This window comes from Helianthus annuus, chromosome 17, assembly GCF_002127325.2.
Source record: "Helianthus annuus cultivar XRQ/B chromosome 17, HanXRQr2.0-SUNRISE, whole genome shotgun sequence".
Taxonomy (NCBI): Eukaryota; Viridiplantae; Streptophyta; class Magnoliopsida; order Asterales; family Asteraceae; genus Helianthus; species Helianthus annuus.
Window position 1 is genome coordinate 40,268,814 of NC_035449.2, and position 72,089 is coordinate 40,340,902.

General features: G+C 38.8%; 1 protein-coding gene, 3 long non-coding RNA genes, 1 other non-coding gene and 1 pseudogene across 5 annotated transcripts; 5 read left to right on the forward strand and 1 right to left on the reverse strand.

Moving 5' to 3' along the window:
- Positions 1–17,617: 17,617 nt before the first annotated feature.
- On the forward strand, positions 17,618–19,669 carry LOC110922144. Its single transcript, XR_002582921.2, has 4 exons — positions 17,618–17,650; positions 17,723–18,396; positions 18,592–18,685; positions 19,314–19,669. It is a non-coding gene; the product is annotated as an uncharacterized LOC110922144 (long non-coding RNA).
- Positions 19,670–20,663: 994 nt separating this feature from the next.
- On the forward strand, positions 20,664–21,010 carry LOC110921714. Its single transcript, XR_002582558.2, has 3 exons — positions 20,664–20,770; positions 20,888–20,949; positions 20,995–21,010. It is a non-coding gene; the product is annotated as an uncharacterized LOC110921714 (long non-coding RNA).
- Positions 21,011–21,860: 850 nt separating this feature from the next.
- On the forward strand, positions 21,861–22,422 carry LOC110921713 (annotated as a pseudogene).
- A 471-nt stretch (positions 22,423–22,893) lies between these two features.
- LOC110921908 lies at positions 22,894–24,258 on the forward strand. Its single transcript, XR_002582717.2, has 2 exons — positions 22,894–23,711; positions 23,857–24,258. It is a non-coding gene; the product is annotated as an uncharacterized LOC110921908 (long non-coding RNA).
- A 1,323-nt stretch (positions 24,259–25,581) lies between these two features.
- LOC110925705 (probable mitochondrial saccharopine dehydrogenase-like oxidoreductase At5g39410) lies at positions 25,582–31,890 on the reverse strand. Its single transcript, XM_022169576.2, has 3 exons — positions 31,402–31,890; positions 29,812–30,053; positions 25,582–26,538 (listed from the first exon to the last, which is right to left on the reverse strand). The coding sequence occupies exons 1-3, from the start codon at positions 31,826–31,828 to the stop codon at positions 25,855–25,857; spliced, it is 1,353 nt and encodes a 450-aa protein (XP_022025268.2). The 5' UTR covers positions 31,829–31,890; the 3' UTR covers positions 25,582–25,854.
- A 3,371-nt stretch (positions 31,891–35,261) lies between these two features.
- TRNAQ-UUG lies at positions 35,262–35,333 on the forward strand. Its single transcript has one exon. It is a non-coding gene; the product is annotated as a tRNA-Gln (tRNA).
- The last annotated feature ends 36,756 nt before the right edge of the window (positions 35,334–72,089 follow it).

Sequence of the window (72,089 nt, forward strand, 5' to 3'; positions counted from 1 at the left end):
TTCATCAACATATAGTTTTGCTAATCTTTCCATGGTGAAAGTTTCTTTCATGGGTAGAAAATGAGCTGACTTGGTTAATCGGTCCACAATTACCCAAATCGCATCATTACCTTTTCTGGTTTTGGGTAACTTAGTAACGAAATCCATGGTTATTAGTTCCCATTTCCAAACAGGCATCTCTAACTGTTGAAGTAACCCTGAAGGTTTCTGTTGTTCTGCCTTAACTTGTGAGCAAGTAAGACATTTAGATACATAACTAGCTATATCCTTTTTCATACCTATCCACCAGAAATTATTTCTTAAATCTTGGTACATCTTATTATTTCCAGGGTGCATGGTATACCTAGATTTATGGGCTTCCTCTAAAATCTTATTCCTTAAATCTCCCTGTTTAGGTACCCAAATCCTTTTCTTGTGGAATCTCCAAATTCCATCACTTCCTTGTTCCAATTCTTTTGTTCGTCCTTTCATTCCTTCAGCATCATCCTTGATTGCTGTGGTTTGAACACTCTTTAATTGTTCCATTAAATCTAACTGTAGATTTAATCTAAGGGCACAAACTCGCTTTTGTTTTTCATGGTACTTACGTCTTAAGGCATCTGCAACTACATTTGCTTTTCCCTCGTGATATTGAATATCACAGTCGTAATCGTTTAGAATTTCCATCCATCTTCTTTGTCTCATGTTTAACTCTTTTTGCCCAAATATGTGCCTTAAGCTTTTATGATCCGTATAGACACTAAACTTACTTCCATACAGATAGTGTCTCCAAATTTTAAGGGCAAAAATTACCTCTCCTAATTCTAAGTCATGAGTCGTGTAGTTTTCTTCGTGCTTTTTCAATTGTCTTGAGGCATACGCAATTACCTTTTTGCGTTGTATTAACACACATCCTAATCCTAGCATAGAAGCATCACAGTAAACTTCAAAATCTTCTGTTCCATTTGGTAATGCTAAGATTGGGGCATTTGTTAACTTTTTCTTTAAAATTATAAAAGCCTCTTCCTGTCTCGGTCCCCATTCAAATTTTACGGCTTTACAGGTTAGCTTGGTTAATGGCACGGCTATTTTAGAAAAATCTTTAATAAAACGCCTATAATATCCAGCTAATCCTAGAAAACTTCTAACTTCCGTTGCTGATTTCGGGGCCTTCCATTTAGTGATCGCTTCAGTTTTGAAGGGATCTACGTGAATACCTTCGTGATTCACCATGTGTCCTAAAAATTGCACTTCCTGTAGCCAAAATTCACACTTCGAGAATTTGGCATAAAGCTTTTCTTTTCTTAACAAGGTTAAGAGTGCATGTAGGTGCTCACAATGTTCCTACTGACTTTTGGAGTAAATAAGTATATCGTCGATGAAAATGATCACAAATTTATCCAAGTACGGTTTACAGATTCTATTCATCATGTCCATAAATGCTGCTGGAGCATTTGTTAATCCGAAGGGCATGACTGTAAACTCGTAATGTCCATACCTAGTTCTGAAAGCAGTTTTAGGTATGTCTTCTTCTTGTACCTTTAATTGATGATATCCGGAGCGCAAATCTATCTTAGAAAAATATCTAGCTCCTTGCAATTGATCAAAAATGTAACGCTCCGCGTTTCCATGACTTTCCTAATTTAGAAATCGAGACTTAAAAATCTATTTTTAGAAGTTTGCCTCTTTCAAAAATTATAATCCGTTATATCGTCGGAAATATTTTGTCTTTATTTTAATTTGTTATAAATAAAGTTAATTTTTCATTGATTGATTAATTAAATTAATTAAGTTTACAATTTAAAAAGTTTATTTTCTTAATAATCTAGTTAGTCTCGTTAAATTTTAAAGTTAGTAATATAAACTAACCTAGTTAATTTAATTTGTAAAGTTAGTTTTCTTCGTTAAAACAACATAACTTGATTAGTTAAAGTTCAGGAGCGATTATGTAAAACATTGAAAGTATAAGCTTCTTTTAAAACAACAAAAAGGAAAATAACATCACAAAAATGATGACCGCGGGACTCGAACCCGGGTCACCATCCCCACAAACACGCACACTAACAACTGCTCTGCAGTCTTGCCATCGAACATAACCCGACTCATAAATATTTTATACTCTCGTTAAATCAAACCTGTAACCCAACCCACTAACTAAACCTACCTTTATAAGAGAACTTTAAACCCTAATTCTAAACAAAAGTGCAGCCACCTCTCTCACCTCTCACACCAGTCGACACCATAGTTCCCCTGCCTCTCCCTCTTCATCGCGAGCTCCGGTGACCGGAGCCGCGCCTCTGTCGTTTTCCGGCGAACACCCTCACACACACACTCCCTGTTCCCCCTTCCCAATAAACAATAACGGCAACAACACCACAACGTATCGTCCTCTTGCCATCTCTCTCTGATTAAACGGGCCGACCCTCTCTTGGTGGCGGGGTACTGCGGTGGTGGCTCGACGACAGCAAACCGACGGCGGTGGAGGTCACAGCGGAGTCTGGGCGGCTGAATAGGTGGTGCTTTGTTTTCCGACAACTCCACGGTAAAACCCTCACATCTTTCTTTCATTTTGGTTTTTGTTTTGTTTGTTTTAAAAATCTGATAAGGACGATGATTTTGATGCGGATAATGATAAAAGATGAAAATGGTGGTGACGACGGCGGCTGCGTCGCCGCCGTCTGCGGCGGTGGACGAAGGTGGCAGGAGTGATGGTTCACGGCTCGGGTTATTTCGGTTCAGTTCGCACTGGTCAAACTGGTTCAGTTTATGTTCGGGATATGTTGATTTGTTTCGGTCTCGGGTCAACCGATTTAGTCTCGTTCAGTATACTTCTATAACCTTTTGATTTTTTTTCTGTTCTTCATATTTTCATTCCTTCAATTTTTATTTGTTGAACCTTTATAACATTCAAAATTCAAACTTAAACAAAAAGGAAATTATACTAACAGGAGGCTCACGAATTGAATTATGTAGCAAAGGAATGTGACAATTGTTATTTGTGTAATCTATTCTAACATTTCCATCATTCCAAATAATGGAACCTGAGTTTGTACAAACAGTTAGGTTGGACTTTTTTATATAATGAAGAAGGTGAACTGAAACCTTGTTCTTAGAGCATTCACATCCAATCCATCAAATTATACATACATTCCACTAAAAAACAACTCCTATATCAATATATTTCCACTAAAAACAAATACTTTTTCTCTCTCCTTTCGATTAAATAATATTATCATTACATTTTTCTCTCACTTCCACTCACAACCACTTTCAAAATATATTAAAAAATTTATAACGGGTGAACAGTGTCCCCCCAAATATACAGATGAACAGTAACATTTTCTCTCTCCTCTACTCACAACCACTTTTTATACCCTTTATAATATAAAAACCCCTGCTCACATAATTTGATGGTTAGGATGTGAATGCTCTTATATTTTTTTAAATCAAACTTTTCCTTTTGTTATAACCATAAAAAAAATCACTTCAGTTATATTTTTCTTCTCTTTATTTTACGATTACAACTTAAACTTGTTAAATAATAACTAACCAACTTATCTAAAACCCTTTAACTTATGTTAACCCTTTTTTTTCATTTATGTTATAATGTGATAAAAGGAAATAATTATATAAATAAAATATCTAATTAAACAAATTGTAAACTTTAAATGTTAGAATTAAAATTTAATCTACAACTTTTAACGAGATCATAATGTGTTATTTTAAATATCTAGGATAAACACCCTCGTTCGTTCTTTTGGAATTCCGTTTACTCATGCACTATCGTCTGCCCATATAGGGTGACCTCGGTGTTCCATCCTCCTAATCTCTTACGCTCGTCAGCACTGGATAATCGGAAGACTTGCAAAACCGTGAGTATACTCGCAACCCCCTTTTTATGTTTACCACTTTTTGGGGTGTAACATGTTACCTTATTTAACACACTTAAACTTATTTTTTATGCGATGCACAAAACAATCCTTATACATGAATACTATGTTATGATACTTGATGCTTAGGTGGACCATACTTATGTGATATGTTTTAGTCATTAGCTTTCACGAGCCTCCATTTGACATGTATAGCGCTATAGGAGTAACGCACCGCCCCTCTTAAACTTGGGTCATGTTGAATTAATTAAACTTTCTTGCGTAAACAGAGGTTGGCTAGAAATATTGCATGCCACGCTAGGTTGATCTTGTATAGACTAAGTTGCCATGTGGATTCGTTTTAAACTTTTATACTTATACTTGTACCTATGCTTAAACTTGTATACTCGCCTTTGCTTTTGCATTGAACTTTATTTTAAACATGTTACAGGTTGAGGATGATGAAGCTATGAAATGAAGTAGCGTTGATGCCTAGATACACATATAGACGTTTAGGTTTAATCGTTGTATAAATTTTGATTACGTTGTATAGTATTTTCCTTGAATTTGATGTTATTTGATTTCCTTGTAATGTTGACAAATGAATTATGGAATGAAATCGGCTTATTAAATATTGTCACAAATAGCGTTATGATGTCTCTAGCAATCTTCACACTTCGTCTCATCCCGATGTTTCCGCCATTGGTTGGGTGTGACAGATTGGTATCAGAGCCATAACTATAGGGAATTAGGAAAATTGTCATGCTTTTGACCTAGTCTATAGTTAAGCACCAAATTAGACCATACTTTCTTCACATGCCACTTTTATGAAACATCTTTGCGTGTTATCCTTTAAATGTCTCATACGTGTTAATTTCTTGAAATGCTTTATGTGCCCATACTTATTATTATTATTTCGAACATACGTCTTTTACTCGTTTATACTAAACTCGAAATCACTCGTATTGTACAAACGAGACGACTTCACCAAAATAGGCGTGAAACCCACAATTTGGTGAACGACTCTCAATCCATCTATTCTTTTTACGCAAAATTCGCCAACAAGCTAGGAGTAAAACCCTCACCTTGATGGAGAAATTCTATTTCAAATTCTAGTGGACCCTTGTCAAAGTGTTGAAATTTAATTTCGACCCGACAAGTACCAACCACACTTAGGGTGCGAAGTCGTCAAGTTAGGGGTGAAACCCGCATCTTGTCGATTAGTCCCACTCCTTGTTTTTTTTTTTTCAAAAATCCCGCTAGGTCTCGAATTTTCAATTGATTTGGAGCATGCAGTAACTGGAGGGGTGGAACACTCCACCTATTAGGCCAAAGCATGTTTCTCAAATTCAAAAAAATGTTCGACCACTTTGGTTTTGTCAAAGTTCCGTTTTGGAACAATCCAAGTTTAATCAAACCTATGTTTTACTATTATCAATCTTATACGATGCATTCATTTCTTTTCAAATTCAATTTATATTTTCGAGATGAGTTATTTTTTTATTTATTTTATTTTTCTTTTTACACACACATCATACTAAATCTTTTCATACATTTATACGTAATTCACATGCACGATTTCAAAAACGTCACCAACTAGAATTACATTTCTTGTAATCCCAAAATGGAGACTTATCATTGAGATAAGAGTGAATTCCTTACCTTGACGATTAACTCCACTCCTTTTCTTAAAACGACCTCACCAACGGATTAGTGGTGGTTCCCTTACCTAGGTGATCGTTACCAAAAATTTTCTTTCAAAAGAGAATTCATTATACAACACGATCAAGTTTTATATTTAAGTCGTTTTTTTTCATTTGTTAAAACCCTTACTTATGCAAATTTCAAAAAAAAAAAAATTGTTGTTTTTATCAAACGTATTTCTTACCCTACAATTATTTCACATAAACCACATACACGAGATTCTTAAACATACCATAAACGTTTTGTTTCCCGATTTTCAAACTTTACGAAATGCTACCCACCAACTTAACCGGTCTAATGAATATCTTGACCACAAATTTCATGCTTAACGTAATCACTAAAACGCGCTCACATTATATCATTGTACTATCTTATAGATATTATAAGATCACTTTACTAAAACACTTTTCACAATCAGTAAATCAATTTACAAAAAAAAAACACTCTTCAACGATCGCTAAGTTCATTACGCTAAATTTCTTTTAAAAATCAACATTTTCACGGGAACTTTCAAATTTCAAATTTCTTATTTTAATGCAAGATCCTTTAAAATGCTATAAGCACACTATTTTCAAGAGCCTTTTCATACACCACTCAATATATCATTTAAATTCAAAACTCGTGGCCAAGGAAACTTCATTGGAACCGACAATTTTCAACCTACGTAAATTCCTTTTAAAACAAGAGTAGCATTCCGTTCTTTTACAAAGTACACCTCACATAATCAATGGATGCCTTACATACTTTTGACATTCACTAACTAGATTCTACGTTACAAGTCAAACTCAATCTATTTTATTCGATAAACTCAACGTTATGCTCAAACAACCATGCATGCATACCTTCGTACATGTTTTTAGTCAAATCTCACGACGACTTCGTTTATATCATTCGTTTTACATACTCAAATTTCTCAAACGTTTTCATACGCTTAAATTCGTTACGTTTCAACATATACTATAGACGCAATCAATATTATTCGTACTTACACTCATACTCATATTCATAACAATACGTTTTATGCCTATACTTATACTCATATTCATATTCATACTCATACGTTTTATGTTTATACTTATACTTACATGCATATTCATACCTAAACTTGTAATTATACTCATTCTTATACTTTCATTCATACTCATGATTCATACATTTGAACCCGTACACGAGCGTAATCCGAGTGATTCGCTTACGTGGGTCCCATACATACTTAAGCATGTAATTTCTTACATACTACATTCTTATACGTACACATTCTTATTTTTAAATTTATGTATACCCTGATTCATACATAACTAGTACAAGCTATGTGGATCATGCGACGATCAAAATAATCGCGGGTGCACACGGGATTATAGTGATAGGCGGATGAGAATCATAGAGTGTACTACTGTGTATGGTAAGACACGGGTCGTAACATGACACGAATAACGAAACGGACGTCACATGGTCTAAACATGGTGGATACGCCGCTGGTACTTCTTATATATAAGTGTTTTCACCATGTTACCAAACTTTCGTGAGACGTGTCATGAGAAATTCGGTGTTTTGCAGACCATGTTTAGACCTAATATGCAAACTTTAACGTCACACAAACGCATTGCTAGACGCGCGATATCAGATTATCCACGACGAGACCTCATTCTTAACACATCGTTTTCGTCTATCCGATACTTATGCTATTCTTATACTCATAATCGTTTATTAGATCAATCGTTCACCATTATACCTCGATTATTCTCCGTTGTCTCAGACTCCAAAGCCTCAATTTTAAACAATCCTCGTCGGTTTGCCAAAAACACTTTCGAGTCTTTCTGTTAAATAAATTTCGGGACGAAATTTTCTAAAGGAGGGGAGACTGTAACGCTCCGCGTTTCCATGACTTTCCTAATTTAGAAATCAAGACTTAAAAATCTATTTTTAGAAGTTTGCCTCTTTCAAAAATTATAATCCGTTATATCGTCGGAAATATTTTGTCTTTATTTTAATTTGTTATAAATAAAGTTAATTTTTCATTGATTGATTAATTAAATTAATTAAGTTTACAATTTAAAAAGTTTATTTTCATAATAATCTAGTTAGTCTCGTTAAATTTTAAAGTTAGTAATATAAACTAACCTAGTTAATTTAATTTGTAAAGTTAGTTTTCTTCGTTAAAACAACATAACTTGATTAGTTAAAGTTCAGGAGCGATTATGTAAAACATTGAAAGTATAAGCTTCTTTTAAAACAACAAAAAGGAAAATAACATCACAAAAATGATGACCGCGGGACTCGAACCCGGGTCACCATCCCCACAAGCACGCACACTAACAACTGCTCTGCAGTCTTGCCATCGAACATAACCCGACTCATAAATATTTTATACTCTCGTTAAATCAAACCTGTAACCCAACCCACTAACTAAACCTACCTTTATAAGAGAACTTTAAACCCTAATTCTACACAAAAGTGCAGCCACCTCTCTCACCTCTCACACCAGTCGACACCATAGTTCCCCTGCCTCTCCCTCTTCATCGCGAGCTCCGGTGACCGGAGCCGCGCCTCTGTCGTTTTCCGGCGAACACCCTCACACACACACTCCCTGTTCCCCCTTCCCAATAAACAATAACGGCAACAACACCACAACGTATTGTCCTCTTGCCATCTCTCTCTGATTAAACGGGCCGACCCCCTCTTGGTGGCGGCGGTACTGCGGTGGTGGCTCGACGACAGCAAACCGACGGCGGTGGAGGTCACGGCGGAGTCCGGGCGGCTGAATAGGTGGTGCTTTGTTTTCCGACAACTCCACGGTAAAACCCTCACATCTTTCTTTCATTTTGGTTTTTGTTTTGTTTGTTTTAAAAATCTGATAAGGATGATGATTTTGATGCGGATAATGATAAAAGATGAAAATGGTGGTGACGACGGCGGCTGCATCGCCGCCGTCTGCGGCGGTGGACGACGGTGGCAGGAGTGATGGTTCACGGCTCGGGTTATTTCGGTTCAGTTCGCACTGGTCAAACTGGTTCAGTTTATGTTCGGGATATGTTGATTTGTTTCGGTCTCGGGTCAACCGATTTAGTCTCGTTCAGTATACTTCTATAACCTTTTGATTTTTTTTCTGTTCTTCATATTTTCATTCCTTCAATTGTTATTTGTTGAACCTTTATAACATTCAAAATTCAAACTTAAACAAAAAGGAAATTATACTAACAGGAGGCTCACGAATTGAATTATGTAGCAAAGGAATGTGACAATTGTTATTTGTGTAATCTATTGTAACATTTCCATCATTCCAAATAATGGAACCTGAGTTTGTACAAACAGTTAGGTTGGACTTTTTTATATAATGAAGAAGGTGAACTGAAACCTTGTTCTTATATTTTTTTAAATCAAACTTTTCCTTTTGTTATAACCATAAAAAAAATCACTTCAGTTATATTTTTCTTCTCTTTATTTTACGATTACAACTTAAACTTGTTAAATAATAACTAACCAACTTATCTAAAACCCTTTAACTTATGTTAACCCTTTTTTTTTTCATTTATGTTATAATGTGATAAAAGGAAATAATTATATAAATAAAATATCTAATTAAACAAATTGTAAACTTTAAATGTTAGAATTAAAATTTAATCTACAACTTTTAACGAGATCATAATGTGTTATTTTAAATATCTAGGATAAACACCCTCGTTCGTTCTTTTGGAATTCCGTTTACTCATGCACTATCGTCTGCCCATATAGGGTGACCTCGGTGTTCCATCCTCCTAATCTCTTACGCTCGTCAGCACTGGATAATCGGAAGAGTTGCAAAACCGTGAGTATACTCGCAACCCCCTTTTTATGTTTACCACTTTTTGGGGTGTAACATGTTACCTTATTTAACACACTTAAACTTATTTTTTATGCGATGCACAAAACAATCCTTATACATGAATACTATGTTATGATACTTGATGCTTACGTAGACCATACTTATGTGATATGTTTTAGTCATTAGCTTTCACGAGCCTCCATTTGACATGTATAGCGCTATAGGAGTAACGCACCGCCCCCCTTAAACTTGGGTCATGTTGAATTAATTAAACTTTCTTGCGTAAACAGAGGTTGGCTAGAAATATTGCATGCCACGCTAGGTTGATCTTGTATAGACTAAGTTGCCATGTGGATTCGTTTTAAACTTTTATACTTATACTTGTACCTATGCTTAAACTTGTATACTCGCCTTTGCTTTTGCATTGAACTTTATTTTAAACATGTTACAGGTTGAGGATGATGAAGCTATGAAATGAAGTAGCGTTGATGCCTAGATACACATATAGACGTTTAGGTTTAATCGTTGTATAAATTTTGATTATGTTGTATAGTATTTTCCTTGAATTTGATGTTATTTGATTTCCTTTTAATGTTGACAAATGAATTATGGAATGAAATCGGCTTATTAAATATTGTCACAAATAGCGTTATGATGTCTCTAGCAATCTTCACACTCCGTCTCATCCCGATGTTTCCGCCATTGGTTGGGTGTGACAAAAAAGATCATCAATCCTAGGTAATGGGTATCGATTCTTAATTGTAACTTTGTTTAATTCCCTATAGTCGATACACATTCTCATCGATCCGTCTTTCTTCTTTACAAACAACACCGGGGCTCCCCATGGAGAGGAACTTGGTCGTATAAATCCTTTACTTAGTAATTCATCTAACTGTTTCTTTAATTCTAACATTTCAGTAGGTGCTAACCGATAGGGTGCCTTGGCTACCGGTACAGTTCCTGGAATTAGATGAATTCTAAATTCTACCTCCCTATCTGGTGGTAATCCTGGTAGGTCTTCTGGAAAAACATCTGGGTATTCGGATACTATCGGAATATCCTCCAGTTTCTTACTTTTGTTATTAATAACTACCGAAACCATATATACTATTCCTTGTTTTTTTGAATAACTGGCCAACTTCATTACTGAAATAAATTTCAGTGGCTTTTTTGGTTTATCTCCGATAATTATTACTAATTCTCCTGTGGGTGTATGGATTTCTATGGATTTTTTATCACAGAGAATTCGAGCATGGTTGGGTATTAACCAATCCATTCCTAACACGACATCGAATCCGGCTAAATTCATGGGTAGCAGGTTTGTAGAAAATTTATGGCCTAAAAGTTCTATCTTCGCTTCTTGCAACACCTTATTTATTTTAACAGAATTCCCATCTGCCGTTTCGACTGTAAAAATCTGCCTAAGGTTGGTTAAAGGTAAATTAAGGGCTTGGCAGAATGAAGTATTTATAAAACTTTGGTTTGCACCAGAGTCAAATAATACTTTTGCATAAACGTTGTGAACTAAAAACGTACCAGCTATGACGTCAGGAATTAGTTCGACTTTCTAAGTAGTCAATTGGAAGGCTCTAGCGTTCTTCTTGGTAGTTCCTTCAGCCGGTTTAGCCTTGTTGTTTGCTGGTTTGACTAATTTAGGGCAATCTGGCTTGAAATGCCCAGTTTCTCCGCAGTTGTAGCAGACTGTGGTTTTCTTTCTGCAATTCTCTTCACGATGTCCTACAGCTTTGCAAAAGTTGCAGGTTTCCTTACACCTTCCAAATGCTTCTTCTTACAGTTTTTGCAAAATGGCAGAACAGAAAATTGCCCTGTTCCCCTTCTCTTGAAATTACTACTATTACCCACACGAAATCCTTGGGTAATTTTCTGGGCCAAATCCTTCTTTCTATTTTCTTCTCGAGTGCGTACCAGTCTGTCAGTTAAGGTGTTGGCTAACTCTATTGCTTCGTCAATCGTGTGAGGTCTTGCGGCTTTGACAATGTCACGGATCTCGCTAATCAAACCCCAAATATAGCGAGAAATAAGTACCGATTCCGGCGAAGCCAGAGTAGGTACCATCCTGGCATACTCAAGGAATTTTGAAGTATACCCTCGACAGTCCACATCCACCATTCGATGGCTTAAGAATTTGTTTGCCATTTGCTCTTTTTCATATTCGGGACAGAATTTTCTTTCTATCAGTTGCTTGAATCCTTCCCAACTCATGGCATAAACCATGTCACTTCCCTTAGCTTGTAATACCGTGTTCCACCATTCGAACGCTTCTTCCTTGAAAAGGTGCGAAGCGTACATGACCTTATCTTCCTCAGCACATTTACTTATTTTGATTACTGCCTCGGTTTTCTCTAACCAACGCAGTGCCGCAGTCGCCCCTTCGTTACCTGCAAATTCCACAGGTTTACAGGCGAGGAATTCTTTGTAAGTGCAACCAGGTGTTGCAGCTTTCATCCTTTTATGTATTGGGGTTTGAATTCTGTCATTATTATTACCGCCTCCATTGATACTATTACTGGCAGTATCGTCGTGCGTACGTTTACTAGGGTGAGCTTGCGAAGGCTCAACAGGACTTTTTACTGCAGCGACGATAGCTGGGATAGCATTAACTATTTCCTGAGCAACGATATTTTCTATGTCTTGCCGATTTAGTAAGAGATCCTCGTTATTGTGTTCCGACTGGTTAGCTTTGTTAACTGGTTCATTTACGGCGTTTTCCATCTGGATGTATATCAATTACGAACTATTATTTAATATAAATACTTTGATATATTTTACAACCAAACTTTATTTAAAATAATAAACACAACAACCTTATAGATCTATTACAACTGAAATTCCAAAAACATACTATGATAATTATACCCTGCATTTATTTTATTCCCTTGTACTTATTTATTTGTCATGGTTGATTTTGGTTTGTCCACTTATCTTAATTAAGGATTGAGATTCACTGCAGTAGTAGCTAACATATAAAGGTCTGACCATTTTTCATCTAATTCGTCTTCCCACGGCGGGTTTTTACTTATTTCCTTATTAATTACCACTTCTTTTTATTTGGACGTTCCTACTTTCTCTTGGCTTTTTCTAATAATCCAATCTCTTTTCTCGGGAGTAAGTGGGCTTTCATAGGATGCTTTACGAATAAATATTCCTTCATTGGTATTCACTGAATATCTTGAGGAATTTGGTTGGGACGAGGTTCTCTTAGTCTTTTGGGTACTATCTAGTTGATGGTAAATATCCGAAAGCTTTTGCTTACCCATTCTGTACATTAACAAGTAGTCAATTAACACGAAAAGACAAATTAAGAAACAAATAATCACAAAAACATGTACAGCCAAAACTGTTGACTTTGCGACCATTCGATTTTATATAGTTTCAATAGTATGCGTCCGTACACACTGGTTATCTTACGACGTTTTATTTTTAGACTATTTTACAAGATTTATATTTTACTATTTATTAGTATTATACATTACAACCACACCACCTCCTGCAATCCCTGTTAACTGGCTTTTTCAGAAACGACGTTCCCTCTCGTCGTATTTCCAGGAGATCTGCTCTCCTACCTCCCAAATCCTATTTTCGGCATCCACCAACTCCTCGCCATAACGGCGGAGTTCAGCTAAGTTTTCTTTACTCATTGGTGGGTTCGGTGCAGGTTCCGGGTCGAATTGAGGGAGAAAAGTATTAGGGCTATTCATAATGTTCTGAAATTGCCAGTCGGCAGTCCACCACTCTTCTAGTGTTCCTGGTAAAGGTCTAGGGTGAACTATAGGGTCTGGAATGGCAGGTTCTAGGATAACAGGTAGTAGGGCTTCTGCTGGGTAGTTAAAAAGAGTTTCATCAGCAGGTCCGAAAATGTCACCTAAAGTTAATTTATGGTCCAACTCTTCTTCCCAAGACAGTGGTTCCTGGTTTTGCCTGGAACTCTCCCCAATTTCTATGCCTTTCCCTTTGTCTTTTGGGTCTTCCCTTTTCATGGTTTTCTGTGTTGCGGGCTTCTTCCTACGTACACACCTCCAACCTGCCCACCTATGTCTCTTTTTCATTACTTTAGGTTTTTCCTGGGGTTGGGCTTTAAATACCATAGGCTCCTCTACATCTTCCTGGTACCCAGTAGTGACACTGGTGATATCCATATCTGTACTATGGATTGAAATATTCTGTAGGGCTTCGGATAATTCATTCATGCTGTTAGCACACACGAAGACGCACACAATTCTAAGTTAAAATTTTGTAAACTAAAGTTTCATGAAATCACAGAATGGCAATCAAATAAATTAAGTATTTTTAAATACTTAATTGGCTTAAATCAGTGGCTCTGATACCACCTTTTTCTGTCACGGCCCCCGTGCCTGGTTTGACTCGGTCCAGGAGCCGCGGGACAGAAAACCCGTGGTATTTATATTTACAGCGGAAGTCTTTAACAGGATCGTTTTAAACTTGAAAATGCCTGAGTATTATTTATTTAATAATGTGGGATAAACCCCGTAATTTACAGTAGAGGAATCTCATAGGAATTCCCTTTTTATTTTACAAAACATATTTATTTCTTTATTTAATTTGAGCCACTACTTCAAGCTTGGGAGTGCTCCGTAGCACTTGTACTTGATTCACAGTAGGTCACCTGAAACATGTTGTAAAAATATTTTGTCAGCAGGGAAATACTGAGTGAATCATTCATTTTAAATAAAATGACACGTTGTTATAATTTACAGTATTAAGGGAGATTACAATGTTTATATGTCAACCAACTATCCACAGTATTTGTCACTCGACTCGTTTCTGTGACTGTGGTCATACCACTATTGGGTCCTGTTAACCAATAGTGACGAATATCACTAATTTTAGGCTCGCCCACCTAAAGTGATAAAACAGCAGTAATGTGCACAATACCCCACATACCGGCTGTATTGAAGACAACAAAAACTTAATCCCTATAATTATAACTTTGGAAAAATAATTTGAGGTATTGTAAAACAATTGATAAAAAGAGAATGACACACATTGCAGATTTAACGAGCAGTGTATAAGCCTACTGATTAGCCTTGTTTAACCTAATTTAAATAACAATGCACACAAACTGGGTTAGTAACTAATACAGCAGTTACGACAATTCACGAGATTCAACCCTCACAACGAATGACAAAGTGCGATACTTAAATATCCAGCGGATTCGCAACGAATAACAGAGCATAGCCCAGATTTGGGCAATACCCAAATATCCTGTCAGAATCACGACGAATAACAAAGTATAACCCTAATGCGGGCAGCAGTTAAACATCCATTGGATAGTTTCAATCGATCGGACGTTGAATCGTAATAGCGATCGAATTAATACCCGGTATTGCAGCAGCGCCTCGCTATACTAATTGAATTTTCGAGTTTACAGTAGTGAGAATTCGTTTTTACGAAAAGGTTTCGACACCAGTGGACTGTGCATGCAACAGGCTATTTATAGCTGAAATTAGGACTTCACGCGGCCCGCGTAAGCCTTCGGCTTACTTTTACGCGGCCCGCCTGGCCGCCTAGTCTAGGCGTAGGCTTGATTGGTCACAAGCAGGTCCCCAGCTGGTCAACACGTGGCCCCGGCATCCTTATCCGGTCAACCGTAAGTTGACGCAGCCCGCGTAAGACATAGCTTGTCTTTTACGCGGCCCGTCTGAAACCTTAGACACTTATCTGATAATTCCCTAGTTGACACGGCCCGCGTAAAGCCTAGGTCCTTACATGTATTGACTTTTCCTTTAACGTATGTGACAGGTGCTTAGGATGCTTATTTGTTTTCTTTACTGTGAAATCGAGGCTAGGAAAGACCTAGGTCAACAATAAACAATTGTCTGTAATAAGAATCTGAGTTGTCAGAACAGAACAATTTGACTAGATCTTTTCTGTAATAATTGTATTATCATTTATGACATGGTATGGGACGTGTTGCTTTAAATATTTAGTAAATATAGTTGTTATGGAAACTTCTGGACAATCTATTTCGCTCAGTGTCGCGCCCCGATGTTTCCGCCATCGACTGGGGTGTGACACCTTCTTTAAGGTTTAATATGCAACCAATTCTGGGGTTTTGTATGCAACCACTTATGGTATTTTATGTGCCACCTCTTTTGGGGTTACACCAACTGCGTTACTCTGCTCTTTTTGTGTTTGTGGGTTTTATCTTTTTGGAACCGATTTATCTCTCACAATTTATTAATATGATAATCATTTTGTGAGTATTTCCATTCGAGCGGATAAGTTTAAGCTGGTATATGTGACTTTGTCACCTTATTTGTTTTAGTGAATGTATCTTATATTTCATTTGTTATTATTTGTAAATACACACTCTTTCTTTTGGACTTCAGATTTGCATTGACCACTTCAGGGGTCGATATATAATATGATGCATTTTTTTATGTTACCAGTCTTTCATTTTCTTGTCTCCCCTAAGACTGGGAATACGATGTACATATCCCATTTTATATGTTATGGGGGTGCTATTGGTACATAGGCTACACAACAAAATATATAAAAAATGGAAACTTGGTTCTCTTCAGGAGACCAGTTGAAATGAGGAGTATTTGTGATAAGCAGTTGGTTTTGAATTGACATAATCAATCGACGAATTCCGTCTCGACTACGTATGCCTCTCACTATATTTCACATTGTGCCCAACAATGGTCCATGTAACCATGTATGAATGCCACAATCCACACAACTGTACACTTCAATGGTCCCATATAAGAGGGATTGTTTGTAGGAGTTTATTGTTTGGAAGGGCATAAAAATTTATTTGCCACAAAAAAAAAAAAAAAAAAAAAAAAACCTAACTAGACATATGATAAGGCATTTTTAGGAGCAATGTTTTTAGATTACTTAGAGGTGCTAAGGTGCCAGTTAGCATGTTTGATTGTTTAGCATATCATGATGCTATCTTGATGACCTATTTGGTCATGCCATGTGGTGAACGTATAAATATTCTAGTAACTTCTGGTTACTCACCATATTTGATTTAATGGAATATTGTGAAAAATTAGTATCATTTCTAGTAACTTCTAATATAGTCTTCTGGCCATATTTGCTATACTCCCATACAACATTAATGGTGGCATCATTACAATTTTCTTAGTTATGTATATGATCGTAACCTTTGAATTGATCATCATCACATTCATATTAGGGAATGGATTTGAAGGAGTATGGTCCCAAAAAACCGCGCAAACCTTTTTCAGGTCGCGCACTGAATCATACTCCTTATTCAGCAAGCTGATCAATCTTAGACTCGTACGAGTTGCTTGAACAAAGACTCACCTCGCACGAGGTACAAACAAGAGAGAACACCAGTTTCAGCACTTAGATTCTGAATAAAAGCCTATTGCTTAGGCCATAAGTTTACCTTATGTGTCTTTAGAAGAAAGGAAAATGTAACTTGTGGGTCCTATTTGCTTGACATCATAAAATTGAGATGGGACCCATGATCAGGATAGCGGTTGCAAAATCGCGTAAACAATTAATTTATAATTTCTTGGAAATGGTTTGACTCTTAGAAGTCAAAGTAATCTCGATTATCCTCACGAGACCAAAACCTTAAACTTGTTTCGGTAACTTGACAGAAAAGAAAGTGGCGGACGATCCAGGAGTAAACAAGTGTGGATGTGTGATATTATGAGAAGCAACTCCAAGTAGGGGTGTTCATCGGGTTTTTTCTTCGGGTTTCGGGTTTTTCGGGTCGGGTTTTTCTCTGGAAAAATTGACCCGATAACCAACCCATTTTAAAGTTCGAGTTAGTCGGGTTTGTGTTATTCGGGTTCGGGTTAGTTCAGGTCGGGTTATTCGGTTTTCGGATTTAGATGTAAAATGAAAATAAATGTTTTTTTTTTACAAAATATCATCAAAATTCATATTGTTACTTTAAAAATATCATTAAAGTTTAAAGATTAGTTGACAATATGCTATTATAATATTTAAAAGTCCCAAAACTTAGTGTTCCGTCTATTAAAAACTCCAAATCTAAACATTTTTATAAGAAAAAAAACAATAAATGTTCGGTTTTTTTTTTCGGGTTTCGTGTTTCGGGTTTTTCGGATCGGGTTGTTCGGGTTTTTGGCCTGGAAAAAGTTAACCCGATAACCGAACCATTTAAAGTTCGGGTTCGGGTTTCTCGGGTTCGGGTTTTTCGGGTATTCGCTAATTCGGGTTCGGGTGGCTTTCAATTCGGGTCCAGTTTCGGGTTTTGGATAAAAATGAACAGCCCTAACTCCAAGTACAAACATTGCATCTTCAATTGCAGGTTGGTTACTTGTTCATTTGAATTATTTTATTGAATCGTTAACAAAGTAGCGATTTAATGATTATGTGGCAGATAAAGGATGCTGGAGTTTACATAACATGTGGCTGCATCTAATGATTGGTTTGGATTGGAGTTTACAAAGAAAATAGAAAAAGAAATAAGCAAACTTGGTGAGATATTTCTATGTATACAGTTTGTTTTTGTGGTTGTTGTTTTGAATATTTTGTTAAATTCTGTGAATTTAAAACTGGAAAATTTCTTGACATTTGATTCAAAGTGTGATTAGACTTGAATGAAAACAAAATATAGTTGCTTTTGTGTAATGTGTTCATTTTGAGATGGTGAAAATCAGGTATTGGTATTTTGGTAGTCATGTCGGGTTGACCTGTTTAACCCATTTAGTTATACCAGATGATCTCTAACCCATTGAAGGTTCATGTCTTTGACATAAATATACGAGTTTTGATAGAGTTCATCAATCATAGTAATCTATACATATAATAAAAGAAACTCCATTGAGGACACATGGCAGCTTCTCAGCTACTCTCTAATTCTGTTTCCCGCTTAAATCATAATTACCTTCTTTTCCTCAAAATCTGCCAAAAATCTCTCATTGTTCACCCCTGTTTCATAAACCCTACCCTTCACCTTTAACCCTTTTCTTTACCAAACCTCTAGATCTACTCCATATCTTCCGATTTCATATTTTCAGAAGGCAAGATTTGTGGTAGTGAAACTTAATCACGGTAATATTTCTATGATTTGGTTATTTTATAGTACCCAAAATGATCGCTTATTATTGTTTCCTTTGTTAAACTTAATCTTATGTCTTTTTTCCAAACATCTATGCATTGACATGACATTCTGGTGTAGATCTTCAAGATAATAGTTTTTTTTTCTTTGATTGTCTTGATTTTGTTATAATCACTTCTTATTCGCAGGGCCGGCTGATGGGTAAAATTTCTGAAGCAGCTTTGTGATGCAATTGGATGCGTGGATTTTTGCGAGTAATAAGGGTTTTGTTGTTCTTCACAGGTAATTAAATTTTGAGATATTCTTTTAGATGGACTTAATCCTCATTTTTTTTTTGTTTTGTAGATTTTGTTTTGGTAATTTCAATTGTTTGTTGTGGATTTCCGGTATATTCCATTTGTAGGTTGATGAATTTGTAGTTATGTATTATAATAATAGTGAGCAGTGTGGTATCACAAATTTGTCAACTCTAAAACAGTCACTCTTCAATGTGTTGTGTCTTATAATTTTAGTTGTTAACATTGAGGCTTCTTTATTTAGTTATTTATATTGATTATTGATGCTTCGATATTCTATATATACACAGTTAAATCATGTCATTTTTAATTAAATTTTATGAATTGGGTCATTTGAAAGGTGTAAAAGTAAGCTTTGAGGGCCACACTTTTAGAGTTAGCTTGGTCATCAAAATGTTTGAGCCGACCATGCTTATTGGTTCCTTTTTTAGAGTAAACAATTTAATGATTTTTTTTCGAATATCTCGACATGCATTATCATATTCTATTGGCGATCTTCATAAAGTTAAGAGTTTTTTTTATAGATTGTTGTCATCGAGATATTGTCAGGGTTTGTTGTCATTTCTATAATCTAATTCATCACTTTTATGATTCATCTTTTTTTTTATCTTTAGATTACAAGTGAAGAACCAATACGAGAATTTTCCGGTAAGCGGCGACTCTATTTCGCTTCTGGTTATGAGATTGAACGAGGAAGATGACGCCTTCAAAATATTTAAATAATTAGTTTTTGGGTCTTAACCTCTTATGGTCTTTCATTTAACTAAAAGCAAATACACCATATAACTACCCATCTGTATATAAAATATTAAATTTAATATTAAAGGATTGCACAAGACACTATGATCTGAGGGCATAATTAATTTTAGGTTTTTTACTTATTGTTTGTTAGCTTATTTTAAGAAATTGTATATACAGTTTGGTTCTCTTTTTTTTGTCATTTTGTTAAATACCAGGTTATAGTCTTGTGTATCATACGATTCAATAATGAAAACTTTGTATTTACCCTTTTTCGATATCAATTGATAATCATGTTTAAATAGTTGTGGTTTGAATTTAAATATTTGTAAATAGTCATGGTTTGAATTTAAATATATTTTCATGATTAAAAGCTTAAAATTAGATTATATTTGAAATAGTGGCCATTTTAAGGTAAAGTAATTCAAAGATATAATCATTATAAATCTAATATAAAAACACTTTCATAAAATCTATATTTTGGCAAGGTTTAAATAAAAAAAAAATATTATTATAAGTCATAATATGTTTGAGGTAAGGGTTGATATTGCAGGAAGGTTAATTTAACAAAAAAAATTGATTACTTTAACATATATATATATTTAAAGGTCGGATATTAAGGTAAATATTTTAAAATAAGAAATGTTGATAGTAATTAAATGAAATTATTTCCGCTTATTGTCTCTTAATTATTTATTATTTTTCTTTATAAATATTCACTTTATGAATATTTCATTTATTTAGTTTTTTTTTCCATTTTTTCTGTATATTTTTGTTGCTTATTTAATAATTTTATATTTTATTGACTTAACCCTGTGTAATACAAGGGGCTCTAACCTAGTATAATGTATAAATTAGACCATATCAATCTTCATGATGTACATCTCTACTATAATAAAGCAAAACTTATCTATGCCACGTGTCACCTCCACAAGCCCCCCTTTCCTTTCATCTGATGCGTCATTTTGTGAGAATTTTGTTTTATTTTTATAAATCCTAAAGTCTAATCTCCATATCACGTAGTGTTTGGGCGGCCAGATATTGGATTCAAATTTGAATTCCCGCTCCAAAGCCCCGTTTCATAACCTACTCCAAAAAGTTAATACGGAACCATATAAACAATTCATCTTCTTTTTTCACGAAGCCATAATCCTACTACGCAGTTCTCCCACAACCATACCTAAATCTATTCCATCATTTAACGATTTTTTGTTTGGATCTTGATGTTTAGGTAAGCAGCAAGATTTCTATGGCGGAAGCCTTAGCTAGGAGGAGCATTTCGATTGGGATAGGGAGGTGCCCGATGGATTCATGTGGAGTCAACAAACCATATGTTAGTCACCTCTATAATTGCTACAATTATTGTTTTCTAAATTTGAATTCGTTTTTGAACATTTTTCTTAAAATTTATATGGGTAAATGAATCTAATTGATTTGGCTTTGGTTGCAGAACTATTATATACAAGGGTCAGTTGAAATTGAACCAGTTGGAGTACTTTCATGCAACGAAAGGTTTACATTAAAATGTACCTTTTTTTTCTTTTTCTTATTCTGCAGAACCACAACCTTAATGTTCAAAACTGTTGAAGTTCTATTATTTGTTGGAGCGACCTGCTCCAGGGATTAGTGGTGGCTTTTATGTTGTTTAATGTCACATGTGATTTTTTGTTGATTGCTGGTACCACTTAGAAATCACTCTAATAAATTTAATTTTACAATATAATTATATTTACTAACTTAACATAAATTTAATTTTACAATGTAGTTATATTTACTAACTTAACTTTAAAATTGTTCCTGCATAAGGGTATAAGGAGTGGTTAAACACTTTAAAGTGGCAAACCAAAAAACCGACCAATGGGAGCGCGCCATGTCAATTAGGCAAAAGTGTTTAAACTTTGGTGAAAAATGTTGGCAATGGTTTAAACACTTGGTGAAGTGGTAAACTATTTTTTTTTAAAAAAAAAAGGAAAAAGGTGTGATTGGTTGAGATAGGAATGGACCCCACCCACAATACCCTCCCTCTCTCTCCTTCTCCCTCTTGCCGAATCGGTGTTCCATCACCGATTTACCCAACCATTTCGGCAAACTATATGTTGGTGGTGGTGTTACCGAGTGGCAAAGTGGTTTGCCACTTCCCTTTGCCGCTCCACACCGTATGCCCTAAAGGGCATCACAGTTGACCCTTAGCTTGTGATGGAGGTTCGATCCTTTTTCTTTCTCTTTATTAATATTTTCATATGTAACTACTTTTTTATAAAAGAAGATGAGGTTTCTTTCTTTGAACCCTATTGTAATTAATGTAATATTAACCTTTGTTTAATAGGCTTGTGGATGTTTCTTGCAGTCACCATTAACTTGGAAACAATAGGTGCATGGACCAGTCAAATTGAGTGTGTTCGATTTACGGCATTAGGAGCCTTCGACAATTATTTACCAGGGTTCTGAGCCGGATACGCCGTTGGTTCGGCTTGGGTGGAATAAGCAGGATCTGAGGTATATGGCGACGATTATAATGGATAGCGCGAAGGTGGTTATGTTGGATATTCGGTTTCCGACGTTGCCGGTTGTGGAGCTGCAGAGGCATCACGCATCAGGCGAGTGTGAATGCGATTGCGTGGGCGCTGCATAGTTCGTGTCATATTTGTACTGCGGGTGATGATTCACAAGCGCTTATTTGGGATTTGAGTTCTATGGGGCAGCCGGTTGAAGGGGGGTTGGATCCGATTTTGGCGTGTATTGCGGGTGCTGAGATTGAACAGTTGCAGTGGTCGTCTTCGCAACCGGATTTGGTTGCCATTGCTTTTGCGTCGAAGCTGCAGATTCTGAGGGTATGATTGTGTTAAAATGTTCGTCTTTTTTGTAATTGTGTTTGGTTGGTTGCATTGATTTTAGGTTGACTTGTAGCCTATATAGATTTGGGAATACACTGACATTTGCATTTGCTTCTTACCCATTTAAATGCTTTTAGTTTTTTGGTTGTGATTGTTCAAGAACTAAGCACCTGTGCATAGTGCTATAGTGCTGGTCGAATAAAATGTCTTATGTATCACATATAGGTGTTTTAGGGGCGGCAATTCTTGACACGAGCCACAAACCCGACACGAACGAAACAGGTTTGGGTTAATTAACACAACCCGTTTTAAAAAAAAAACGTGTTGGGTTCGGGTTGACCTGTATTGAAAATAGGTCCGGGTTTGGGTTGACCCGTTTAACAATTTAGAAAAAAGGTTTTATATTTTTGTTTTTCTCTTACATGTTTATATTATGCTTTGTAGGGGAGGTTGCATGTTATTCTAAGAAATCATACAAAAAAATTATTTTGTAAATATAATTTTTTTTAACACAATGCATAACCCGTGAAGTTCACGGGTATATAACCTAGTATTATATATATTAAAGACAAAGTTCGGTGATAGTGCACCAACCATGTCATGCAAATTACAATAAAGCCCTTCTTCTATTCTCTCTTTCTTTTTATATTATTCTCAGTTTTTTTTCTTTGTGCCTCCTAAAGGAAAATTGAAATATTTAAGTTGGTGCCAAAGTCATAATCTTCACTCATGTCAGATCTAATGAAGAACACACAAAAGCCACATCCATCGCTGAATCAAGAACGGGGTTGTCGTGGTTCGGCTTTGTAGAGGAGATCCATCTTTCGTCGGTTGCCGCGTCTATCTCACCAACGCTGCCAATGTTTTGGGAAGACATGTGTGGCTTCGGTGTAGTGTGCCGATAATGGCGACGGTGGCGTGGGTGGCGGAGAAGACAGGAAAGCTGTCGCAATTAACTGCCATCATCAAACGCTAGATCTAACGGCAAACATGTTTTTATGCTTCTCATCTTTCTTCTGCGCTAGATCCGGTCGGAAGACGAGATTGTGGTGGTGTAGCGGTTGCGGTGATGGTTGGCGGAGCAAACCTTAGCCGTAGAAGAGACTAAAGATGGTGCTATGGTTGCGGTGGCGCGATCGCACTGACAGTATTAGCAGTGGTGGTGGGGAACAGTGGTGATGTAGAATAAAGAGAAGAGAGGATCATGGTATTTGATAAAAAGGATTTTTACATATTTCCCCCTCTTAAGCTCCCTTATTACATATTTCCCCAAACCATAAAATCAATTACATATTTCCCCTTTTTTTGACAAATTACCCCATTACCCTCGTCATAACCCAACTGCGTAATAACATCTGCCAAAACCCTACACAACAGCATCATGTTTCTTCTTCTTCATTGACGTCTCTTCTTCTTCCCACAAAAACTGACGCACATCAGGTATGTTCAATCGAATCTTGCTTGTTTACATAATCACATCTGCCATTCGTATAATCACTAGATATATTCTTGGTTGTTTATTTAATCGTATCTATTTATGTACTCACATCTGTTCATCTTCTTCAAAAAAATCGCATCGCACCAGTAGTTCAGTCATACAGAATGGGTAGTAAGGCAGTTGAAATGAAGGGAGGAAATTAAAGAAAGTGTAGATCTTGTTGTTTTTACAACAGTCAAATTTCTAATCTTCTTCCCTGATTAGAGCAGACGGGGTTGTTGTTGCTGTGTAAACGGGAAATTAAAAATGGGATAGGAACAAATACATGCTTCTTATGTGACAAGTGTTTATTCTAGTAGAGATGAGAGGAAAAAGAGGCATCAAGTGGCACTGTGGCCGCAGTTATGCAACAGCCTTATGTCACCAATTTTGAACTTATCCAAAAAGAAGACTAATATTAATTTTTTTGGTGTGTACTGTACAAAACAAATCAACCATGTTCATAATAATTTATAGATGATATGCAAAACTGAACATGAATTCAGAGTAGCTAAGATGCCATTTGTTGCTAATTTGGCAGGCCATGTGGCCAAAGAAGCAATCAGAGATGTCAATGGCAGTTTGGGGCAAGTTGGGAACATGTAAGCAAACACATTTGTTTTGTCCACATTTTGACGTCTTTTACAGTTAACTATGACTTATGGGCATAAACAAATAAAGTTATAAATATAATCCAAATCCAAATCTATTACTAAAAACTAGTTTATATGAATTAAATATAATCCCTTCATAAGTAAACAAGCCAAGACTGCCACGTCTAGCTAATATGATTAACGATCCTTGATAATGCTTGTACTAATGAATTGTGATATCAAGTTATGGACAGTATTAACGATCCTTGATAATGCTTGTACTAATGAATTGTGATACAAGATAAAATGAAAATATGGAGGTTACTTTCGGTTAGTTAATGCTACTTGATTTCCAACTTGGTATCGAACTTTTGGTATCGTATTTATTATAACGGAATTTATGTTGGGTAGATATGTAATTGATTTTACATATTAGAATTAGAATGGGGAATTATGTAAATATTCATTTAATAGTTCATTAAGGGTAAAATAGTCATAAATAAGAGTCATTTTAATGAAAAGGGGAAATATGTAATATATATGAGTTAGGGAGGGGAAATATGTAATTGATTTTTTGGTTTGGGGAAATATGTAATAAGGGAGCTTAGGAGGGGGAAATATGTAAAAATCCCAAGCCATTTTTTTTTGAAAAGTCAAACTAAATCATATAACTAACTGTAGAAGCAAACTAAAAGGACTTTTTTTATATATATTTCAAAGTCAGTTCACCAATATTACCTAATGTTTTAAAATTCGGTTTTTATACCGTATTGGGATGGACTTAGAAATGGTTGGACGGTTCAATCCGTTCACTTTGAACCCATTTTTAATATATGTAAATATTACCCTCCTCCAACATTTTAATTTTTTTGTTTAAATTACTTTTATGACTTTACACCGCGACATGCGGGACATTATACCCTTCTTTATCTATGTCTAACCACGTTAATGTCATGAACGTAATGCGTGTAACAAAGTAAAAAAAACAAGTCGTGTCACAGGTTAGCATCACACGCTAATTTTATTATCGTAACGCGTGTAACGAAGTTACAGACATGACGTTGCCGCCGCAACGCGCGGCAATGGGTAAAAACTAATTATTAGGCCACACGGGGTGGTCCGTTATACCACCCCGATCACGCGTTAAAAACGAACAGAACACCGCCGCCGGCACCAAATCAACGCGTTATTTTTTGAACGCGTTATTTTCATCACGCGTTAGAAAATTTTGAATGCTGAGAGTTGATTGGATAAGGCTCTGATCTGCATGTATTTGGATAAGGCTTGCATGTATTTGGATCATGTATTTGGATAACACGTGTACATTCACTTGAATATGTATTTGATAAAATTACCATGGTGACCACCCCTCCTACATTTCTATCACTAGTGATAGAAATTTGGTTGATGACATGGCATGATTTTATTGGACAATGGGAGTGATAGAATCTATCACTAGTGAACCGCCCCTCCTCCCCTTATTATGTAAGAGTAGAGGATCCTCCCTCCCATTTCATTTTACAACATTTTTCGAAACAGTTTCAAAAGAAATCCCGTTCTCTTGTAATCGCTCTTGAAGATCGGTCGGGCCAAAAACGATCCCGGGAGTATAGATACCTCCTTTCGGAAGATCCTTGCGCTGTTTTAAAACGATAAGAGCGCACTGAATCAGTATTATTGAAGTGGACACATAGCCGAATTCGGGTCCTTTCAACCTAGTTATTATTTCCACATCAGGTTTCACATCTTCACGATCGATACGACGACTAAAACCACGCCCGACAAACCACATTTTAAAGGAAGAAGCCGCGATTTCCTCCTCAGTTGGACCGCCTTTCCTAAACCAGCCGAGACTAAAAACCTCGGGAAATTTCAATAAAAGCCACCTTCCTAGTGAAAATTTACTCAAAGTCCCAATGAAGAAGCCGACTGTTATGAATCCAAAGATGTCGGAGAGGTGTTTTGATGCTATTTTCATCCCAAAATGAGCAGGTTTGATGGTTGACCAGAAGTCAAGCCTGTTTTGTAGTTGTTGTGGTGTCTCGTTGATCCCTTGAAGACCAGTAGGGTTGTGAGCTAGCGTTGCAAGTGTTCTTCTAACTACGGAAGTGTCAACTGATGGGAGTTTGACTGCCCAAACTCCGATCTTCTTTTGGTGTTCTATTATCGGTGCTTTGGTCGGAGCAGGACCCACAATCTGAAATACAGTTCATGATATGATCATCATTCATAATCTAAAATATACTTAGATTAGATTAGAGTTTGCAATTCAGAAAGGAGTGTTGAATGTCTACCTTTGTTTTGATGTAACTTGACAAGTATAAATGAAAATTATGTGATTTAAATGTTTTTTTTTTTTAAGAAAATATAAGAACTAAAAGTTTGGCACGTGAAAAGGAACTAAATTACTTCAAATTCTTTTAACTAAAACTAAAGGAATTCAAAATCAATCCAAAATGTGAATAAATTCAAGTAAAGTCATTAGAATCTTCGAATGGTCACCAACGTGTCAACCGTGAGTGCCCTGGTATCCCCCACCTCGCCAACCCTAGCATACACCACCACCACGCCCAACCCGGCCGCCCGCATCATGCCATCCACTAATCTGCCCCCGCCCACCCCGCAGGCCGGGTTAGTTCAACGGTGCGGGTCATATAGGGTTCGAGAGTGGTTGGGTTTGGCAGTCTGGGCCCAGTTAGCATGCAAGGGTCGGTTAATGCCAACAATGTGGGTCAGGTCGTTCAGCGGGTCAAGGTTAATTCGGGTCGTGGTGGTAAAAAGGGTCTCGTGCTTCAACGAGAGAGGTTGGTTCGAGCCAAGGGTGCGGGTCGGGTTGGGTCAGTGATGCGGGTTCCGGGCGGTTTGGTGGGTCGAGATTGGTTTGGGTTGGGGACAGCGGTGCGGGTCATGTTGGTTCATTGACCCGAGGTTGGTTCGGGTTGGGTCGGCAATACAGGTCGATGCCGTTTCACGCCGGGACGGGTCAGTAAGTCTGGTCGCAGTCGAAGGTCCTCGTCGGTTCGGGTTAGGTCAGCGGTGTGGGTCGGGTCCGAATCAGGTGATCTACAGGCCTAGGTCGGTTTGTAGGGCCGGCAGTCCAGATCGGATCAGGTCAGGTCGTGATCAAGGCGAGCGGTTGGGTCAAGGCGATGGCGTGTGGTCCAGTCTGAGGTGGGGGTAGTGGTGCACAACGAGATCGACGGTAGGGAGAGAGCCTACAATGATATAATCCAATTCATTTTCTAATCATACACATTAAGAATGGAATTGAGATTCAAATTCTATCAAATTCCGATTCCATTCCAACCGAGGGGGTGTTTGGCTTAGCTTTTTGAAACAACTTATTGACTTATTGGCTTTTTTGAAAAAACCAATAAGTCAAAATAATGTTTGAATGAGTGAAAAGGACTTTTTGAAACAACCTTTTGTATAAGGTGAAAAAATCATTTTGAAAAGCTAGAAACCTTGGTTTTTTGAAACTCCTTTTAACTTTTCTTAAAATATTACATTGTGCTACCTCATAAGCTCATCTAAACACCTTTTTTAAACAACTTATTGACTTATTGACTTTTCTGAAATTAAGCTCATACAAACACTTTGTTAAAAACTCATTTTGGATAAGTAATAAGTCAATAAGTCGTTTTGCAAAAAAAAGCATTTTCCAAAAAAATCATTTTTGAGTTAAATAAGCAATCCCAAACACCCCTAAAAGCGTGTTTAAATTCCAAATTAAATTTCTTCAAGTTTCAATTGCTACATAAATTTTACATGAAAAAACAATATGCAAACCAAACCAAACTAATTAGAGTAGATTCGAATCCAGATTAATTATATACACAGATCTCGAAGTAGGGCTATAAACGAGCCAAGCCAAACCGAACCGAACCAAGGTGGGCTCGGGCTTGGCTCGTTTAAAAATCGAATCTAGCCGAGCAATCGAATCGAGCCGAGCGGGCTCATTTTTCTTAACGAACTGGAAAATTAGGCTCGGGCTCGGCTCATCAAAAGCTCGAGCCAGCTCATCGATCCGGCTCGTTTGTTTAAAAAAGATTATATTTTTGTATTACATAAAACCAAAATATAAATAAAACAATATTTAAGCTAATAGAATAGTAATTTTGAGCAAATTATAAATAAAACGAATAAGAAAACATTCTATGTTGCCTTAATATATATTTTTTTTAAAATCAAAACTACTAATTAAGACTATTGCTTAACAATCTATTTCTTTCGATAAAAAAAGTAACCATGTTACTAGTTAAACAACATTTCTTAAATATATTAGAATATACACGCACACACACATATATAATTTGGGGTTTAATTTAAACGAGCCAAACGAGCGAGCCAATGAGCCAACTAATGAGCGAGCCACAAATCAAACCTATCTTGGCTTGGTCTCGGCTCATTTACAAACCCAACCAAGCCAACTCGTTTAAAACCGAGCTGAGTTCGAATCGAGCTTACTTCGAACTTTTTTCGAGCAAACTTCGATCGAGCCTCGAGTCACGTGCTTTATGAACGGCCTTAGATCGAAGGTATTTTGTGGCATACCACCTTCTCCATATTTATGTATTAATTAAACTAGGATGGCGCCCGCGTGATGCGGCAGAAAACGCAGACACTGCAATGACGTGCATGGTTTCGGTTCCTCAACTGAAGTAATTAGATAATCTTTTGTTAACCAATTATTTTGTTAGATTGACGATTTTTATTCGGTTGGTTTAATTTCGGTTAATAGTTAAAACCAAACTTGACCTAAAACTTTTATTTAGAAATAAATGAAATTGAGATATAAATACATGAAATTGAGGTATAAATACATGAAATAGATGTATAAATAAATGAAATGGAAGTATATATGAAATAGTGGTATAAAATATGAAATATATAAACCGGAGGTATAAAAGCTAGAAATATATAAATATATGAATTGTTCGGTTCAGTTCAATTAACTTTGGTTAAACGAGGTTACAAAAAGAAAACCGACAACTGTTTTTTGGTTAATTTGGTTTTCGGTTAGACGGTTTTCAGTTAATTCAGTTTTTGGTCGATTTGGTTCGGTTTCCTCTGTTTTCGAGTCGGTTTTGGTTAACGATCTAGTTATTGCTCACCTCTAGACACTGTTGACTATGTAATATATTATCATTTTTTAATTAAAGCATTTATAGCAATATTATACTCAAATTAAAGAGAAAAGTTTTGGTCGTTTAAAAAACGTGAGGGTGGTTAGTTTTTATAACTGGGATAAATTGTAACCTATTAATTAATAATCTATAAATTGATTAAGGATGAGAGAACTAAAATGTAATTACGATGAGAGAATTAAAGTGTAACTAGTGTTTGAAAGACTAATTTACTATTCCTTCATTCATTATAATATAGTATAGATGATTGTCTATCAAAAATAATATTATATAATTAACTAATGCTAACCAGTTATGATGTTATGCATGGATTCTCTACTTACAAGAGGTCGAATCGTTTTTCCTCTAGACCGTCGTAACTCCCTTAACTTGTCTGCCTCAGCAACCCCCAACACGGCCGACTCATACGTTGCAGAATTCGCCACAACCCTCACATCCGATTCAAGACTCATATACGCTTCAACCTGACTCACCACAGCGGGCGAAACCCATTGCTTCGAATTAAATAAAAACCCTAACTCCGCGGGAATTGAATCAATTCCACATGCCGATATTACCAAACTACCTATGCAAATTAACCAAATGGCCAGGTTACTAAAAGATTAATAAAAAGCTTATGAAAATTGATAAACAATGTTAATAATTAACAATCAACTACTAAAACATTTACAACTAATAAGACCTTAGTAATGATTAATGCCTCCTAAGGGGTATTTTCCGTTACATTAAAATTATAACACCCTTTAAAAGATGTGTAATGATTAACGCCCTTCAATGCTTTTTCAATCATTATTTTCCAACATTTTTTCTCTTCGTTTGGCATTATACTAGAAATGTCATTCTAGCACAAAAATAAAGATGAAGTGAACCAATGTTGTAATCTGGAACAAATAGAATGGACCCAAACAAATTAAATTTATTAAACCTTAACTTGCATACCTACAACCTACTACCTGATGATTCTTTATATGAATAAATAGGGCTGTAAACGAACCGAACGAACACAAACAAGGCCATGTTCGTGTTCGTTCGTTAAGGAAATTAACATGTTCGCGACTGTTCACGAACGCATACCGAACATAAGTTTATGTTCATGTTCGTTCGTTAAGGAAATTCAGTTGTTCACGAACAGTTCGTGAACACTGGTCTCGAACACAAACGAACGCAAGCGAATAAAAAAGAACGCAAACGAACATTTAACTTGAAAATAAAAAAAAATATATTGTTAGCCTTAAACATTAGATATAAGTAGTTAAATATCCAAAAAATGTCTTAGCATGTCCAAATTTTAGCTAACTTAGAAAAAAATAGGGTTTCAAGTTTTCAATATGTTTAGATAAAAGGTTTATTATTTTTTTATTTTTTAATATATTCAAACGAACATGAACGAACGTAACCGAACATATTACCGAACGTTCACGAACGCAGTCGAACGAACGAGACCTATGTTCGTGTTCGTTCGCTAAGCTAACCGAACGAAATTTTTTTTCGTGTTCGTTCGTTAAGCTAATCGAACGAACATAAACGAACTTCCCGCCAAACGGTTCACGAACTGTTCGCTTAACGTTCGGTTCGTTTACAACCCTATGAATAAACAAAAGCATCCTATGCTACTCATACTAGAATTAATTTAGTTGCATGACACTTATAATAATTATCAAAACAAATAAAAACCTAAATTAAACCTACGGATAAACATTCAAAATTAAACTTTAATCCTACTTGTCACTTTAACCATCCATTTTTCTTTACTTTTAGGATTATAACCTTCAAGTAACGCCCAAAAGAACAGTATGAGGGGCGTTATCAAGTCCCTATATTGCCATAACGCATGACCCAAAAGAATATTAATGAAATAAGTTGTAAAATTAATTCGAACTTATTGTTAACAACCCTGCATGGATAATTACTACCATTCTCCACTGCCCGTTGGTGGTAAAGCGCCTCCATTCTCTCCATAAACTCCGACTCACCACAAATATCCAAGTAATCACAGCCAGCCTCAACACAAGCATCCACCACCGGACCACCGTGATGGCGAAAAGGACCCGCACAGTTCAAGATGAGCTTGGCTTGAGAAACCATGCGGCGAAGGGACGGTGGATCATTTGTATCGGCCAAGAGGAAAGGGATGGTAGTAGTATGCTGCGACGGAGTGGCCCATGCTAGGGCTTCGGAAAGCTTAGAGTGATTCCGACCGGCTAGGGCTAGGGTTTTGAGAGGTGAGTTTGGGGAGGAGTTGAGGAATTTAAGAGCTTCTTTCACTACATATTTGCCGGTGAAACCTGATGCTCCAAAGATTACGACGTCGTATGTAGGTTTAGTTAGATCATGTTTCATGTTACTTGATGGAACATTGTGGTTGGTTCGCTTGAAAATGGAAGAGTTTTTTATTAGAAAAGAACGATTTAGAAGATGCAACGGTTTTTGCATTTTGACTGACTGTTTGTCTAGCTAACCATGCATGTATGTTCTAATTTATATATAGGGTTTCATGTTCTGTATTTTATTTAATTTAATTTAGGGAAAATTACCAAAATGTCACTTGATCAACCAATATTATCAAAATGTTATCTTCATGCGCCCTTGGACGTACTCCTGGAACATGGGATGCGTTTGTTTGTACACTTGAAGAGTCCATGATTGAGGAGCTTACACGTGTCCGACAAAGCTGATGCGTCGACGGCCGACTCCTCCCATATACTTGGCAAACTCCTCCCATTGGTTCGGCTGACTCTTCCAAACGGCTTGGCGGACTCCTCATATTTTGGCTGACTCCTCCATTGCTCAACTGACTCCTCACATTTCTTTTTAATTCTATCAAATATTTATATCTATTTAATACAACATTATAACATAAAACATTACAACATAACTTAAAAATTCAAAATCTAACATAAAACATTACAACATAACTTAGAAAATTACAACCTAAAAATGTGACATAGCATGTTATTAAAAAAAGACACTTAAATATAATTTTTCAAAATTTCAAACACCGAAAGGTGTTCAAGAGGCCCTGCTCGACTACGCTATGCTTTATGGGGAGGACTTTGAACACCTTTCGGTGTTTGAAATTTTGATTAATTTATATTTAAGTGTCTTCCTTTTTTATAACATGCTATGTCACGTTTTTAGGTTGTAATATTTAAGTTATGTTGTAATGTTTTATATTATATTTCTAATTTTTAAGTTATATTGTAATGTTTTATGTTATAGTGTTATATTAAATAGATATAAATATTTGATAGAATTAAAAAAAATGTGAGGAGTCAGCCAAAATATGAGGAGTCCTCCAAGCCGTTGGGAAGAGTCAGCCGAGCCAATGGGAGGAGTCTGCCAAGTATATGGGAGGAGTCTGCCGAGCCAATGGGAGGAGTCTGCCAAGTATATGGGAGGAGTCGGCCGTTGACGCTTCAGCTTTGTTGGACACGTGTAAGCTCCTCAATCATGGACTCTTCACGTGTACAAACGGACGCATCCCATATTGTAGGAGTACGTACAAGGACGCATGAGAGTGACATTTTGATAATTTTTCCTTTTATTTATATATTGGGTTTAGTTACCTTTAACGTAATAAATACCTTGGGTTTCTTTAAAGATCAGCTATTGTAATATTCGCAACCTTTAGTTTAACTTAAAAAAGGCATGTGTCCCTCAACAGTTACGATTAAATAGTTCAATTGGTTTTATCTAGGTGTAATATAAAGTATAAACAGGGTAAAATGACAAGGTTGTCATCATGTATGGTGCACACGCTTTTTCTTAACAATACACAAATGTAGTCATAGATTTAGAAATTTTTTTCCTGAGAGTGAAAAATATTTTTAAACATTTTAGGCCCCTTGCTTATAAAAAAAAAAAAATCGGTTTATAGCGGGTCAGGTCATGTAAGAAAAAAGTACATCAAACTAAAATTTATATAATCATCAAAAACACGTCAAACGTCATTATAAACGTATTTAAAATTGTGCCCTGCAGCTTTTTATTTTTTTAAATCTATCCAAAACATCATCTAGGGATATTAAACACACCATAAGTTCATTACATTCTTACTAGGGCTGTAAACGAGCCGAGTCGAGCCGAGCTAGACCCAGCTCGAGCTCAGCTCGAACTCGATTCAAGCTGGCTCGGCTCGAGCTCGAATTTCAAATCGAGCTGAGATTTGAGGCTCGAGCTCGGGTCGTTTAGAATTCGAGCTAGCTCGGCTCGGCTCGACCTAGCTCGAACTAACAAAGAACCGCAAAATTTATTTACTTAAAATGCCCTTAAAAATAAATTTCTTCATAGCCTAAGGGCCATAATTACCATTTAATTTAACCACATGGCTAAATATGCAAGTATAAATAGTTAATTCACTTTGTCATTCTCTTTACCTTCTTTTATAGGGGAGATACACCCTTAGTTTTTGTTTTCTAAGCGATGTGGGACAAAAAAATGAAGGATGTAAACCTTATCGAGCCAGCTCACGAGCTCACGAGCCGAGCCAGACCAAGCTCGAGCTCGGCTCGTTTATAAACCGAGCCGAGCCGAGCTGGCTCGTTTACAACCGAGCCAATTTCGAGCCGAGCTTTCTTCGAGCGAGTTTCGAGCGAGCTGCGAGCCACAAGTTTTTTGAACACCCCTAATTCTTACTCATGGTTCCTATCACATATAAATCGCTTCATAAGTTCATAAAACAACACTAAACACTTAAACAAAATAAACAATCATGTTCAACCATAGTCCATAATTTTCAATTTTATTTTCAAACATTCAAACCTAGTATTAGATGTTGATTACTTGTAACTAATCATTTAAAAAAACAAAGCTATAAATAAAACAAAAAATCATTTAACTACGAGTCTAGAACTCCCAAAAAAACATTAAAAAAACATAAAAAGATCAAACCTTTATACATTTATATTTTCTCCTAATCATCACATAAAACAACAGAAAAATCAATAAAGAAACCACACTAGCTCTATATCGGAATTCTGGCGTAATATGGATTGGTTTTGCCAGAATTTTGTTTTTTCTGGCAAAAAAAGTCGTCCGGTCATGAGCAGTGGTGTCAAATCGCTGTAAGTTTTTTCTGGGGCGGGATTTGGAATTGGAATCGGTGGATGGGTTTGAGTTATTTTATTTAGTTCAAATTTCTTTGGGTTGGATTTGAGCTTAGGTTAATAAAAATAGATTGTAGATTGAGCTTTGATTGGGTTAAGTAATAAAGTGAATAAGTGGTTAAAGAATAATCATATAAATTATGTTATATACTTATATATTAAATAATAATCAGTGTTTATTTTTTTTTATAAATTCATAATTTTTTTTTTCTTAGTGGGGCGGTTGAAAATTTTCAAGGGGCGCGGGTGAAAATTTACAAGGGATGCGGTCGGAATTTCCGACGAAAAATAACACTAAAAATTATTTTTTCAAGGAGTGTGCAGCCCACCCACGGCTTGGGGTGGGTATGCCCCTGCACAAATGTTAGGCTAACTAGGTTGTAAATGTTATAACAAGTGATCTTTATGTTCGTTTAATGGACTTATTAAAGTTAACGATCAGCTCAGTAGCAACTGACCCTAAACACAAAGGTCTTGTTTATCATTTTTAATACTTTTCACATAAATATACTAATTTTTAACCTTTTCTATAATCACCTTATTGCTTCTTTTCAGATCGATCGATGCAGTAAAAGTCGATTGCATTGTCTTAAAATGTTACAGTTCAAATCCGATATTATATTTGCATTTATATTATATAGAGTTAATTTTTCTAACCCAAACAACATGGTTCTATGGTGTAGTGGTTAGCACTCTGGACTTTGAATCCAGCGACCTGGGTTCGACTCCCGGTAGGACCTACCATTTTTTCTATTTTATATCCAAAACCTGGCGGTCTAAAAGTCACACACATCCAACTCATCTATATCCATCTATGAATTTTTCAAAAGTGTTACACTCTTTATAGCCTTAATTGCTACATTTACTCTACAAACAAACTTTCACTGTTCCACTCTTTATTAGCCTTAATTGCTACATTTACTCTACAAACTTTCCAAAAGTCGTACGCTCTTGAGTAAACTGTCCATTCTTATTCATTTTTAATAAAGTTACCAAACAAAAGTTCAAGTTTTTGTTACTTATTTTTGAACTTATTTGATCTTCTCGATTGTTATCATTTTTATCAAAAAAAAAAAAAAGAATTTTCTAGGATACTATTAAAGATCTTTTCGAAAACTTACAGCAGCTTGCCAAACAAAGGCTAAAAGAAAAAAGAACAGGGGTATGACTGGCATAACATCTACGATTGGATTCAAAAAAGCATAGGCTTCGGGCAATTTGGCGAAGAAAAGACTACTCGGATAAAGGGCATAATTAAGACAGATCAAACTAAAGATATTAAGCATAACAGACTTTTTTTTCGTCGAGATAATTGCGTTTTGATTGAGTTATTGATATAAGGAAAAACAAAGAAAGTAAGGTAGACAAAAAAATCCTTCTTTTTCCACTCAATCAAAAATCCTCCAATTACGTATACTATAAATTGAAAAAATATAAAAGTGGTGGACAAACAAAAGAGGAGGGGAAAATTTGTTGAGTAAATAGATTCAATGAACTTATAAAAAATATTCTAGTTATTAAGAACTCAACGGGACCTTCTCCCTCAAATCAGACAAACAAAGAAGGGAATCCATTGAGTTCTTACGCTTTCATGTATACAAAAGACTCCGTTTTTTCCTCTTTTCGGATGGTAAATATTTCTCAGAACATGAAGTCTGAATCAAACCCATGTTTGAATAGATTTGGTTACTTTTACCGACGCTACTTTAGTCCAAAACTCAAAACTTTTGCATCTGTGTCCATGTGGTTTCAATTTTATTGCCATTTTGGTCTAAAAGTGAAATCAGACCATATTGTCTTATAAAATTCTGCTATTTTCCTCAGAGGGAGATGTTCAAATTTTTTTATATAATCAAATTTGTTTCCTTTATTTATTTATTTTTTCTTTTTCTATATAGTTAATGGGGGCTTTTTCCCACACCATATAAGCTAATGATAAAGGCCCCGCTTACATGACGTGATAAAGCCTCAAAGAACTTTATCCCCCCCCCCCCCCCCCCCCCCGCGATTTTATATAACAAAAGTGTGATACAATAAATATAGCCAAAAGATCAAAAATTTTTTATATAATCAAATTTGTTTCCTTTATTTATTTATTTTTTCTTTTTCTATATAGTTAATGGGGGCTTTTTCCCACACCATATAAGCTAATGATAAAGGCCCCGCTTACATGACGTGATAAAGCCTCAAAGAACATTATCCCCCCCCCCCCCCCCCCGATTTTGTGGTACAATAAATATAGCCAAAAGATCAAACCAACAAAGTATATAAAACACACTATGATAAAAGTAAAATACTATTGAGCATAGATGTGTTGATTATTAATATTAAAGTTATTATACAAATATAAACGTGTCAATTTAATATTGCAAATGTTCTTCGTAACAGGGCCGGCCCAAGGGTAACCCCCCCCCCCCCCCCCCCGATTTTGTGGTAAAATAAATATAGCCAAAAGATCAAACCAACAAAGTATATAAAACACACTATGATAAAAGTAAAATACTATTGAGCATAGATGTGTTGATTATTAATATTAAACACTATGATAAAAGTAAAATACTATTGAGCATAGATGTGTTGATTATTAATATTAAAGTTATTATACAAATATAAACGTGTCAATTTAATATTGCAAATGTTCTTCGTAACAGGGCTGGCCCAAGGGTAACCAAATGAGGCTTGGGCTTTGGGCCACCAAAACTATAGGGCCTCCATAATTTGATGAAATCATAGTTCATTTATAAAAGATTTAGGGTGTGGATTATCAACAAATTGATGGTTGGTAGTGTAGTGGTTTTGTGTATGTATGGGTGTTGGTGAGACTCGGGTTCAAATCCCTGGTTCAGCAATTTTTTTTCTTGTTTTTAAATTTTAACACAATCTTTCAAATAATTACACTTGGGCCCTTGAAGTTTAACTTGTACATACATTTTTTTGGGAAAAAGGCCACAAGATTTCACTTCGCCTTAGGCCACCAAAATGGTTGAGCCGGCCCTGCTTCGTAGATTGTGTTGTATTAATATTGCATTAATATTTTGGAAAAGTGTTTTTAGCCGGATAAAGTTAAAAGGGGTGAAAAAAAATCTGACTTGGATGGAAATACCTGAAACATTTGAGACGGGTATTCGGGTATAAGATTGAAAAAACAAGAATTTGCGGGTATGAGATTAGGTGATAACCCGATCCAATTGTCTAACAAATGGAGATATTATTGTCCAACAAATTCGTTCCAACGAAAATTTGACAGTGTTGTTTACTAAATCACTTCCAACCTCAACATTCAAGAAGTTAGTTCATGGGTTCGGGATGCATCAACGCAAGGAGCTTAAGTGATCATCATCAAGGGGAGATAATACGCATATGAAGTTGATAATCAGAGGGAGTGTTATAAATAATTATATTTATATTATCAACTCCTAGCATTAACATAAATCAACTTGTTCTCCAAGATCATTCTCCGTATAAATAGTCCATGTATTCTATTGTAAAAGACATGTATTCTATTGTAAAAGATATGTCATTATAATAAATCTATTTTTCTCTCCCAACACCTCTTCTCATCTCCTTCCTATTAGGTTTTTTTAGGGTTATTAGATGTTACCACTCTTAACTATTAGGTATTAGCTGTTGTCACACTCAACAATCACTTTGGCTTCCACCACTCCAACTTCACTTTGTGTGTTTTGTCACTCAGGTTGAAGTCAAACACTAAGAAATGTTCACCTGCGGGGTGGCATAACACACAAAGTGTTTAGTTGGGAGCGGTGGGAGTCAAAATGATAGTTGGGAGTGGTAGCAGCTAATACCCAAAAGTTGCGAATGATGAAATCCAATAAGACTTTTTTTATAATAAACATTTAGTTTTATAGATGTATTTTGATTTGGAGTCTTTTGACTCTATATATTTTGATAATAAAGTTTTTGACTCTTTGATATTTTGATAATTAAGCTTTAGGAGTTTTGAACATTATCATATTATTGTACTATATCATAGTTTGTCCAATGTATAATTTTAATGATGTTTTAAGTAGCATTGAGTGTACTCGATACCTTTGTCGTATGAGTATTAGTCAATTCCGTTGTTTGCCCTGTTGGGATTTAGGAATTGTGTAAGTTTTGTAAAAACACGTGTGTGTATCCGGCCGGATAGACACTTAATGTTTCGCCTTTGCTGGCTTATTACAATATTTGTGTGCGGTTAGCACTTTGTGTGGGTATCGCGAATGAAGATTTTGCCAATCTGTTTTTGCGGATACCGCAAAGTGGAACACGCATTTGTAATAGTAATAACAAACAATATTGCAATAAATTGCTCGTTTATTTATTTGCAAATGGCCTGCGGCCCGATAGGTTACATGGAAATGTAAAGAACATGGCTTACATGTAACAGCGTCGAAGCTGTTGTGCATTCCATGTGCATGCAATAGTCTCGCCTTCTAACATTTGTAGTTTATACGCGCCTTTACCCAAGACCTCTTTGATGAGGTAGGGTCCTTCCCACTTGGGGGCAAGTTTTCCCGGGCGTTCAGCGTTAGAAGCTTCGTTATCGTGAAAGACGTAGTCTCCCGGATTAAAGGTACAAACCCGCACGCGTGAATTGTAGTATTTTTCAAGCTTGGTTTTGTACTTGGCCTCGTTGATGGCAGTGTTTTCGCACCTTTCTTCTAAGAGGTCCAAGTCAAGTCTGCGTGCTTCATTGTTGGCTATTCTGTTGATAGCCAACATTCGAGGTGAAGGAAGACCTACTTCCGCAGGGATTACCGCTTCTGAGCCATAGACCAGGCTAAAGGGTGTCTCCATGTTGCTTGTTTTTGGGCTTGTTCGGTGAGCCCATAAGATGCTTGGGAGTTCATCGACCCAGCCACGCCTGGCTGTTCCCAACCTTGCTTTGATGCCTTCGACTAGACTTTTATTGATACTCTCAACTTAGCCATTTCCTTGCGGGTGTGCCACGGAGGAGAATATGTGTTCAATATGTAGTTCTTCTAGCCATTTTTGAAATTCGTCAGCAGCAAAATTGGTGCCGTTATCGGTAATGATGCACATTGGTAGACCGAAACGGCAGATGATGTGTTCCTAAATGAACTTCCTTGTTATCATAGCAGTGGTTGAGGCGAGTGGTTTTGCCTCTACCTATTTTGTGAAGTAATCGACAGCTACTATGATAAATTTGACCGCACCTGGTGCGTCCGGGAAAGGTCCGACCACGTCAATTGTCCACTTTTGAAAGGGCCATGCGGTGGAGACCGGGATCAAGTTGTTCTTGGGGCGCAAAGTCTTGGGAGCGTGTCGCTGACAATTAATATACTTGCGCAATTCTTTGACGGCATCCAGGTGCATGCCGGGCCAGTAATACCCAGCATTCATGATTTTAGCCACTACCATGCGTGGTCCTGCGTGTATGCCGCACATTCCCTCGTGTATCTCTCTGATGAGGTATGTGGCATCTTGAGGGTCGACGCAGCGTAGGAGTGGCCCTAGGTATGATTTTCGGTATATGATACCGTCTCCCATTTGATAATGGCACGCTTTGTATTGTAATTTGCGTGCCTCAGACTTGCTTTCGGGAGTCACACCTGATTGCAAGTATGCAATTATTGGTGTCATCCAGGACGTTGTACCGTATTGGATGGCATTGACTTGGCGCAGGGGTACTGAGGGATTCTGCAGAATTTCAATGCGTATCTCCTTTGCCAGGTGCTGGAAGCTGGTGGATGCAAGTTTTGATAGTGCATCCGCGGATTTGTTTTCACTTCTGTTGATATGTCAGATATTGAAGGAAGTGAATTTCGATTTTAGTTGCAGAGCTTGCTCGAGGTAGAGGATCATGATATCCCTTTTTGCGGCGTAGTCACCGCGCACTTGCCCTGCCACTAACAAGGAGTCGACGTGTACTTCCAGATGTTGCACGCCGAGCTTGACTGCCATACGTAGCCCTGCCAATAGAGCCTTATACTCTGCCTCGTTATTTGTGCTTTTGAAATCGAGGCGGATTGCATAGGTAAGCTCTTGGCCGTTGGGGCTGATAAGTCGCAGACCTGCGCCTGCACCTTCCTCGTTGGAGGCACCATCAGTAAAAAGTGCCCAAGTTTCCGAGGAGGATGGTGTAGGTGTAGGGTTTTGTTCTTCTTCGCATTCTTGGATGCGATTTGCCGGTACTTCGGCAATGAAATCAGCTAGGACTTGGCCTTTGATTGCGGGGCGCGGCTTGTAGTTTAGCGTGAGTGCACCCAGCTCAATTGCCCATTTTGCTAACCTCCCAGAGATGTCAGGTTTGGATAGATCGGGCCGATCCTGTAGTTGGTTAACACCGTGATGACGTGGTTTGCGAAGTAGTGACGCAACCGTCTTGACGCATGTACCAGTGCTAGTACCAACTTTTCCATTATTGAATATCTTGTCTCCGGGTCGTTGAGCATCTTGCTGATGTAGTATATTGGTGTTTGAACTCCCTCTCGCTCCACTATTAGTACCGCACTTACCACATTGTCTGTGGCGGATAGGTATAATATAAGTGGTTCGTCTTTGCGTGGTGCGGTTAGAGTTGAGAGTTGTATCAAACACTCCTTCATTTCCCGGAAGGCATCTTCAGCCTCTGCGGTCCATTGGAATTGTTCTTTCTTTAGACAGTTCCGCAAGGTCTTGATGAAAGGATAAGACTTAGCTGCATGGTTGGCTAAGAATCTATTTAATGCGGCTAGCCTGCCGGCTAGTCGTTGCATCTCTTTCATCGTTGAAGGCGATGGCATGCGCTCGATCGCCTGAACTTTTTCTGGGTTTACCTTGAATCCATCTTTGGTTACGATGAATCCAAGGAATTTGCCTTCTTCCATTCCAAACGAGCATTTCCCTGGATTGAGCTTCATATTGACGCTTCAAAGAGTTTGGAATGTTCTTTCGATATCAGTGAGCATGGTATCCTCTTCCATGCTCATGACGACTAGGTCGTCCATGTAGATTTCGACACTTTTGCTGATTTGCCTGCGGAAAGTGTCGTTCATCAGTTTTTGATAGGTTGCGCCCGCGTTGCGCAACACAAACGACATTTTTGTATAGCAGTAATTTCCGGTAGGGGTGCGGAATGCCGTTTTGTCTTCATCCTCGATTGCCATCTGTACTTGGTGGTAGCGTTTGTAACAATCGAGGAAACACTTCCATCGAAATGGTGCGAGGTTATCGACCTTTTCGTCGATTTCCGTAAACGCGTAACAATCCTTGGGACAGGCTTTGTTGAGGTCTTTATAATCGACGCACATGCGCCAGCCCCCGGATGGTTTCTCTACCATGACTGGGTTGGACAACCAAGTCTGGTACTTGACTTCCCGCAGGATGCCTGCGGAGAGCAGCTCTTTGACCTGCTCATGCATCGCCTGTTTTTTGCGGATCCAAGGTGGCGTTGGCCTTGGATCACCGGCTTGATACCTGGCAAGGTATTCAAGAAATGTTGCGCGATTTCGCGTGGGACCCCAGTCATGTCTGCGGGTGCCCATGCAAAAATATCTTGGTTCCTAAAGAGAAGCTGCTTCAGGTGCGCTCTGGTGTTGGGGGACAAGGCTTGGCCCAACGTGACCTTTTGTTCTGGGTACCTTGCGTTGAGGACCCATTTTTCTGGTTGGTCGGGTGTCGGCCTTGCTATCTTGGTTGGACGCAGCTCGTCCGACGTCATGACTTCCCTGCGTGCATAGATTATCGCGACCCCTGTTTCGGTTGGGAAACCGATTGCAGAATGGGGTACGGACGTAATCATGTTGAAATCGCCTTGGATTCTCTCCCAAGGAGCACGTGAGGCGCATAGGAAAAGTAATTTACCTCTTCTGTTCGTGTGTGCCTTTCGCTGGTGAGGCGTATAGGAAAAGTAATTTGGCCTAGGGGAAAGACAGTTTCCCTTGCGAACCCGGCCAACGGGTAATCCACTGCTTGCAATCGATCTTTGTCTTCCTGATCGAACTAGTTGAAGCACTGCTCATATACGATGTCAGAGGTACTACCCGGGTCGATGAATAATCGCTCGATGCAGTAATGAGCTAGTTGGCCTGTAATAACGACGGCGCGCCTGTCGCGCGGACCGCCTCGGACTTTTGGGAAAACGACTTGCTCGTCTTTCCAGTCATTTTCCGGTCTTCTCGCCGCCTTGCGCGGCCTTCCTTTGCCTCCGTTGATCATATGGGTTGAGGCCACATACATGGTCCTCTTCCATGAGGAGTTGCCCTCGCCATGAGGGGTGATGCGTTTGGTGGCTTTTTGCCCACCGGGCAACAAGTGTTGCAGTTTCCCTTCCTTTAGGGCTCGCTCAATCTCCAGTCGGAGACTGATGCAGTTGTTTGTTGTGTGGCCCGAGTCCTTATAATACTCACAATAGAAAGTGAGATCTTGATTTTTCTTGGACTTCATTGGTTGGGCCGGTCGCAGGCACTGCGCGTCCGTAAGAAGGAACTCGCTTGGCGACTTGGTGATCTCGGTCCAGTTGCGGTCCCGAGATTCTTTATTTGACGCCCGGTTGTCCCGTTGGGTGTTAATTGTTGCCCTTGCGTCAAACTGGTTGGTATGCGGGAAATATGGTTTGGGATAGATGCCGCGATTCCCTGTATCCCGGTTGCGCTTATTGTTGCGCTTGGGCTCGTAGCGGGAGGTTTGACCTTCCGCTTGGGGCTGCGCCTTTGTGAGGTGCGATTTAAGGGACCGCTAAGTCTGGGCGTATGTCTTGACTGCAGCCATGACATTTTCCCATTTTTTCGGCAAGCCCTCCTTGTCGGAGATGGTCATAACCATCTGCTCGTCTCTGACAGCTTTGATGAAGTGGTTACGTGCCATTTGGTCTGCCACGTCGCCTATCTCCAGGCATTCTTTGTTGTATCGGACGACGAACGCTTCAAGAGATTCGTCGTCCCTGCGCCAGATATTCATGACGTCCATCGAATCACGTTCGTGACGTCGCTGTTGGCTGAAATGCGCGAGGAAGTTTGCATGTAAGTCCTCGAATGAGGCCAGTGATCCTACTAGCAAAGAATCGAACCAAGCCCTGGCCAGACCTGTGAGGGTCTGGGGGAAAAAATGACACCAGGTGGGCTCGTCCCATTGCCCGTTGCACCCTGCACCCATGAAAATGTTCATGTGATCGTCCGGGTCGGACGAACCGTTGTATTTCCCTATTTTTGGCCTGTAGGGTCGGCTCTCGGGGCGCTTTGCAGCGCGGAGGTATGTGTTTCGGGGATGAGTGGGAGGAGAATAGTTGCGTCCTCCCGGTCTGCTACTAGTGGCATGAGATTCCCCGCAATATGTATGGTCGTCCGGGTCGGTACGGCCATAACCTTCGTGATGGGATTGCAGTCCCAACCGGCTTTGGATGTCGGAGCCGTGGTGGGCTGTGGATTGCCGCCTGTTATTGCCTTGAGGGTCCAGGCGGCTTTGTACTGGGCCTCTGGCGCGAGACCCATATGAGGATTCGTCCTCGTCAATTATGCGGACCTCACAGTAAGAGGATCCGCGGTCTTCCCGCCTGCTTCGAGAGGCTGGGCGTGAAGGAACCCTGCCATCATATTGTAAAATACGATTCGAAGGGGTATGCGGTGCCGGGGTAGGCCCGTCTTGTACTTGTGCTTCCGCACAAGCTCGATTGTATGTTGCGGCCAGCAGGGCTGCCTGCTGGTCATACCAGGCATGAGAATTCATGTCTGGAAGGATCACAGATGCGTACTGTGAGAGATCGTGTCCAAACGTAAGGGATGCGCCCCCTTGCGTTGATGTGCCAATGTGGCCAGGATTTGGGATTTAGGAGTTTTGAACATTATCATATTATTGTACTATATCATAGTTTGTCCAATGTATAATTTTAATGATGTTTTAAGTAGCATTGGGGCTGCAAACGAACCGAACGAACACGAATAAGGTCATTTTAGTGTTCGTTCGTTAAGAAAATTAACATGTTCGCGAACAGTTCATGAACGCATACCAAACATAAGTTTATGTTCATGTTGTTAGTTAGGGAAATTCAGTTGTTCACGAACAGTTTGTGAACACTGGTCTCGAACACAAACAAATAAAAACGAACGTAAACGAACATCTTACAAAAATAAAAAGTAACAACATTGTTATCCTTAAACATTTGACATAACTAGTTAAATACAGTTATCAAATGATGAAACAATGGTTAACCGGGCAGGGTTAACTCACTGATCTCGTCAAGAAGGGTTAATCCCTTCCTCTCGAGGATCGCTGGTTGGATCGCCTGCTGGTTGATCCCCTGCACAAGGAAACAAACCGTGACTCGTAACAAGGAGGATGGGGTGGGGGGTGCTCCTTGTTACCACTCTCCGGCATGAGAATCAGTAATTTGCCTGGGAAGCAAAGTGTGATAGTAGTAGTAGTGAGAGAGTTGTCAAAAAGATACCTCAAACCTGGTTTAGGGTTAGTATTTATAGCCGAGGAGTGAAGGAGGAGGTGGATGGATAGACTGACGACATGCTGCACGTTTGCAGGTGTGTCAGGCATGTCGGCTGTGGAGGTGAAGCCACGTCAGTCTGTCGCTTACGTAGACCTGACAGGCGGCTGCCATTGGTGCTACTTGCTCTATGGTGTCAGTCCCACTTGCTGAGTGCACAGGATGCGGTGCGAGCCGCATCGCTGCTTGCAGTACCTGTAGATCTCCCGCGCCTCACTCTTTGATCAAGAAATACGCGAGATGCGGTGCCAAGCCGCATCGTCGTCCGTGGTGACTGTTGCTGTTATCCAGCTCCCTTGTATTGATAGAAGTGTTCACTGGATGCGGTGCTAGGCCGCATCGCTGTGAATACTTCCGTTTTCATACACCAGATGCGGTGCCATGCCGCATCACTATACCGTTCTCATACTCCAGGTAAGTCCTCTTCCATCATTGGGCAGATTGGATTCAACCACTGTGTTCGCGCGTCCCCGCACGGACACAGGTGAGTTGTTAGCTAGTGGGGGTTTTGATAAGGGTAATGGTCACTCGCGATCGTGCTGACGCGAGGTCTGGGACCATACCCCTTCATCAAATGACAAATCAAAACACAAGAGTCTATTAAAACCACCAAACAATGAATCAAGTTTAACCAACTTAAACATAATTATTCAAAGTTTAACTAACTTAAACATAATTATCTCAAACCAAATTTTATCTAACTTAAAAAAATAGGGTTTCAAGTTTTTAATATGTTTAGATAAAATGTTTATTATTTATTTATTTTAATATAAATGAACAAACATGAAAGATTGTAATCGAATATATTACCGGACGTTCACGAACACAGTCAAACAAACGAGACTTATGTTCATGTTCATTCGCTAAGCTAACCGAACAAAATTTTTTGTTCGTATAACCTAACGAACAGATACTTTTTTTTTCAATCCAAAAACCCAAACACCCCAAATCCCTAAACAAAAACCCAATAACCCACATTACCAACACAATTACCGAAAACAGGCATCTTTCAAACCTAATCTCTGCTCTACAAATTAGGGATGGCAACAAAACCCGAACCCGATGGGAAAACCCGATACCCGAAACATACGGGGCGGGTATGGGGTCGGGTAATCAGGTATGGGACCGGGCATGGGATTTGTTTTAAAAATTTGGGACGGGTATGGGATTTGGTGTTATACTCGTTTATCCGACCCGATTACCCGACAGGGGCGGACCTAGAGGTTACCGGGGGGTAACCTCCGCTACGGCTTGGCTCGGAAAAATTTGACGTTTTTAGTGTAAATTTTGGAAAAATTTGATGTTTTTTCGATTTCGTTACGGCTTATTTATAAAACGTTACGGCTTGGCGTGAATCCTAGATCCGCCACTGTTACCCGATTCTATATACCCGTTAACCCGTTAACATACTCCATATAAATATGTATTATATATTTAGTCCCAAATATATATTTAGATATATATTTACTTACCTTAGTTAATAATTACCCCCAAATCCCAAAAGAGAATCAGCAGGTGGACAAAGTTTTTGGCTGGATATGGTCTTTTTTTGGTGGAAACAAACTACTGAAACTGAAATGGAGGATCAAGAATGCACCTATTTGACTTGAATATATATTAGGCTTTTATATCAGAATTACATAACTGAATTACATAACTGTTTTAGTTCTTTTGCATGTGTACTCGTTAAAGTATTACCATAGCTTCTTTTGAATATGTATTGGTTTAAAAATGAACTCTAATTAATGGTAGTAGCCTACTAGCCTATGATTTTTATCACGTTCCAGCCTTTTGTATTGGTTTCAAACTCGGCATACATTGATTTTTACTCGTTGATATCCGATGGTTATGCCCGATACCCGAATCCCGCAAACATACCCGAAACCCGTGGGTATGCCCGACACCCGATGGATAATTACCCGTTCCATGCCCAATAGGTTTTAGGCCGGGTATGGGACCAATTTTTGTAACCTGGTATGGGGTTGGGATTAGCTATACCCACCCCATACCCGTCCCATTACCATCCCTACTACAAATAAAGTTTTAAGTTTAGAAAAGGTTAGTTTCTATTACAGATCTGGACATGTAACATAAATACACCCGTAAAATCAGGCCAAAATAACAAATCGATATCAAAACCCTAGAAGATGAAACATAAAAACAATCAAATTTCGGTCAAAAAACCTAATCAAACTCAAATACTCTGTGAGAAAATGTAGGGAGATCATCTCGCTTTGTTTGCAAATCGAAGCAAGAAAGCGGCCATAGATTCCCGAGCACGCACAATCAGTAGTATTTCATGTGCGTGCTTCAATTTGATGTACGCCAATCACGATTTCGAAAACCTTTTTCTCCGTGTTAATACCACGCCACCCCTTTGTTCACGGGATAAGCGCTCGGCCTATGGCGCATAATCTTCTTCTGAATCTCTTTAGTTTGTTTATATACTCCAACCCTAATTCTTTATTTTTACGTTTTCCCCTTTATTGTTCTGATATAGCATATACGTCCTTTGTCTTTGATGGAATGATGGCAATGGCAAAGTGGGAGTTTGATTAAGTTTAGGGGTGTAAACAAGTCTGGAGGCTCGAGAGCTACTCGTGATCGGCTCAGCTAAAAGCTCCAACGAATCCAAGCCCGAGCTTAAACGAGCCTAAACAAAATTTTAGCTTCTTATATATAATAATAATAATAATAATAATAATAACAACAACAACAACATTGGCGAGCCGAACTTTGGTGCGTTTAAGCCATATTGAAGCGAGCTCGAGTCGAGCTTTTTAGCTCTTTTGAGATTGTTCTCAAAATAACTCGAGCCGAGCTGAGCCCAAGGTTTGGGTTTTATTCGTGAGCCGAGCTCGAGCTCAAATAAGTAGGGTCAAATCAAGCCAAACTCAAGCTCGAGCTTCATAAAACCATGACGAGCACCTATGCGGGACCATGGGTGACCCTAAAATGAATTGTTGAATCATGATTGATGAACATATGGATTGAGAAACTTATAGTTTGGCTATGGTTTATTTTGTTAGCTAAAGTTTATGGTTTGGTTATCTTACGCTAAAGTCGGATTTATGTTATGTGATAATGTATATTGTAAATATACTATCGGTGTTTTTATAAATTATATGTTATGTAGGGGTGCTAAAAGGGTCGTGTTTGCGGGTTCAATTAGGGATGGCAATGGGTCGGTTTTGGGACGGGTTTAGGTAAACCCAAACCCGATTAGGTAAGCTTGTCCCAAACCCGTACCAAAACCCGTCGGGTTTCTAGCGGTTAAATACCCATCCGGTATCGGGTATACCCGCGGGTTTCGGGTAAACCCGTTAATTTAAAAGATTACTCGCTGGGTATACTCATCTCAAAGCCCATTGGATATCTATTGAGTAACTACTAACCGGTTACATTTTGTATTGTTATTATAAAAATATATATCAAATAATTACAATGTACACGGAATAGAATACCTATATGTGTAAAAAATTGATGTATCATATATATACATATTAATAATATAAAAGAAATTATATCGGGTATACAATCGGGTAAACGGGTACACTTTATCGGGTAGTTGGGTCGGGTAAACGGGTATATCACTAAATCCTAAACTCGTCCCAAACCCGCGAAAAAAATAAAAACTATTCCCAAACCCGATTAACCGACCCCAAACCCGTCCCAAATGTGCCGGGTTCGGGTTTAGCCATCGGGTTCGGGTTTGATTGCCATCCCTAGGTTCAACCCGACCCGAACCCAAAAATTTTACACGAAACCGAACCCGACCCAAACCCGAAAATCGTATCATACATATGAACCCGAACACGACCCGGAGTTTTGTGGGTTGACCCGAACACGAACCGTTCAACTCGAATTTTTTATTTTTTTAAATTAATATATTAAAATTTACCTAAAAAACACAAATGTATATAACACGATTATATTGTAGAGTTAAATGTCATTTTAGTCCTTGTGGTTTGGGTCATTTTGTCAGTTTAGTCCAAAGGTTTCATTTTTCGTTCGTGGGTCCAAAAAGGTTTCACCGTTGCCATTTTAGTCCATTGGGTGAACTTCATCCATTTTTTCTGTTAACGAGAGGGGTAATTCGGTCATTTTATATGTAATTCTGTTAACTAGAAGGACAATTCGTCCATATAAAATGACCGAATTGCCCCTCTTTTTCACAGAAAAAATGGATGAAGTTAACCCAGTGGACTAAAATGGCAACGGTGAAACCTTTTTGGACCTACATGCGAAAAATAGAACATTTTGACTAAACTGACAAAATGACTCAAACCATAGCGACTAAAATGACATTTAACTCTATATTAAATTATAAAATCTTATGCTAATTTCTCTTTTTAAGTTATAATTGTGGCACAAAATACACACCCTATTTAATTTATGACATAAAATAAGTTGTAAAACAATAAAATATAATATAAATGTGTTCAACAGGTCAACCCGCCAACCTGATCAGGTTGACCCGAACCCGACCCATTAACCTAAACGGGTTCGCGTGTTCAACCTGAAATAACCCGAACCCATCTAGACTAAACCTAAACCCGTGAATTTCGTGTTAGGTTTGTATTGTGTTTTCAGGCTGATGAGGATATGTCCTTGGTCGGACCGAATGCCTGGACAGCGTGTAACCGAACCGAATAGCTAAAGGAATACTCGCACCTAAGCACCCTGGAGGGAACAGACTGATCCCTTGTTCCGCCCTAACTAACCTGGGGCCCACAGCATTAACTACCATGATAGTGACTGGTCCGACCCTAACTAACTCGCCACGTCAGCATACCCAAAAACTATAAATACCCCGCCAAGACTCCAAGCCAGGGGTAATCGCTACTTTCTCTCTCTAAACTCTCCTCTCTCTATCCCTGACCTATTCTCTCCTCACAAATACTTATTCTCACGCCCGAGCTTGGTCATAGAGAGCCCCCCCTCCCTGTGACGAGGCTAACAGTGTGCTTGTTTCCTTGTGATCTTGCAGGTTCTTGCTAGGACCTTCGAAGCCAAACTCTGACCAGGTCGGACCAACTGGTTTTGAGTCTTCAGTGGCGCCATCCCCTCGAATTCACTCAATTCACTTTGTTAATTCTGTTTATTCCAAGTCATGGAATCCACAACAACTGCTCCCACAAACACTTTCCCGTCGTTTAACGACATCTTGGAAGGAAACGCTGCCTCCACATCTGCCTCAACAGCAGTTGCCGCCGCAGCGGCTTCAATAGGATCAGCGTCGGCACCTTCAGCTGCAAGTTCTGTAATCGCGAGCTCTGTCACCACGCTCTCGGTTACTGCTCCAGTTGCTACACCATTACCTACTTTTGACAATGCTTCCTACTGCGGAATGCCGATTTGCTACGACAGCTATAGCAGCAACAGCAGCGAGAAGAAATGTTGCAGAGTCGCCGCACGAACTTGTTCAGCAGTGTCTATCCAGGGGCTAATCCCGTCTCCGTCGGAGCTTTCACCTCTGGATCTATGGTAAGTCCTATAATCTCCACTCCCATAACATGTGTTGCACAATTTTCCTCGTTTACGAGTGCTCCGATGAATAACGGTCTCAATGACCTGTTTCGCCAGGGATCTATGGGTCTAAACCCTCAGGATCAGGAGCTGATCATGCCATATCATCCCACGTCTATGACTTCTCATTCGAAGTTCACATTGCGGATTGTTAATGCCCCACTCCCGGCTAAGTTAAAGATGCCCCCCACATTGAAATTCTATGATGGTACGTCCGACCCAGACGACCACATGTTCACATTCGCCGGAGCGACTAAGGTCGAACAATGGCCCATGCCGGTTGGTGTCACATGCTCGCTCAAACTCTCACCGGATCGGCAAGAGTATGGTTCGATGGATTGCCAGAAGGATCGATTGATCACTTTGAAGATTTCCGGCGTATATTTTTGCAAAACTTCTGCCAGTAGCGACGCTGCAAGAAAGACATTATCGAGGTTCACCATATAAAGCGCCGCGGCGGAGAATCCGTAGAAGATTTTATAGATCGCTTCAATCGAGAGAGCATGCAGATAAGTGGAGCGGTCGACCAGCTCCGAGTTTCCGGATTTTGCCATGGAGTTCGGAACAATCAGTTGGTAGAAAAGCTCCACGAAGATCTCCCAAAAACCATGGAGATACTTATGGAGCGAGCTCGAGCCTTTGTTCGGGGAAATAGTGCCTGCGGTCAGCCGAACGAAACAACAGCAAGGAACGCCAAGGCTCGAACCACATCATGGAGACGGAATGCGTCACCACCGAAAGATAGAAACAATAACTGGAACAGGAGTCGTGGCCCGTACCAGAAATCAGATCGAAGCAGTTTTCGAACTGGAAACGTGCGTTTTAACACCTTCTCCGAGCTAACAAAATCGCCGAGTAAAATCCTTAGTACGGAAACCACCCGGTTTCCTACACCGTCGAAGCAACGACCTACCTCGGATAAGCACTCCAAAAAGTATTGTAAATATCACCGAGACAGGGGGCATACAACTGATGAATGTTGGGCTTTGAAACAAGAAATCGAAAAGGTTGTACGATCCGGTAAACTCTCTCACCTCGTGAAAGAAGTAAAAGATGGGAAGAAATCTACAACAGCGGTTGATAATCCAAACACCGAGGCCGGAATCAATGTGATTCGGTCTACCGAGCCAAGAGGGGTAAAATGATCGAACCAACATATGGCAGCTTGGAAGCACCAACCAACGTACTTTCCCCCGATTGATCCGGAAGATGCCAGAGACGGACCAATCACGATATCGGCCGTAGTGGCAGGACACTTGGTTCGACGAATCTACGTCGACGGAGGAAGCGCCTTTGAGATAATGTATCTGCAGTGTTTCCAGCGGTTAAACCCCCAAACGAAGAAGAGATTGATTGAGGTATCCACCCCTCTAATAAGCTTTTTGGGAGAAGTGGTTCGTCCGATAGGGCAAATTAGCCTTCCAACCACATTCAAGGATGGTGACAAGAGCAGAACTGTCCAACTAACCTTTCTGGTTATTAGAACTAATTCGTCGCATAACATAATACTCGGATGACCCGGTTACGAGCTCTCGGAGCGATTAGTTCAACGATACATGGTGACATTAAATTCCCTACCGAAGCTGGTGTCGCCACTATCCTTTCAGAATTAAATTCGTTCGTAGCTGAGGTAAGACACGCAGCAGAAACGAGCTCCAAAAAGTCCGAAGTGCCTACAGAACTCTGGGCGATTAACCCGGGTTTCCCCGAACAGCAAGTGGTCATCGGTGCTCAGCTTCCAAAACGAACAAAGAAGCTCCTATGGGAGTTATTGAGTAACTCGATTGATGTTTTCGCATGAAAGCACTCCGATATGCAAGGGGTCCCCAGATCTATGGCACAGCACCACCTGAACGTAAAAGAATCGATTAAGCCAATAGCACAAAGAAAAAGGCACATAGCACCGGATTGGGCCAAAGCAATCGCCAAAGACGTGAAGAGCCTCCTAGATGCCGGAATTATTCGAGAGGTCCGGTACCAAACTTGGGTGTCGAATCCCGTTATGGTACGAAAAAAGGACAACTCATGGAGAATGTGTATTGACTTCACCGATTTAAATGATGCATGCCCAAATGATTGTTTTCTATTGCCAAAGATCGATGAGAAGATTGATTCCGTCGCCACGTTTAGGCTGAAGTGTTTTCTAGACGCATACAAGGGGTACCACCAGATACAAATGGCGGTCGAAGATGAGGACAAGACAGCCTTTGTCACCAACGAAGGAGTTTATTGCTTCAGCAAGATGCCTTTTGGGCTGAAAAATGCCGGTGCTACATATCAGCGTTTAATGAGCAAAGCCTTTAAAGACCAGATCGAGCGAAATGTAGAAGTATATGTCGATGATATCGTAATCAAGAGTCACGATGAAGCCACCATGCTGAAAGACATACTCGAGACATTCACCCGACTCCGAAGCATCAACATGAAGTTAAACCCCAAAAAGTGTACGTTTGGGGTAGAAGAAGGAAAGTTCTTGGGAGTCATGGTCGGGTCAAAAGGCCTGCGAGCCAACCCGGACAAGATCGATGATGTTCTTACAATGAAACCTCCAACTTCGGTTAAAGAAATCCAGTCCTTAAATGGACGATTGGTTGCCCTCCATCGGTTCTTGTCAAAGGCGGCAGACAGGTCACTCCCGTTCATAGACGTGCTCAAGAAAAGCTTCAGATCAGAGTTTAAATGGACGGAAGAAGCTGCACGAGCTTTCGAAGAACTTAAGATTTATCTCGGTACTTTACCGACTCTCACCGTACCAGAAAAAGACGAGGTACTAACGGTCTACCTGGCTGCATCGTCTGGTGCTATCAGCACAGTATTAGTCGCTCACAGAACCGGGGCACAAATCCCCATCTACTACATGAGTCGAACACTAAAAGATTATGAAACAAGATATTCAAACTTTGAAAAACTAGCTCTGGCATTAGTCCATGCTTCGAGAAGACTTCGCCGATATTTTCAAGCCCACCCGATCGAGGTACGAACGGATCAAAGAATCCAACATGTTCTCCGACGACCCGAAGTTTCAGGTCGCATGGCAAAGTGGGCGATCGAGCTAGGCACATTCAATATCACCTTCAGAACCAAAGGATCGTTAAAAGGGCAGGTGATAGCCGACTTCCTGGTAGAAATGCCGGAGGATAAGGAAGTGAAGGAAACTGAGAAAGCTCCAGAGAAGCCTTGGTCTCTGTATACAGACGGGGCTTCAAGCGCTGAAGGGGCGGGAGCAGGCCTAATTCTCACCGACCCGGATGGAACAGATATGACATATGCGCTCCAGCTAGAATTTAAGAGTTCTAATAACGAAGCTGAGTACGAGGCTCTGTTAACCGGTCTATGTTTGGCACTAAAAGTCGGAGCAAGAAATGTCGTGGCCCATGTAGATTCGTTGCTCGTAGCAAATCAGGTGAACAGAGACTATGAAGCAAGGGAAGCCAACATGATCGAATATCTTGAACAAGTGAAACAAATTATGGCATCGTTCGAGTCATGTAAAGTTGAACACGTTCCCCATAGTAAGAACAAAAAGGCCGACGCACTGAGCAAGTTGGCATCTGTATCGTTCAGTCACCTGGCCAAGGAGGTAAGGGTGGAAGTGTTAACTACACCTTCAATTGCCACTCCCCACGTTATGCAAGTAGAAGCTTCGTCGCAAACATGGATGGCACCCTTAATCAACTACCTAGTGCATGATGTCCTGCCGGTTGATAAAGCAGAAGCGAGAAGGATCCAAATTAACTCGCTTCAGTATCAGATGCAAGAAGGAGGTTTGTATCGAAAGACCTTCCTCGGACCTTTGTTAAAATGCCTCGATCCGGAGCAGGCCAGCTATATCATCAGAGAAATACATTACGGTATTTGCGGTATTCACGCAGGGCCAAATATGGTTGTAACAAAAGTAGAAAATGTGGGATATTACTGGCCTGGGATGCATGAGAGTGTAGTTAAAGAACTCCAGCAATGTGACGAATGCCAAAAGCACGCACCAGTGAGTCTCCGTGCAAAGAATGAGATGATCCCGGTAATCGCCGCATGGCCTTTCCAAAAATGGGGCGTCGACATAGTCGGTCCTTTTCCACGATCAAGCGGAAGCCCAATACTTACTAGTGGTGGTGGATTATTTCACAAAATTGGTGGAGGCCCAGCCATTCACAATTATCTCCAGTTACAATGTAACGAGATTCTTTTGGGAACAAATCGTGTGCCATTTCGGTCTTCCACTTTACATTGTAAGTGATAACGCAAAGCAGTTCGTGGAGAACCCATTCAAGCGTTGGTGTGAAAGCTTGAAGATCAACCAAGTTTTTTCTTTGGTGGCTCACCCCCAAGGGAATGGACAGGTCGAACAGATAAACCGACGAATCGTTGATGGGATAAAGAGAAGACTCAGCTACGAAGGCAAAGGTTGGGCGGACGAGTTACCGAACGTTCTATGGGCTCACCGAACGTTACACAAGATTAGTAATGGAGAAACATCGTTCAGTCTTACATATGGCACTGAGGCCGTGATCCCCGCAGAGATCAGACTCCCAAACCAAAGGTGCAAAAACTGGTAGGAAAACGAGCAGGAGCTCCGATCCAATCTTGATCTGCTAGAAGAACGTCGAAACATCGCGGCGATCAAAGAAGCCCGATTTAAAAAGAAGATCGAGAAGTACTATAACGCCCGAGCCAAGCTTTATAAATTCAAGGTGGGAGACTTTGTGCTCCGAAGTAATGATGCAAGTCGCATCGAAGCCCTCGGGAAGCTAACCCCGAAGTGGGAAGGACCGTACCGAGTCAAAGAGGCTAGTGAAAAAGGCTGGTACGTGTTAGAAAAGATCGATGGAACTCCTGTACCCAGAACATGGAACGGAGTGCACCTAAAAAAGTGTTTTATGTGAACAGCCTGGTACGGCCAAGAGAGATCGCTTTTTTCCTACCTTTTTGTTTTCAAATTTCCATGTATGAATCGGGAGGGTAATGCCCCAAGCAAATTTCCATTTTCCTTGTAACCGGGAGGGTTTTCCCCGGAGCTATGATTAAATAAATCAATGAATAAAGCAATCCGTATTATTACAAGTATAAAGCATAGCATATATATATATAAGTTCGAACAATATAAAAATGTGCACAAACGGGCCTCGTCCCATGCCTCGTGCCGATCGAGAAGGCTTAAATAGTTTTAAAAAGTGATAAAAATCTATTAAGCAAAGGAGGTCAAAGAACTTCCAGCTGTGATCTGGTCACCTAAGATGGCCGAACAAAACCTGGTCGAACAGAAAAAAGTTTGGACACAAACTAAAAACTAAGTAGCCAGGGATGATGTATGCTATCAAAATCATGATTTCATACGAAGTTAAATCCGTCAAAAACTATAAATGGAAAGATAAATTGTGCGAATACATGCCAAAAAGAAAGGAGTTTAAGTTGTGCGATTACATGCCACAATAAAAACAAAATACTGTGCGACAGTAAAAACCAGACTTCAAGCTTCATTATCTTCCTTCACGATAGGAAGCTCACTTCTCTGTTTAATAACGGATAAAGGTTTGTCTACTAGATCCGCAACTTTGCCAAGAATGGAGATATGAAAATTATCAAAGGCCTTTATTGCGGCATCCAATGCATCCTTTGCTCCTTCGTCATACCCAGGAACCTCTTCGGCAGAACGGACCGAGTCATGGCGGCTTTGAAGCCTTGCTTAATTCCCTCGTTCGCCCCCACTGCATTAACACTGTTAACCAAATCAGCAATTACCTTTTCCAGCTCCGGGCTTTGGTGCACCAATTTGACCACCCAAGCAACCCCATCCGATAAAAACCATTGCTTAGTAAGCATGAGCTCCGACACTTGGGCGTACACCACGACCATTTCACCATCGCAACGGGTGAGCATCTCCTTCGCTTCGTCAATAGTAGCTTTATGCGACTCGATCGCCCTGTCGCGGGCCCTCTCAAGTTCATCCTTGTCTGAAGAAAGACAAGATTCAATAAGTAGGGAAAGGATGCAGGAAAAAAAATTACGAACATACCACTTGTTAGGCGGTGATGATCGGCCAGAAGTTGGTCATAGGATGTCTGCATTTCTTTCAGCTCAGCTGAGTGCCTTTTCTCCGCATCAGACAGTTTTTCTCCAAATCATCAAATCCTAGTTTAAGAGCTTCCAGATCTTGAAGAGCTTTGTCTCGGGCTTCGTAGGCGGCTGCAGCCGAAGCCTGAGAAGATTTATTAACTTCTTTCGCCTCCGAAACCTGCCCCTTCAAACGATCTAGTTGCAATCGGAGAGACGAAAGCTCTTGTTTGGTCTTTGTCCGAACATTATCTTCACTCTTCAAATTAGTAATCTCGCGCTCAAACTTACGACAGTTCGACTCCGCCTAGATGTAACACCCCGGAAATATAAAAACTTTATATTAGAATTATAAAGTTTAAATAAATAAATAAGAATCAATTAACTTGGGAATCATAACCTAGTTAACTACAAGTCTAGTAATAACTTGAAATAGGGTTAAAATAACCAAACTATAGGTTAGACTAAAGTGGAGGGGCTTAAGTTGTTAAAAAGGAAACTAATATTAGTAAAATAAAGCAAATAAAACACAAACACTCTTTTGTGAGTGTTGTGGAGATCGACCAGAAGACAGGAGCGACCCAAGCTCCTCCTCTAAACCCTAACTCAGCATAAAATTGATCAATTGAAGGTCAATTTCTGTTCCAAATCAAAATCCGAACATAGATTAGTGATCCTCATCACAAGAGGGTTACAAGGTATGTAAAATTTGGTGTTAACTCTTTGTTTGAAATTCTCATGAAGTTGGGAATCCTGAAACAATTATGTTGCATGTCTGTTTTATGATGGATTAAGAACAATATAGTGTTTAGGGACAAACCCTAGACGAATATAAGTTGAAACCATGTGAAATTTTAGTAAAATCCATAAACACCATGGTAGGTGGTTAGTGGGTTATGTAGAATTTGATAAACACTAGGAAATTGGATATTTTTCTAGTGTAAATTGACAATTATGAAGTGACTTCAGAATTATAGAAGCTAACAATTTTGTAAAATGGTTGATTGATGTGAAATTAGGGCTAAGTGATAACCTAGAGACTTGATATTTAATCATATGAAAATCTGCCCTTAAAGTGTTTGTGAAAATGCCTCAAAGAAGGCTTAAAACTGAAATTCAAAGTTAAAACGCATAACAATGATGTTTTGGAGTATTATGCGAATTATGATGTAAAGAGAGTTCTAAATATGTCATAAATGAACTCTATAGGAAAGGACGCAGGAGCGTCAAGTGGACAAGTGATCGGAGTGTCGCGCTCCGGTCAAAGATAATATTTATAAGCCCAAATTACCCTTAACAATGTGTTAGTGGTAGTAAGGGGTCGATCCACGAAGAGTATGTGGTTTGTGTATGGATTCGAATGAATTATAAACAATTGTCACAATTTATGAAGCTAGCTAAAGTGTTTTGGTATTTTTGTTTAATAAAAAGATGTGAATTTGAACTACGGAAAATGAATTACTTAATTGACAACTACTAGTTAATGATTGCAAGAAATTTTTATATGAGAACAATAATAATAAAAAGGAATCACACCCGGTTTCGGTAATTATTAACCTAGGATTTCTACAAGTTCTAGTTTCAATTCAATTGCATTTGATTAGCGGATTTAGTGTACCGTGACTTAGGTGCTACTAACTATCAACGCCCCGAAGAACGGACAAAAAGACACTTTGTAATCAACACAAGTAAATCCTAACAATGACAATGTACAATTACATATCACCGTTTCGCGAAGTCATAACTTTTAACATCGCTCGACAATTCACGAATTCGTAACAAATGTAATACTATTGTCAAGAGTTTCAAAAACCAAATACAAATTGTCACTAAGTTAAAACAAGAACAATTCAAAACCCTAGAATTAACAACTACCTACACCGGGGTGAAACCGAGATGATTAGCCGCTCATGGTTGAAGAAGCTTGATCACCGGATGTTTGGAACGCGGAAGGATTCATCTTGAAGCTTGATTGGATGGAAATGATGAAGGTTAGTGATGGATGGTGATGGTGGAAAATGGTGAGTGATTCGATGAACTAGGGTTTGATGATTGGTGGTTGTATTGTGATGATGGTGATGATTCTCGGGTGTAGAGATGATGATAGATGGAATGGTTCGTGAATGATAGATGAAATTCGGCTCCAAGATCAAGTTCAAAACTCCAAAGAAGGTGTAACCCCCGTATTCAATGTAATAGAGCCAATCATAATCGAGCTTGACCCTCAAAACATCAAAAATCGCGTTCTGAAAAACCATCACCCGTCGCCGACGGGCCTGACCCCGTCGCCGACGGGTCCCCAAAAACGCAAATGCCTCCGACGGGTTAACTGACTGGTTACGGGGAAAAAGAGCCTACGGGCATTTCCTGAGGGCGTCGCCGACGGCTTGGGGCCCGTCGGCGACGGGTTCTCGAAACTCCATTTTGAGATTTCACTTGTTTCGCTCCCGTTTGATCCGTAATGCGTTCCGGTGCTCCGGTTTTCGATCCGGTGACCCGTAAAGCTCCCGAAAAGCTCCTTAAACTTCATTAAACCTGCAAAACACAAATCTAATTAAAAGTAGGCTATTCGAGATTAAAAGTCAATAAAAACATCAACTTAAACATTAACGAATGCCGGTTTTCAACCACGCATCACATCCCCACACTTGTCTTTTGCTTGTCCTCAAGCAAATCTGTTTTTTTTTTACTTTCACGTGGGTCGAACAACAAATGCGCATCCCATTCCCGAGACAGAGGTTAAGGTCTATTGTCATACAAAAGTTCAAACTCTTTACAAATTTCACATATTTACCGGTTAAGTGAATAATCACATATACTAATGGTTATCCAAGATTAACTCGCCCGTAAAACTAATAACTCATGCATATCCCTCACAATGTGCTCTCCACTCGGCTTAAAACTGGCTAACGTGTATAATGTATTAGCACTTCAACAATTAATCGCTCAAAACCGATTAGAACACGTACCCGCATAGGCTTGCAACTCAATCATTCTCCACTATCGAACACAAATACTAAGCACAAGTCAAAAGGTCTTTGAAGGGTTGTAACGGGGCTAGGCGAAGGGTAGGAAATAGGATATTTTTAAAGTGGCTAAAATGATGAAAATTCGACTTTTTATTACAAGAGACTATCTAAAACGAAAGTAAACTATAAACATCAACTATGGGCAATGATCTTTCACCCTTTTATTCGACAACTACGAACACTTCTTTTTGTGTTTTTCTTCAACAATTTTCAATTCTTTTTCACAAATTTTTTTTTAGTTTTTTTTTTCAACGAATCATAACAACTATACAAACTTAAGCTCCTACAATCGAATTTTCATCACACGGGTTTAAACGAAAAGGTTTAAGGTTTATGGGCTATAGGGTGGTCAAACGAAAGGTTTAGGCTCAAAATGGGCGACTAAGGAATTTGTTCGGGTAAGGATAGAAAAATGGTTTTAAGAGAAAAAGGTTTACCTAATGCCTTAATCATTCTCGTGCTTGTATTTGGTCTATAGTCTCAAACGTATCAAAAGTTGCAAGTTCTACAATACGCGACTAATGGTCCACTCAAACAAAGAAACATGTAAATGTAAATCTATGATATATAAGTGGCTCAAACCTCACGTATAAGGGTATGATATGTGATATGCATAAATTGCTAGTCTTTTAGGCGAATTATTCCCAAATAACCACCCAATAAATACCCGCTATGCTTATTAATTTGAACTTGACCATGACAAAAGACCAAATGGGTTGTGACATCCCTCGTTGACTTGGTTACTCGTGCTTTTAAGATCGCTTTGAAAACAAGACATTTTTGAAAAAATTTTTGAAATTTTCCCCCATCCCCACACTTGAGGCAAACATTGTCCTCAATGTGTAGTGTTTAAATGAACGGGTCAAAATCGAAAAATTTCTACTACTCCCCCATCCCCACACTTGAAGTACATATTGTCCTCAATGTGTAAGAACTAGAGTTTTAGCACTGCACAAGGGATGTGACACGACTAACCTTCCCAACTTTTCACCCCGGAAATTAAAATACACATTACAATCCACTTATTCTAAACTACCAATCGAAGTAAAAAGAAACACATGCACCTGATTTTTATCGCTTGATGCTCATATCCTTCGTCTCTTCATAAAAGTGGTTGTCCCGCGAACCCGTTATACCTACAAATTCTAATCCTTTTGTAGAAGCATGCTTCTCACATCCATCAAAATTTGTTAGTTACTTAGTTCTACCATTTTTTATGAACATATTACCAAGCCATGCGTTATTTCACTTTGATTTTATGTGGAAAATATTTTACAACAACAACAAGCCTAACTCACTTTCGTAGGAATCACGGTTGCATTTAGCTTATGCAACAAACCCTTTTAAACCCCCCAATAGCTTGGGAGGACGAGAGGTCTCGTGAGGGTTATATAGGGAACACACCCACAAAGTTCATTTAACTATACATGAATTAAATAAAAACGAAAAGAAATAACGGAACGGCGCCAAAATTTGATCGGAGTGTCGCGCTCCGGTCAAAGATAATATTTATAAGCCCAAATTACCCTTAACAATGTGTTAGTGGTAGTAAGGGGTCGATCCACGATGAGTATGTGGTTTGTGTATGGATTCGAATGAATTATAAACAATTGTCACAATTTATGAAGCTTGCTAAAGTGTTTTGGTATTTTTGTTTAATAAAAAGATGTGAATTTGAACTACGGAAAATGAATTACTTAATTGACAACTACTACTTAATGATTGCAAGAAATTTTTATATGAGAACAATAATAATAAAAAGGAATCACACCCGGTTTCGGTAATTATTAACCTAGGATTTCTACAAGTTCTAGTTTCAATTCAATTGCATTTGATTAGCGGATTTAGTATACCGTGACTTAGGTGCTACTAACTATCAACGCCCCGAAGAACGGACAAAAAGACACTTTGTAATCAACACAAGTAAATCCTAACAATGACAATGTACAATTACATATCACCGTTTCGCGAAGTCATAACTTTTAACATCGCTCGACAATTCACGAATTCGAAACAAATGTAATACTATTGTCAAGAGTTTCAAAAACCAAATACAAATTGTCACTAAGTTAAAACAAGAACAATTCAAAACCCTAGAATTAACAACTACCTACACCGGGGTGAAACCGAGATGATTAGCCGCTCATGGTTGAAGAAGCTTGATCACCGGATGTTTGGAACGCGGAAGGATTCATCTTGAAGCTTGATTGGATGGAAATGATGAAGGTTAGTGATGGATGGTGATGGTGGAAAATGGTGAGTGATTCGATGAACTAGGGTTTGATGATTGGTGGTTGTATTGTGATGATGGTGATGATTCTCGGGTGTAGAGATGATGATAGATGGAATGGTTCGTGAATGATAGATGAAATTCGGCTCCAAGATCAAGTTCAAAACTCCAAAGAAGGTGTAACCCCCGTATTCAATGTAATAGAGCCAATCATAATCGAGCTTGACCCTCAAAACATCAAAAATCGCGTTCTGAAAAACCATCACCCGTCGCCGACGGGCCTGACCCCGTCGCCGACGGGTCCCCAAAAACGCAAATGCCTCCGACGGGTTAATTGACTGGTTACGGGGAAAAAGAGCCTACGGGCATTTCCTGAGGGCGTCGCCGACGGCTTGGGGCCCGTCGGCGACGGGTTCTCGAAACTCCATTTTGAGATTTCACTTGTTTCGCTCCCGTTTGATCCGTAATGCGTTCCGGTGCTCCGGTTTTCGATCCGGTGATCCGTAAAGCTCCCGAAAAGCTCCTTAAACTTCATTAAACCTGCAAAACACAAATCTAATTAAAAGTAGGCTATTCGAGATTAAAAGTCAATAAAAACATCAACTTAAACATTAACGAATGCCGGTTTTCAACCACGCATCAACAAGCGGGTGGCGAATCACGTTTGAAAGGTCTACTTTGAAGGTATGTAACTTGACCCGTTACATTAAGCATGTTGTTGATTAGCTTGGTATAAGTGTATTGTTGGATATAAAATTTGCGTTGATTATAGAGATCACTATTGTTATGTAAATTGATAGACTTAGTATAGTCAAAGAACCATTTGGTAGTCATCATAATGGAGGAATCCACAAGATGAGCCAATGGATCCATTAGTTGCGTAAATTGTAGGCTTAGTGTTCTAGTAATTGATAATGGCAATAATAATCACAAGTGCAATAAACCATGAGATTGGTAAGAAATGCGGGTGATAATAAGCCCCGGATGTTGGGCATAAGGTGCCATAAGTTCACTAAATAAATGGTATCAAAATGGGCAAAGTTAGAATGGGTCGAAAGTTATGGCCAAGTGAAGTTAAAAACTTAAATTTTCGGAGCTGGCAGCAAGTGCAGGATTCAGCAATGAACCTGCTGGAAAACTGTGTCTCCCGCGCCACGCGACAGGGTCTTTTGATCCCTCCGCGACATGCGACGGCTGCCGCGGTACGCGACAGAATTACCAGTACCTGCCGCGACACGCGGCAGGATAACCTTTGAAACATTATTTTGTTTTTTGTGTTGTGATGCTAGAACTTCATTGTATGATTAAATTCATTGTAAACTAACCATTTGAGTGGTTTTGACCTTAGGTAATGTTGGAAATCTTACGGATGGCGGTCAAGCTAGATGTTGAAAAACCGAACACTCGCTTTTGAGCTTCCGCGTTATATTAACTTTGATAAACAATGTTTGGAATGTAAACTCTTAGTTAAACAACTTATGAATATTTGAATTAGTCGGTAGTTGACATGTGTTTTTGCTACTTATGGAACTTATGTTATCAATTAGACGTCTTTTATAAAAAAAAAGAAAATGGTATGAATTATTATCAAATTCAAGTAATAATCAGACGGGTGTTACACTCGACCCAGCGCTTGTAAGTCTCCACCACCAAAGAATTCGACTGGGCTTGGTTTAACATCAGAGCATTCCCAAGTTCCGGACCACTCATCTTCCTGTAATGCGCATGCTCGGCCGGAGTCCCCAGATGAAACAGAGCCATATTTGCCGACAAGACGTCCACAATCCTATCTTTGTTCACCAACGACCACTCAGGTATGTACTTTTCCAAAGCTCGAGCCGAATCCATATCTCCAACATCGCCCGAACCTAGCTCCCGGGACAAGAAAATAGCTTCAGTTTTATACCATAAAGGCGAAGAGGAGGCACTGTCCCCACCATCAATTGGTTGGGGGCTCGGCCTTAACACATTAGAAGCAACCCCTGTTGTTGGCTTACCCGAAGGAGAATGTTCAATCTTTTTAAAAGATAAAGGGCCAGACATATGAACGTCCTCAACAACTTTTGTAGTTGGCCCCCCGAAAGATAATGGTCTCGATGGAATGTTGACCGGACGATCCCCCGGAGTACGGCCACCATGTAGGTCGGCGTCCAAATTCTCCAACAAGCCTCCAGCGGCAGAAAAACCGGTAGCTTGATCGTCTTCATCATCTTCCAAAGTTATAGTGTTGAAATCTATCTTTGTTCTTTTCACCGATTTGAGTTTTAGATCGGATGTAGAAGAAGTAGCTCGTCTCCTCTTTAGACTAACTTGAGGTTGTACCTCATCATCAGCGTCATCATCTTCCGCTCTCCCTTCAGCATGAACTCCTTCATCTTCAATAGAGAGATGTATTCCTTCGTGTTGGTGCATACATCTGTCGACTTCGTCTTGTATCGAGTCCTAGACTAGATTGTATAGATCAGGGCTCGTAGAACGAGAAAATGTCAAGTTTTATGCTATGTAAATGCTGATTTCGCTCCAAAGGCTAATTCCGCCTGAAATGTCAGAAGACACTTTCGAGCGGAATCATGAGATGCTAATTCCGCCCCTAATGTTGTTATGTCATTCTGAGCGGAATCATGACCACTATAAATAGGTCGTTTAGAGCGAAATCATGTAACTGTTCACTGATTCCATACCGAATTGCTGCCGGTGTGAAGACTGATTGTATTTGTGATCATATCAATATAACCAGTAGTTAAAGTGAATTGCAAGCTGTTTCTACCTTTGTTTCTTGTTTTCCGCACCTGAAACAAAGTAAAACTCCTCTGAACGACTCATTCGGGTCAAACGCATGGTCCTAGAATTGGTATCAGAGCTCAGGAGGAGGAGTTCTGCAGAGATTAGCTGTATATCATTGAGATTTCTTACTTCTACACCTTCTTTCTTCAACAGAACGAGATTTAACGGTCAAAACCTGTTCAATTTTTCACAGACTGTGCATAATTGAACATTAACAAAGCCTTGAAAGTTTCACACTAAAATTCGAACTAAAAGTGGGTTAAAATGATGTGCGAAGTGATTCCGCTCCCATGGACATCTTGTGATTTCGCTCCAAAATACCTGCTGATTTCACTCCAGGGTTCCTAGTAATTCCGCTCCAGTTCATCAAATCAGAGATTCTGCTCCTACATTCTTGTGATTCTGCTTCAGACTGCCAAATTGTTGATTTCGCTTCAACAGATTTGTTGATTCCGCTCCAGATTACACAATTTCTGTGATTTCGCCCCAAACTGCAATCTGTGATTTCGCTCGAGAAGAGTTGATTGTTATTTCACTCGAAATTATATCTTAGTTATTCTGCTCAAAAGTAATTTTAAAAAAAACGTGATACGTAATCATGAGTGAAGAGTTCTACAACGCGTTCGCTTCATCCCCGACTACTCCGGCTTCCATTGCTCAGAATATGAACTTGGAAAACGAGACCGGGACATTACAAAAGCCCCCGAAACTGATGAGTATCGAAGAATACTACGGGTGGAAAGACAGATTCGAAAACTGGGTTCAGGCAAACCATCTTAGGTCATCGGAGTGTATTCTGAAGAAATATGTATTACCACGAACTGATTTGCAAGTTATGAAAACAATTTCTGAGTTTAGTGATCAAGAACGAGATATGTATCGTGCTGAAAAGATGATGATAAGTTTGCTTCAACAAGCCATCAAAGAAGACATTTTTGTGTTGCTACAACATGATAAATCTTCAAAGTCAATCTGGGATGCTCTACGTGTTAAGTTTGAGGGTAGTGAGAACATGATTAAGAGCAAGAAGGCGTTGCTCAAAAAAGAGTTTGATCTGTTCAGTAGTTTACCAGGAGAAGATACGAAGAAGCTGATTGAACGATACTGCCACTTGGTGCGATCCATGTCGATGCTGAGTATTACAAAAGATCGTGAGGAGTGGGTAGACAAGTTAGCTGATGCATTACCGCAGAAAGAGTGGGGAACATACTTGATGATCTTGAAGAACACTGGGGTTTATGATGGGTTAACGATTTCTCAGTTTATTGAGAAGATTGAAAGTCAGGATCTGGAACAGCAAAAGATCGCGAGGATGAATAGTCCAAGTGGTCAACAGGATGTAAAAATGTACTACAAAGGAAGTGTTTCGGAAGCTGAGAGAAGTCCGAAAATCCAAACTGCATTCAGTGCTGGGGATTCAACGAAAAAGGCTGATCAAAGTTCAAACAAAAGCAGTGGATTCTCTTCATACCCGAGTGTTAATCCGAAAGATTCAACTACAAATTTCCATTCTCAAAGAACAAAAACTGGAAATGGTTATGTGATCCAGTGCAACATCGAGTTGAATCTTCCAGACGGACAAAGTTTTTCTGAAGAGGTTGCGAAAGATCACATGGCTTTACTTGGTTCTGTATTGCTATCTTATGAAGGTTTAGTAGCTGGGAGGATCGGAAATCCTATGCTCACAAAGGAGGATTACGATCAGATAGACGCCGAAGAGATGGAACTAATGGACATCAAATGGTGTCTAGCTAGTGTTCTTAGACGAGCTGAAAAGTTCAAGCTGATTACTGGCAGAAATGACTTTCTTGATGCACATGTTTTCACTTTGGTTTTGATAAATCTAAAGTTACTTGTTTTCGATGCAGGGAGAAAGGTCATTTCAAGAGAGAATGCAAGAACAGGGAAGCTAGTGGAGCTCAGAATCCGTTCGGAAAAGACGATTACTACCGGAAAGCCATTTATCAACAGGTTGGTCAACAGCAAGAACCGCAGGTGGCTCATGGTAGAAAAGCGATTGAGGATTCAAAAAGAGCATGTTTGGTGGATTTTAACTGGAACAATTACATATCATCTGAAAGCAAAGCATGCTTAGTCGATCAAGATGATGAAAGGCTACCGGAAGGCTTTAGCTGGGATATGTTTATTGATGAAAAAGGAGAATTAAAATCATTTATTGCTAAGATTGTGAAAGAACCTGATATGTTTACCACATGGATGAAATCTATGGTGAAACTGTAAAGAATGTGAAGGAAGAGTCTGTTGCATCCGATGAAAGTTCACGTAGTGAAGATGAGAGTTTACAAAGTGATGCGAATTCAGAAAAAGAAGTTGTTTTTGATAAAACACCATCTGATTCTGGTTCATCGGATGATAATTCTGAAAAATCAATCGAGTTTGATTAGTCACCAACTGATGACAGCAGTAGTGATGATGAAGAAGAAAAACATATTAATATTGCAAAATCTCATCTCTCTCCTGAAAGTTTTCATTTTTATTTTGCAGATCTCTTGGAAAAGCTAAAGGAGAAACGTGCTGCAAAAGAACAACAAGAAATGAAGGATGAAAGTGTTGTTCAAAATGAAGAAATTGAAAGTGTTGCTGAGGAGATTGTTGAGACTGAGCAAGTGTGTAAAGAAGAAAAGGTGATTGAAGTTGAGAAGATTATAGAAGTTGAAAAGATTGTTGAATTCGTCAAGCCATGTTCAAAGTATCTTGAAGCTTGCAAAGAATGCGTAGCAAAAGATGAGAAGCTGGCTGAGTATGAGAAAAAGAAGGAGCAGTTGCTGTTCAATCTCAACTATGTGAAAGAATCTTATGATGTTTTGAACAGAACAGTAACTGGTCTTCAAAAGACAAACTCAGAGAGAGAGAACACTTTGACAATGATGAATGCTGTGATGATGTCAAAACAGAAAGCTATCAATTTCTACATCGAAGAAAGTGCTAAATGGAAGCAAGAGTTGGAAACTGAAAAGATTGAGAATGAGAGAATTAGACGTTTATTACAAAGTTATTCTAGTTCTGATTATCTCATTGATCGTATCTGTCCGACTGTTGCAGGTATGGAAGCTTTCCAAGATGAGAAGCCAAAGGAAAAGGATACTGGTAAGAAACCGACTGTTAGCTATAACAAGTGTCCGCCTCCAATCTGGGAAGGGTATTCTCCTAGAAAACCAAATGAGGAGCAACTTGAAAAAGCAGTCAATATAAAGCTAAAAACCGACACAACTGATGAATTACCAGAAAACATTGACGTTAATTTCACATCGTCTGACACTGATCATGAGTCTGAGTTAATTAAAAAGGTGGTCGATCAGGTATTGGATACTGATGAGGAGTCTGAGTCAAAGTCTGAGTCTGGAGGTTCAAGTTCGTCAGTCAACAGTCCAAAATCGTCAGTTAAACGGTCTTACAATAAAGAGTTTTTATTATCAAAGAAGAATTTGGATGATGAAACATTTGAAGTAGCATACACTTTAATTGATTCTGACAAATTACTCTGACAAAGAGTTTCCAATAAGAAGTGTTCGTTTTGACATGATCAAAAAGGTTTTCAAAATGACAGAAATTAACATTTCTGAAATAAAATATTTAAATCTTACTGGAAATCCTAAAAAATACACTTCAAGAGTTCAACAACGTTTAAACAAGAAAAAGGGTTACGGTTCTGGTTCTGGTTTTCAAAAGAAACTAAACCATAATGGTAAACTCAAAAAGAAAGGTCTTGGTTTCATCAGAAAATTATAAAAATGAGAAAAATTCTAAAACAAAAACAGAATTCATTTCTGGTGGAAGTGCTGAGGATGAACAGGAGAAACCTTTCTGGAAACAATCAAACCAGGAGTTTCTTGCTGAGAAGAAAAGGAATGGAACTGGAGTGTTTCATCCAAAGGAAACTCGAACCTGTTTTAAGTGCAATAAAGCTGGTCACATTGCATGGAACTGTCCAAAGAATATCAAGACAAAACAGGGAGTTTCTGAAAAGCTAAAAGAAAAAGTTGTTGAAAAAGATGAAAAACCAACTGAACAAGTCAAAATTTTTGAAAATTCTATTCATGAAGTTGGTGAATGTTCGAAGAAAAATCTTTACAAAAAGAAAGGAAAAGACAACCAAGTGTGGGTTGTTAAGAAGTTTCATGAGAAAGTTGGCGATGAATTTGGTTTCACGAAGCCAGAAGAGCCACAAGTTGAGGTAAAAGATTCAGTGAATGATGATGAGTTTCCATCACTGAAGTTTGAAGAAGTTAAACAGAAAGTTGGAAAGGTTGAAATCTCAGATCAGTTTTATTCTGAGAAAAATGATTTTGATGTCGAGAAAGTTTTTAATGGAAACGTTAAGAAAATTTTTGGGAAAATGCTTGATGGGAAAGCAAAAGGGGTTAAAGATTTTTATGCAACTAAAAGGCAACTTACAACCCTACTGAGCAAGAATTAAAAACCCTCAAGTCTGAAAAGACTTGGGTGGAAATTCTCTTTCCCTGAACATCGGGACTATGCCGGAGATCCCAAGTTTGTAATCGTGGATCAGGAATCAGCATCATTCATGTTTAATAAGTTTGTATGAAAGTTTTTGAAAATTGTTGAAATTTTTACAGGTTGAAGGACTACGCCGGAGCTTCCAGGTTGGTAATTGCGAAGCATGAATCGGCATCTTTGATTGGTAAAATGGTTTATGTAGATGTGATATTCCTAAAATTGGTATTGTTTGTGTTTTTACAATTAGTACAAAAGTTGATTGGACTTATTTGCAAGTGGTAAATCAGGGACATTAAGTTGTATCTAATTTACTACAATCAGTTAAAAAGATGAACAAGATGATGAACCCTAACCTACAAATGATAAAAACAAACTCATTTTCCGGAAAAATCATTTTGATTAAAACAAACTTAAGTGTTTTGAAATCTAAATGAGAAAATGGTTTGTTGAAAGGGGGAGTTCGGATTGTTTATTCCAAGTGGATGGCGATCTGAGGTGATTTGATGTCAGTTGTCAACTTCCTGTTTAGTTTTGTTTTTCAATTGAGTCAAGAACTTAGTCTGTTTTTCAATTTTTCTTTAATGTGTTTGCATTTTAGGGGGAGTAGAAAAATTTCAGAAAATCCAAAAACATTAGAAAATTTGAAAAATACAAAAACATGATAAAATCAAAAATGAGTTTTTTTGTGAAAAAGAGGAAATGATAGTACATCAGTGGACTGTCACAACATGCTAAAGAAATGGAAAGTTAAAATGTGATAATCAATCTCACTGTGGATGTGTCAGTAGATTTTTACACATTTAGTAGATTTTGATGGGATATAAACCTAAAAATTCAAACTTGCTTAGTTCGTGGGGAACAACTTCTTGGATATATGGGTAACCCCCGAAATCTTGTTTGAAAGGTCCCTCTTTCTGAGATACTAGGTCTTTATGCTTAGTGATATCTGGGGTATTATCCCGGGACTTCTGCTGTATGGAAATACTGACCTAGTCCCCGTATAATACTTTCCGCAAAGCTTGTAAAAGCATAGCCCTCAGCAAGTTGATGAAACAGTAAAATTGATAGTCACTGTTGTTGTAACAAAAAGATCCTCTAAAGGGGACACACCGAAAGTCGAAGCCGTCATCTCTCTACGTATACGGAAGTATCGACCTGAGCTCTCATGGCCCTCGCAATTTAACCCTTTACAGATATCATCTAGGTATACTCACTTGTAAGACTGAATATTGGGATCTGGATACGGGAGTATATACAAGTAGTGGGACACACGGATAAGTTCAAGTGCATAAGACATTAATTTCGTATCTCGGATCAGTTGAACTTTGTGTGAAAATTTAAGTGGATCAATGTAACACCCGTCTGATTATTACTTGAATTTGATAATAATTCATGCCATTTTTTTATAAAAGACGTCTAATTGATAACATAAGTTCCATAAGTAGCAAAAACACATGTCAACTACCGACTAATTCAAATATTCATAAGTTGTTTAACTAAGAGTTTACATTCCAAACATTGTTTATCAAAGTTAATATAACGCGGAAGCTCAAAAGCGAGTGTTCGGTTCTTCAACATCTAGCTTGACCGCCATCCGTAAGATTTCCAACATACCTAAGGTCAAAACCACTCAAATGGTTAGTTTCGACAATGAATTTAATCATACAATCAAGTTCTAGCATCACAACACGAAAAACAAAATAATTTTTCAAAGGTTATCCTGCCGCGTGTCGCGGCAGGTACTGGTAATTCTGTCGCGTACCGCGGCAGCCGTCACGTGTCGGGAGGGATCAAAAGACCCTGTCACGTGGCGCGGGAGACACAGTTTTCCAGCAGGTTCATTGCTGAATCCTGCACTTGCTGCCAGCTCCGGAAATTTAAGTTTTTAACTTCATTTGGCCATAACTTTCGACTCGTAAGTCCGTTTTAGGTGATTCTTTTTCCTATACGTTTGTAAATTCATTACCGACGTGCCTATTACAATTATCATACCGAAATTTTAATTTACGGACTGAAAGACTATATGTCGTCATGCATTTATTCGACCCATTCTAACTTTGCCCATTTTGATACCATTTATTTAGTGAACTTATGGCACCTTATGCCCAACATCCGGGGCTTATTATCACCCGCATTTCTTACCAATCTCATGGTTTATTGCACTTGTGATTATTATCGCCATTATCAATTACTAGAACACTAAGCCTACAATTTACGCAACTAATGGATCCATTGGCTCATCTTGTGGATTCCTCCATTATGATGACTACCAAATGGTTCTTTGACTATACTAAGTCTATCAATTTACATAACAATAGTGATCTCTATAATCAACGCAAATTTTATATCCAACAATACACTTATACCAAGCTAATCAACAACATGCTTAATGTAACGGGTCAAGTTACATACCTTCAAAGTAGACCTTTCAAACGTGATTCGCCACCCGCTTGTCCACTTGACGCTCCTGCAGCCTTTCCTATAGAGTTCATTTATGACATATTTAGAACTCTCTTTACATCATAATTCGCATAATACTCCAAACCATCATTGTTATGCGTTTTAACTTTGAATTTCAGTTTTAAGCCTTCTTTGAGGCATTTTCACAAACACTTTAAGGGCAGATTTTCATATGATTAAATATCAAGTCTCTAAGTTATCACTTAGCCCTAATTTCACATCAATCAACCATTTTACAAAATTGTTAGCTTCTATAATTCTGAAGTCACTTCATAATTGTCAATTTACACTAGAAAAATACCCAATTTCCTAGTGTTTATCAAATTCTACATAACCCACTAACCACCTACCATGGTGTTTATGGATTTTACTAAAATTTCACATGATTTCAACTTATATTCGTCTAGGGTTTGTCCCTAAACACTATATTGTTCTTAATCCATCATAAAACAGACATGCAACATAATTGTTTCAGGATTCCCAATTTCATGAGAATTTC

Excerpts from the sequence above, each read along its gene's own strand:
- LOC110925705 (XM_022169576.2), bottom strand. The coding sequence starts at position 31,828 with ATGAAACATGATCTAACTAAACCTACATACGACGTCGTAATCTTTGGA. Across the intron at positions 30,054-31,401 it reads CCAACGGGCAGTGGAGAATG|GTAGTTTGGTAATATCGGCA; the intron begins GTAGTAATTATC and ends TAATTTGCATAG. Across the intron at positions 26,539-29,811 it reads GAAAAACGATTCGACCTCTT|ATTGTGGGTCCTGCTCCGAC; the intron begins GTAAGTAGAGAA and ends ACTGTATTTCAG.